Source organism: Struthio camelus, chromosome 2, assembly GCF_040807025.1.
Source record: "Struthio camelus isolate bStrCam1 chromosome 2, bStrCam1.hap1, whole genome shotgun sequence".
Lineage (NCBI taxonomy): Eukaryota > Metazoa > Chordata > Aves > Struthioniformes > Struthionidae > Struthio > Struthio camelus.
In genome coordinates this window covers 130,667,632-130,739,274 of record NC_090943.1, presented here as the reverse complement: position 1 = coordinate 130,739,274, position 71,643 = coordinate 130,667,632, and the positions used below count along the sequence as shown (strand labels likewise).

At 39.8% G+C, this 71,643-nt stretch overlaps 3 protein-coding genes across 7 annotated transcripts in view; 1 reads left to right on the top strand and 2 right to left on the bottom strand.

The window, feature by feature from the left end:
- TRAM1 (translocation associated membrane protein 1) overlaps positions 1-8,764 on the bottom strand; it is a 14,288-nt gene extending 5,524 nt beyond the window's left edge. The window contains exons 1-8 of the mRNA XM_068932535.1: positions 8,460-8,764; positions 5,275-5,338; positions 4,567-4,688; positions 4,254-4,370; positions 3,209-3,267; positions 2,721-2,805; positions 168-238; positions 1-79 (exon numbers count right to left, since the gene is read on the bottom strand). The exon at positions 1-79 is cut by the window's left edge and continues 26 nt beyond it. Coding sequence (XP_068788636.1) covers positions 1-79; positions 168-238; positions 2,721-2,805; positions 3,209-3,267; positions 4,254-4,370; positions 4,567-4,688; positions 5,275-5,338; positions 8,460-8,582 — 720 coding nt within the window. The 5' untranslated portion in view covers positions 8,583-8,764. The remainder of the gene's footprint in view (positions 80-167; positions 239-2,720; positions 2,806-3,208; positions 3,268-4,253; positions 4,371-4,566; positions 4,689-5,274; positions 5,339-8,459) is intronic.
- Positions 8,765-13,632: 4,868 nt separating this feature from the next.
- LACTB2 (lactamase beta 2) lies at positions 13,633-26,498 on the bottom strand. Of its 2 annotated transcripts, none has more exons than XM_068932533.1 (7): positions 26,283-26,498; positions 24,770-24,933; positions 23,312-23,438; positions 21,426-21,604; positions 16,947-17,095; positions 15,499-15,580; positions 13,633-13,814 (listed from the first exon to the last, which is right to left on the bottom strand). In XM_068932533.1, the coding sequence occupies exons 1-7, from the start codon at positions 26,402-26,404 to the stop codon at positions 13,774-13,776; spliced, it is 864 nt and encodes a 287-aa protein (XP_068788634.1). In that variant the 5' UTR covers positions 26,405-26,498; the 3' UTR covers positions 13,633-13,773. The 2 variants fall into 2 exon arrangements, with proteins under 2 accessions (XP_068788634.1, XP_068788635.1); XM_068932534.1 differs by having other exon boundaries at positions 13,633-13,811; positions 26,283-26,497.
- XKR9 (XK related 9) lies at positions 25,584-67,467 on the top strand. Of its 4 annotated transcripts, XM_068932531.1 has the most exons (9): positions 26,603-26,696; positions 27,467-28,313; positions 28,711-28,777; positions 35,286-35,865; positions 43,896-44,119; positions 45,161-45,269; positions 55,119-55,386; positions 61,906-61,955; positions 66,529-67,467. In XM_068932531.1, exons 4-7 carry the CDS (start codon positions 35,591-35,593, stop codon positions 55,255-55,257), a joined length of 747 nt encoding a protein of 248 aa, XP_068788632.1. In that variant the 5' UTR covers positions 26,603-26,696; positions 27,467-28,313; positions 28,711-28,777; positions 35,286-35,590; the 3' UTR covers positions 55,258-55,386; positions 61,906-61,955; positions 66,529-67,467. The 4 variants fall into 4 exon arrangements, 3 of the variants coding, with proteins under 3 accessions (XP_068788632.1, XP_009683561.1, XP_068788631.1); XM_009685266.2 differs by lacking the exons at positions 26,603-26,696; positions 27,467-28,313; positions 28,711-28,777 and adding exons at positions 34,920-35,013; positions 52,593-52,761 and having other exon boundaries at positions 45,161-48,162; XM_068932530.1 differs by lacking the exons at positions 26,603-26,696; positions 27,467-28,313; positions 28,711-28,777 and adding exons at positions 35,043-35,120; positions 52,593-52,761 and having other exon boundaries at positions 45,161-48,162.
- The last annotated feature ends 4,176 nt before the right edge of the window (positions 67,468-71,643 follow it).

Sequence of the window (71,643 nt, the reverse complement as noted above, 5' to 3'; positions counted from 1 at the left end):
GTAGAAAAGTCGGGATATGTGGAACAGAAATTCAACAAAGTAATGTAATACCAGAAGAACCAGTCCAAGATGGGTCAGACTATCAAAACAGGTAAAACAAACAGTCAAACATTTTGTTAGATGGTTAAGAGTAAAGCTAAAAAAAAAAAAGTTTAGAGTTGACTTACTTTAGAAGATAGGCTCCAGCAATATGGAAGAGATAAAGTCCAATGTAGATAATTTGGCGAAATATATCCTCCTATTAAAGAGGAAAAAATTAATTACACATGATACACAATGTTTCCTATTTCCTAGACTTGGAAATTCTTTTTGCCTACTCAGCTACCATAACGTAGCTAATTACTCAGCCCAAATCTTCTAATTCCACACCAGGCTTATTGCTTATTTACCAATAACACTTTTTATCTTAGACGTACACTATTCTGAGGAAATACAGACATCAAAATGATACTTTTTAAAAGGGCATAATTCTTTCTCAGATACGACCTCTGGGAATTTGTACAAGCTTTTACAATACTCGACTAGTATGTATGTATTACTGTATCCTCAGTTAATTTTCTACAGTTCTACAAGTTTGCTGCACATCAGATTCCGTCAAATTGCTAGAGAAATAAAATAACAGAATCTATGAATCAAAATGAAAAGACTTGCAAGTGCTGACATCTATTTTAAAAATACAGAGTCATCCAAGATGCTGGCATACTCCTGCTGGCAAATATAAAGAACAATGTTATTAAGCACAGATGCCAGACTACGTGGTTGCACTTCAAGGTAGGTTTTAGTCAGCTGCATTTGATTGCACTTCATAAAAAACTAAATAGGGAAGAGACATGAATTAAATATGGATATACAGCACTCCAAAAGCAGAAGGTTCCACTTGTGAACAGAATAATACTCAGAGTACACTTGGCCACTATAATAACTGTGGCCTTGAAATGGTATATAGAGCATATTCAAAAGTGCTCAAGAGACTCCTACTTTCTGGAAAGATTCCCTAAACTTCAGATATGGGGCTTCAGATTTGTCTTGGCTATATGTATTAAAAACAATAAGAATAGTAATAAAGTTTAAGAAGTTCACCTTGTAGGATATATACTAAGCTAAAAAATACCATCTCAAAGTCAATAAAAGCACAGAATCACACACTCGACAAAACACCTAGCAACAGACACGCACAGAAAACAGATGGAGAATGACCTACTCTAAACGATCTGAAAGAAAGTAAGAAACAAGCCCTATCACACAAATTACAGAGTCTGTCTGTTCAGAGCCTCAATTTGTCTAACTACTATTAGGATAACCTTTTTGCATTTTATCTTCAGAACTGAGGTTACACTTAAATAGCCCTTGCTGCTCTGCTCAGAGAAACTATTAAAGACCTATTGAGGTAACACAGGTGGAGGTGCACACTACCATACATAAAGCCGAGATAAGAACGCTTTTTACTTGTTTATGCCGGCAATGCAGACAAACAGACCTGAGCGAAACAAGGCAGCTTCTTGAAAATAAGAAATAAGGTAGAAGAGCCAAGATGGGAGAGATTAAATTTTGATCAAAGAAATATTAACTATGAACTTACAAAAATAAGTGAGCTATTATTACTCCCAAAATGTTTTCCATAAGATATAGGCAAAAATTCCAAGTAGCAGCCCAGTAAAACACTACCATTCAGTACAGAGCACTTCTACCATTTGTGACATCTGAAAGTTATGCTGAAGAAAAAGCACTTGTGTATCAAGTCAAATTCCAGAGACGTCACTAGCAGAATCTGGGAGCATCAGAGCTGTCTGTATTTTTAGATTCAGCATGTCTGCAAAACAACAGTGTTTGAGCTGATTCTGATCAGCACATAAACAAAACATCTCAGTATTATTATCTCAAGTCTGCTATAGGCTCTTGAACAACAAGGATCCATGACTACTTAACACTTATACTTTCTTGAATAAAGCAGAACTCTGACAGCAGAGACCGAGTCTCGTCACAGAGCAACAAGAGAAGAGTTTAAGAAGGAAATTTCACATGCAAAATGAACCTCAGAAAAGAACATGCAAAGATACAGTTAGGTCAGTCAAGGAAGGCTAAAGACTTGCTAGAAAAGTCTACAGCAAACTCAACAGTAACAAAACATTGAGAACCCCAACAGGAAAATCTCTCTGGAATGAACGTGCTGTTGAAAAAAATCAGTGTATTAACCCCCCCCCCTCAATACACAACCAATCAGAACTTCTGCTGAGGATAAGGGTTTTTACAACAAATTCTGAAGAGTTTAATATGCCTTGGAGTTAGGCAATTATTCACTGTCTATATGCTGTATCACCCATGCATCATCCATGAAACAGTACTGTACTTCAACGAGATTATTCCGACTCTTAATTACAAGAAAAAAAAAGTTTGAAATAAATCTCATATTCAGTTGTCCAAGGGAAAATCCAAACGCTCTTACAGTAAATCAGAAATACTAGTAAGTTTTATTTACACAACAGATATGTAGGCATTTTACTGCAATTAGGAATAATGATTTAACTGAAAACAAAAAGCCTTTCTTCTGCATAGATATCTGAGCACCCAAAAATCCTTCAAGAACAACGTAAGTACATAATTTAAGAGCAAGCTAGGAAATCTCAGGTCACGTATTGCTCTGAAGGTCCAAGAGAAATAAACCGTTTTGGCTGCTGGAGTTGAATTGTTTGCAGTTTTTTCAGTTTACATTTTGAACTTACTTTTTTGGTTTTCTGGAAGTACAGTTCCGGAAAAGCGTGAAACCAGTATGCCAACTGTGAGATGTAGAAAAACTTCATTTGAAACCTGTACAGTAAAGCGAGAATTGAAAAATATTACCTTTTATAAATGAATTCAAAATTCTTCAGAAACTTTCTAGTAAACATTTTATTACTATCTCTAAAGAAGGAATAATACAGATCTTCACTGCCAGCCAACACTGTTCTCAAAAGTAAGATTTCTAAAAAATAAAGTATTCAAGAGAAATAAATATAACTTGTAAAATTTTTCATCTTTAAACAATGGCCTACAGAAAGCAGACTTTTAAAGATAAAAATTGATGGAGAACCAATCTCCATTAATATAAACAAAAACATATCAGTGACTAGTTTCACAGACTACTTAGTCTATGCAGATTGCACATGATATACCCTAGGTTTAAAATGTCGTACCCTCCCCTGCCAGCAATCCTTTAAAGAAGCAGCCTTACGGAATCAGAGTGTGCGGGTAGTCCCTCCACAAAGAGGTAGGATCTGATATATAGTTCTCCTGAAAAAGAAAAATAAAAAAGTTAAAAAAAAAAAAACACACAATGTTTTTACTTCCTAGTCATAAATAATGAACGTATACAACACACACACACACAGAAGTAAAAGCTGCAGACCAAGCTTTATTCTATTTACAAAGGAACAGATGAGTTGGCTTAAAAAAGACCCAAACAAAACACATGCTCATTCAAGAAAGGAGTGTCCTTATGAGACGGAGGTTATTTCAGCATCAGTACAGATGTAAGTTCTCCCTTGTAAACTGTCAACGAGCTTAGAGTATAGCTAAGAGGAGGAAAGTTTTTCAGAAAAAAAGTCATTATGATAAATAAAAAACCACATTCTTCCCTTTTTTGAAATTCAAACTTCCATCAACAGTGGAAAATGAAGTCTGAGTTAAAAAATAAGATACTACAAGGGTAAAAAAAAAAGTTATCAGCTTACAGTGAATTAGGTACTCCTCAACACGTACCTATGCATGTGGGGACATGAGATGGCTTACCCCTTTCTCACTGAGAGCAGGAAGTCTGGGGGTAAGTTACACCATGGGGTAACCTCACACACATACAGCCACTAGAGAAGGGTGCGTAATTTGAAAGTTCAGTCACCTCAGCCTATAGCAACCTGCCCATGCATTCAGTCCCTAGGCTAACAAAACTCTGCGCATGATGTTTTTTTTTTAAACTTTTTTTTTTTATGATACTGAACCAACACAGAACGACTACAGAGAATGAAGTACCATAACAGAAAAAAAGTTTGAAAGTCATGTTTTACTTTATTAATAATTTGTTTGAATGGGAAACCCAATTAGATCAAGCTAAACAACAGTAATATCACCAGATTTTCACTCAGCTATGATGAATTAAACAGAATTTTGCAACTTGTCTCTAATTTAATACTAAAAAATAGCTGAAAAAACGAGTAAGCCATCATCATAAAGTGCAACTTGTTAAAACATTATGCTGTAAACATAAGAAAGAGTATACTTACAGAGACAAGAATACTTGTGCCCCAAACACAGGAGAAAAGGTAGAACGCGCTAAGTTGCCCAGATTCATTGAACTTGCTATGCTTTGTTTTTGAAAAGTGCATTTTCCTGTTAATTTTCTAAAATGAAAGTCCAGTGTTATTTATATGCTTTAGCATTTAACAGTTAAAAGTTCTAATGCAGTTAAAAATTAAAGTGTCAATGCAATTGTTTTAACTGCTAAGTTTAAATGCAAAAGTTTACTTCTAGCAATCATAAAATCTAATTAAAACCCGACAATCATCTTAATGAAAGAAATTAATATTTCATACTTACATCCAGTACATACTCCTGAATAATAGCATGTATGATTATTGCTACAAGCATGTAAAAGAAAATTGTAGCCAAATCCTTGATGCCATAATGATAGAGAGAGATTGTTTCTGCAGATTGTTCTTCTAAAAGAAAAACAGATCTAACTGTTGGGTGCTGATACAGTTTAACCACTAACAAGTTTATTTCTCAAAGTGAAATCTTTCAGACAGAAGTTACCTGTTCTGCTGACAACAAACTGAAGTCAAATTAAACTAGCACCACGAGCTACGTCACTGGACAAAGCTTACTGTAATCTCCTTCATCACATCACAAACTCAGCTAGTTTCTGGGAAGATGTTTTACAAAAACAAAAACTTAACTGCACTTTGGCAGCTTGTCCAAGTGCATTGAAATGAGAATATAAAATGATGTTACTAATGTAACCCCTCTCCCCCCTTTGACTAGTAAAGATGGTCACTTGCAAAAACAAAACAAGAATTAAGGTGAACTTATATAGCAGTCAGACAGCGTTTTAGTTCTAATGATGAATCTAGCAGAACAGAAACATTTTCATTAAACTGATTTTGTTAAAACAGAGTTTTACTAGAAATAGTTTAAAGTGAGATCCTTGAAAACTACTTAAAATCTATTCAAACAAAGTAATTCATCTGACCCCCAATTCAGAAAATACAGCTAAACTGCATGACTAAACTCCTGCAAGACACATACCTGTGGCAGGAATGGTAACATTATACTGAAGTGTAACAAAAATGACAGCTGCTTTTGCTGTAATCTGAAAGAGAAAAACAATAATGTTGTAAAATTTCACTGAAATAAACTATATTAGACCGAAAATATTTGCCCTTTTTCTTAGTACCCTTCCCCAGCCTGTTTTTCCCTCCTCCCCCCCCCCAAAAAAACCTTCCATTATCATGTCACTCATCTGACCTTCTAAAGGTAGAACAGACTGCATAATCTCTATAGGTTTGTTTAGAGAATATCCATTCTCCTGCATGAAATACCCCCCAAAATTCTGTTTACAGATAGTCTTTACCACAACATTAAAATGATAGCATACTTTGAAATTCTTTCTTCAATGCACACTGTATTAATATATTAAACAGAAGGTACAATAGCCTGTAATACTTAGACCATGATGTACACAGTTGTGGCTCAGAGTAAACTTCATCGAAAATTATGTTTTAATTTGACAAATTCTGAAGGTCAACATGATACGCAAACCTACGGGCGATGTGGGAAACGTCAATAGGTAAGAAGAAAAAAAAACGAAAGAACAGAGAACCTTTTTGGCCTAGCTGCATACCAACTCGAACAACTTAGCAACATTTTGACCCTGCACACCCCTTGGCAAAAAGTGTAAAACAAAGGAAATGAAATTTAGCAGTAGCAGTGTTACTCCTTTATGATGGATAGTAAGAAAAAGCAGAATGAATAAAAGAAAGGGGAGGAAAAAAGGTTTTTCTCAAGGCTTTTTTGGGAGAGGGGCATGAAACTATAAAAACCCAATAAATAAGCAGCAGCACAAGTTTCTATCTCTCGCTAAGTATCAATTAATTTTCAAGTTTAAGACAGCGTTGGTGAATCCCAGTGACTATCACAAATCAACATGTCTTGTCAGAGAGAATAAAAACCCCAAGATTTCTGACATTTATGATCTGATCTGTTTCTCATTGCTATATAAATATAGCATCCTTGCTGCATTCATAGAATTGACAAGAAATATACTCTGGAATCTTGAAAGGATAATTTGGATATCTGAAGATCATTTCTTGTAGATAATAACAAATGCAGGCAGTAACCTAGAAATTAGGTTCTACTTTCCCCCCGGCCAGTGCTTTGTAAACAAGCCCCAGATTTCTCCATCTCTGATTTCCCTGAACACACAGTGTTCACTCCATGTAACTTCAGGGAATCCAGCTAGTTTGCCTGAATTACTTAGGCTGCCTGGGGCATCCTATACAGTCAAGGGAGCCTTCGGAAAACAAACCAAAGCACTTAGTTGATTCTAAGTTGCCCTCTGAAGGCTCTGTAAACCATGCACAAAGTCCTAACTCGGTCCATACTTCAGGCAGTATAAATACCTTGTCAACATTAAGTGCAGCGGATAATTTCTCAGTCCTATATCAAAGCATTTCAAAAATCAAAACAATCTGTAAAGCCAGAGCATATTTGTACCACCAAAGACATAGGCCACTTCTACCGCAACAGATTTTATGTATGGGTAAAACCCCTCCCAAAACTTCAGTATTACCAGATTTAGTAAGTACAGTAAGACATAAGTAAATAAAATACAAAGCCTTAAGTTCATGAGGCCTCATACTCCAGAAAACCACCAAAAGGCTGTCTTAGTGATTTCTGATAATAAAAAGAAATACAATAATTTTCTTAAGTCTGTCCTGCTTTTTATTTTCTGTGTGTATATTTCAACTATTGTTAAAACAAGGCAAAAAGCCTCCACTGGCCTCTACTACTGAGCAGTATCAAAACCGGAATAAAATTGCTCTGAAAAACATCCATAACTGTTTTATCAAACAGCTAGAATACTGACAAGCCTACAGGTAATGACAGCCTGCCAGAAACACTCGGGCAGCAAAAACGGGAGCGTCTTACCTTGACAGGACACCACTAAGAGCGTTTGGGACAACACACATGTAACTACCTTTCAAGTTCCCTCAATAAGTAACGGAGAAGAGTCAAAAAGGGACGCCTGAATACTTCAGCAGCCAAGTTCAGCTTTTTATTTATTTATTTATTTTCCCTTCCAGTTTACCACATCCCCCCCACCCCGGCGGGTCCAGCGCCGACGCCTCCTTCAGAGGTGGGTGAGAAACGCGTGAGGGAGGCGAGTCGCAACGCCAAAAGCGACTTTCACCACCGGCGAGCGCCGTGAGGCGCCGCGCCGCCTCCCTGAGGCGCCGGCTCGGCGGCGGCGGTGGCGGGGCGGGGTAGAGGGGCCGCCGCGCGCACGCGCTGCGCCGCGCCTCGCCCCCCCTCCCCGCCGCCGCCGCCGCCGCCTTCGCTCCTAGGTGCGCGCGCGCGCTCGCGGGAAGGGGTCGGGGGGGGGCTTTGTGTACACGTCACCGTTTGTTTCCCTTCCCCGCGAGGAGGGCGGCGCGGCGTGCCGCCGCAAGGCCTCACGGGACTTGTAGTGCCGCGGGGGGGGGGCGCCCAGCTGGGCAGCGCACACAAAGAGCAGGGATCGTCTTTCGCGGCAGGGCCTCGCCTCCCCCCTTCCCCGCGGCGCTCGCCCAGGTCCGAGCGCGGCCGCGCACTCCTCCCCCTCCTCGCCGGCCGCCGCCGCCGCGCTCCGACTGCCACGTAACCCCGCCGCCGGCAGGAACTGCCCGCCGCTTGCCGGGGCAGGAAGCGCTCCTCCGTTCCCCCCCCAGCGCCGGCCCCACGCTGCGGGCAGGCGGCGAGCTCGGCCGCGGCCTCGCCTGGCGCGCTGCGGCGGGGCGGGAGGGCCGGACGCCCGTTGACCGCCGCGGCCGAGCTGCCGCCGGGCAGAGCGGGGCAAAGAGGGCGTTCCCGGAGGGGCCGGGCCGGGGGCACGGCGGAGAAACCACGGGGAAGCGGCCCCACGTCCGCGCGGGGCCAGGCCCGGCGCCCCGCACGCCTGGCTGAAGGGGGCATACAAGCAGGCGGTTCCCTCCTCCCCACCGGGGCGAGAGGCTCGGCGGCCTCACAGCCCGCGGAGGGCGTGGGCCAGCGGGCAGGTGCGCCCGCAGGGCCACACCCGCGCACACCCACCCGGGCGCAGAGGAGGGGCCGGAGCACTCCCCTGCCCGCCCGCCCCAGGCACAGCCGCAGCCCGGGCGGTGCCGCGGAGGGGGTAGGGGGGGAAGGCGGCCCCCCGCGGCCGGCACGCGGTTCCCCCCCCCCAGGCGCCTCACCTCGAACATGAGCCCCAGCAGGAAGATCATGGCCACGCAGGACACGATGTCCGCGTGGTTCTGCACGATGAACTCGTGGCTCAGCACGGGCGGGTTCTTGTTGCTCTTCTTGCGGATCGCCATGGCGGGCAGCGAGCTGGGCGCCGCCGCTCCCCCGCTGCCAGCACAGCTCCTCTCGCCGCGGCCAGGAAGAGGCGGAGGGGGAGGAGACGGCCGCCGAGCACAGGAATGGCCGCCGCCGCCCCGCCCCGCTCCGCCCGCCCGCCCGCGGCACCAGCGCCGGCTTCCTCTCCCGCCCGGCCGCAGAGAGCAGCCCCCTCGGCGGGCCGCCGCCGCCCAGCGGCGCCCCCTGCCGCCCGCCCGCCCGCCCGCCCGCCCCCGCGGCGCCAGGAGGGGCGGGGCCCAACCGGTCCCGGCCGTTCAAACCGACCAATGGTGGCGCGCCTCGCTGCGCGCCCCCCCTCCCCCCCCCCCGGCCTGACCGCTCCGAGCGCGCGCTGCCTCCTTCCGCCTGCCCCTCTGCCGGCGGGTCTCCGCGGCGGCCCAACGGTCAGCCCGGGGAGCGGGACGCGGCCGCAGAGCTGCGCTCGTCAGGTGAACTGCCGGCCCAGTTAAATTCGGATGTAGAAATAACAAGAAAAAGTTACCCAAGGAGGAAGGAGGAAAGGCTAAATGGGAAGCCCAGAAGGAAGAAGAGACATTAAAAGGCACTCGAGCTAGGGATAGTAAAATAGCAGGCTGTTCTTAAGTTAAAACAGGTGAAGGAAAAGGCCTGAGAAAGCAGCACAAGGGCAGAAAACACGCAGGCCAGATTAAGCTGTCCTCCCAATCTCCCACATTCATGCTACTTTCACTTACTAAAGGCAGATACTCCCGCTGGATAGATAGAGAAGATCGAGCTCTTAAAAAAAAGTAACTCAGAGCTGCAGTTAAAGCAGCAGCCGAGGAAGGGAGGCCGAGGGGTTACGCTGGAGCCACGCGGGGTGCGGAGCAGAGCGTGCACCGCATACAGCATGTACGCTTAGGGACGCGCTGGTTTCTCTCTAACTGAAGGACTAGTGACTTACCCAGCAGACCGATTACTGTATGACCAGATACGTGTTTCATCTCTTTTGACATGCCTAAAAATTCAATTCATGAATAACAACTGACTGTACCTGTATATACAAAGCAGAGAACTCCTCCTTTACGGGAGTTCTTGATCTACTTTAAGAAGATGCATTTCAGAATTATTAATTCTTATTTCACTTTAATAAAGATGTGCATACAAGTAACAATATATGTAAAAGTGCAGTATTTTAGAAAGTCTTTAAGTAGTATTAACATAGCTCTTAGGTGTTATAAGAGAGAATACCACAAACGTACAAAAGAAACATCTGAGATGAAATCACAATCTAAAATCACCACCACTGTTGATGAGAAAGTAACAGGTCATGAGTAACTTAAAATGCATCTTGCCACATATCATTTCCTTAAATTAAGGCAGACAATACTTCAATAATGTAATTGGAATATTTGAACCAGTTGAACGTTATTCACAGTTGTAATAATAGAACTGAAGAGAATGCCAACAAGTTACCCGTGTTCTGTGTTGTCACGCTTTGTCATCCTCCTCTGTTGGTATCAAATTTTGAGTTTTGCCTCATAAACAATTTCATTTTTTGTAGATTGAAATTCAGAAATTCACCAGGTTCGTTACCGTAGTCAAAGTAATGGAAAGAAACATAATGCCCAGATTTACTGTCATGTTAAAAAATAATTCCTAAAAATATTTAAAGTGTTCTTAATTTTTCCAGTAACATTTCAGCAAAATTGTCACTCTAACCTTCAGTGTGGACTATTTCCTCGATATTCCTACACGTAAAACCAACAAGTTTGTTTTCCTGGAAGGCAACAGTTCATCTGCTTTAAAACACTAGCCATCAAACACCTGTCTTCCTAATTTCTCTCTGCTGTATTTCTTTTATTAGAATACTAGACCAAATGTTGTGTGTCGGAATGAAGACACAGAAGTAGGACAAAAATGCCTCAGAGCCTCTTGCTCCTAAAAGTAACTTTCCTTGACACCTATTAACTGTAAGATGATAAAAAAAAATACAGAAATGTTCAAAAGTCTGTGTCACTTTAGTGGTAAGTAGGCTAGGGTTTTAGAATTAATGGGTTACGATCAAAGTTTCTCTGTTTAGAATGAATCGCATTAAACAAGCAGGAAAGGAAGAACTGACAAAGATAAGAATTGGGAAATACAATAAAGTTGATATGAGGGAATAGTGATCGATACATGCGGGAAGAAGAAAAAGAATTCACTGGCTTAAAAAGAGCAAAACGACATGGTTCTCAGAGAACAGAACTATCATATAAGGCAACACATCTTGCAATGATTAATTGCTGTTAAATCTGAAACTCAGGTTTAAAGCTGTAGCATTCCTTAATCTGGGAGCTGTGCGGACTGACAATTCAGAGTTGCAGTATCTTTCATATATAAAAAAGGAAAAAAAAATTTTTTTTAAACATGCAATACACAGGAATAATGGCTCTGAGTTGGCATGCAGGTTAGGAGTTTGAACGAGATTTGTCAATAAAAGCCAGACTTATAATCAGGCTCAGGCTTGAAATTAAAAGTTTTCGGAACAACAGGTATACTGCAATGAATAAAGCTAGCTGTGAAGATGCTCAGGAAATACCATAGAAATTTATTAAGGGAGGGAGACAGGGACCCTTGGTTTCTGGAAATGATCCAAGGTACTAAAAATGACAAGAATTTCTTCCACCAAAGCTTTAAAAAAAATTTTTTTTTTTAATTTATAGAAAGAGAAGTTGACTTTGAACAAGCATTCCTATTTCAATAACGATGTTTTGCACCCTAGAAATCCCTCCCTCCAATATTGGTATTGGCCATGCCAATATTTTGCAACTCTAAAGTCAAAAGAACACTATTTCCACAATGATTATAGAAGTATATCCCTAACTGCAGACCATATAGATATGGATGTAATATACTGCAGAAGTGAAATACATTTGGTTGGGATGGGAAAAAAATTAAAATCCTTTTTGCAACGTAGTCTTGAATCTATTTCCCACCTCAGCCTAAAAAGAAATCAGGTCATCTCCACAGAATGTAAGGCACAGAATTTAACTAACAGACTGGGATAACATCCTTTTCTCAAGCTGTAATCACCAAATGCCTTGAGCAGCTGGCTACATTCCTCTCACACAGGCACACACACCTTCTTGCTTTCAACTTGTTTTTGTGTTCATCCTGATGCTGCAGTATAAACTGCTGTACTGCAAAAGGAAAACAGGGCCACCTGTTGCCTCATCTGAACAGTTTCCACACCTTCCATTTGCTGGAATTCCCTCTTGTGCCACATGATGTTTCTTAAGGCTCTTTAGGCCAAGTGTAATGATGTAAAACACCTCAGACTGTCAGCTGTCAATCCAGTCTGCTTCTTGCTTATGGGATGCTGGACTGTGCTTGCCAAGTTTCTAAATAGTGAAATCTGGAAAGAAAGACTAGGTTTCAAAATGATCCTGTCACTTAGGAAAGAAGTTTCTGATAGCCTGAAATGTTTCAGGTTGCAAGACCTTGGAGAACTGTCAGGAAGCACATCACTACACTAGAAGTAACAGATACATACAGAACAATGCCCCTCCTATTTGCTGACCTTTTCTGAATTCACTCATCACCAACTATGCCTAAAGACATAACCAAGAATGAGGTTTAAACAAAAACAAACAAACAAACAGGAAACTAGTAAGCTGGAAAGAAACACAATAAACTAAAATGGTTATATTTAACTTCTTTCCTAGCTCTTTTGTATGCTATTTCTTGGGACAGGATCTTAAAATTAGCTAGCAGGAAGGTGCCTGGAAACCTAGTCCATGCTCCTTCCAACTTCCATCCCCAGCTGTTTGGACAGTTAATGCATTGAACCAAATTTACCCTTCTGTCCTGGAAAACGGGAGAAGTCTCATCATCTTTAACGCATTCGGCACAGATAATACATTCCATGTACTGGATGTAAACAGGCTAATCCCCACTGTTATATATGCATGGCACATAGCTTACATTACTATTACATTTTTAAATAAACATTCCTTCTGATGTAAAATCTAACAGTCAACAAGGAGTCTAGGACTGTTATAACATGTCATAACAGATAAGTATTCTTCACTGTACATAAGTTGTCATTTACGCTTCTATATCACGTCTGTGAGATATTAAAAGCAGAGATTGCACTACAATTTATCTCTGGTTAAACTGCTATTTCTCCCCAAAATTTTAGGTGCTTGCTGAAGCACAAAAAGGAACATGTAATTCTCTAAATTGTATCATAACTTTTTCTTCACTGACTACGGATTCCAAAGGATTACCTTAACTTGCTTCTAAAGCCAGTCTGTCATATTTAAAGTAAGTACAGTAAAACAGAAGAAATCATTCAGTGACAATTTGCCTGCCAGTAGTTTTCTTGTCTATAGCTCAGGAAAGTAATAAGACATCAAGATTTTGTAACACACTCCCAATACCAGCTCTAACCTAGCACTTCAGATTCTCAGGCTTCCCCTCATGGCAGAAAACCGTACTATTTCACTGATCCTTCTTCTTTCCTGAAGAAAGAAGCTGCAATTCAGAAGATGCAAATTAAGTTTATTAACTTTATAAATTTATTAATTAGTGTTTTCTTCAATTAAGAAAAAACACTGCAAAAGGAACTGCAATTTAAATTAAGAAAACACAGAAATCTGGAATTTCCAACATTTGTTCAAACATATCTTAGTTCTTGCATTGATTAAACAGCAAAGATGTACACAGGCAGCTAGATTAAAAAAGGAAACGTAGAAACAGTATTTACACCCGTTTTCTAAAAACCAAGTAATTTTTGTTTTTACAAATGATAACTTGTTCTCTTTTTGAAATGCACAAGCAAATGAAAATAGGTTTAAAATAAAATCTTTTCTGTTTTTTACTAGAGATTTTTTACATCACTGACTTACTAACTTTATAATTTTACAGGCCTTGCTGTCTGTCTTCTGCTTCTGATGATAAAGCTGAGTATTTTATAACAGAGGTAACATGCAGTCCTTCACACTAATTTAATTTTATTAACTCAGTACCTATCAGGTTATTTTTTAAATTCCCATAAAGTAGAACATGAAAAACATTGCTTAATTGCCTGTAACACTGCTTTAAAATTGTGTCAGCATTTTTTTTCTTAAATGGAAGAAGAATTAGTTTTAATTTTACATATTATCCGAGCATTTTTCATGTAGCCACTGTGCAGACTGAGAAAAATCTTGAGCAATCCTTGGTAATTTACAAATTGTTTCTCCATCTGAAGTTTGCCTCCTGTACTGCTAAGCAAAACAAATAAATAAATAAATAAAATTAGTCACAAACTAGCACTTAGATGCTATATATAATCATTAGTCTATATCACAACTTCAAACAACTACATGCGTACGTAAGCACATACACATCATTTTTTCTTAAAGATCACTAGGCTGCCTCTTGGAATATCGTCTCTCAGGACAGCGTTCATGGAAACTGATTTTCACAAACTGTCTCACAATGCAACTTCTAGAGATATAAAGCATGATTAATAAAAAAGGTTGAACTATCTTACAGTTATTTAAACATTAACTTTTCTAGTTATTAAGAAATTTGTGGCAGCAGAGCATTTGCTGCATTTTTGAAATGGATTAATCTTAGAGGAAAAACATCTGTTCTGCTAGAGTAAGAACATGATTATTGGTATCAAGCAGAGGAAAAAAAACAAATTATTTTGATCTCTTCACAGCATCTGTGTTGTAAAAATATGAAACAACAACTTGGATCAATAAAGGCAGCATCACTCCTAATTGAAGTTATAAAAGTTATGTAACAACATAAACTGTGGCCCCTAGAACGAAGCGGTGAATTACTGACTCCAGTAGACAGCACAGGGCCGTGTCTTGGATGGAGTAGCTCTCCAGTAACAGTAGAATACGTCTGTTGTATTCATTACCGTTATTGACAAACATGTTTCTTTCATAAAATATGTTGTGAAAATTAAGTGAAGAGTGTTATGACTGCAACTCAAGTCTTCCATAATGAAAACAAAACCTGAAAGACTGCAACTCAACCTATGCAGAAAGGACACAATATCAAAGCGAAATGAACAAATAACGCGAGTATGTACAATTCTATTTGAGTGATTTTAGTCTTACTCTCTTAAAATAAAAATCAAGACTTCATTATTTAAAAAAGTCTTGCATGTTCAAACAATACTGAACCTAATAGCTGATTCATGATTAAAAAACAGAGGATCCAAGTTGGAAAAAATACAGTAACTTGATGTCATTATTTCTGTCGGTAAATGCTGAAAACAAACATTTTTAAACATTCATGTGATTATTCACTAGTGAGTAGACAGACCGGGGTAAATTTATTTAATCTACAGAAAGACAGACATTCCTTAGCTTCTGGCTGAATAATGTTCCCTTTTACTCATGTTATTGCAGATATAGAATTAAATGTAAAAACAGTCAAGTAAATATAATTGTGCTGCTTAAGTACTGTAACTCGTACTGAAATTGTAAAAATGAACACTGCATGACGTAACCATCTCTAGATACAAATACACAACAATACATATTTAGAGAAGGTAGAAGCACAAAATGAAATTCCATAAATACTATGTACGTGTATACTTAGGTATGCATTTCATAAAATATAAACAAAGTATAAATGCTAGCATTAGGAATATATTTCAGGATATGTTTTAAATCAAAATTTAAAGGTTTAGGCATTGCAGTAATTTGTGCTCCCAGAATACCAGAAACAATTTACAGAACATTTTCTAAAAGTTTAGATATATTTTATAATCCTACGCTTTTTACACCTAGTTCTACTTTTAATTGTCTGAATGACACCTACAAGAACTGTGTCACAAACTAACTGCAGGTTTTTTTTCCAGGAAACAATGCACTAAAATATTAAGAGAAATAATACACAGAAAATCAAAACGACCCTCCTTCCACCCCTCCAGCCACAACTTACACACTTTTCCTTCTTTTTGCAACTTCTTCAGGTGAACTATGAGATTATTTTCTGCTGCTTTAAGTAAATTTTCAGGAATGTCCTAATGGAAACACAAACATGTGTTTTATATTTGTTTAAATGTCTCCCAATTATTTTGATATAAAAACATCATGGTTTATTAACATGGTAATTCAGAAGAAGAGAATCTATGTTCAATGCACAGCTACATAGTAAGAAAAAAGACTTATAAATGAGCAAATCAAAGTTTACACTAGCTGAATTAGTAGCCTAATAACACACTTTTGTTTACTTTGCTTATTTTTTTGCATTACGCAAACTTTGGCCAACACCAAGAAGAACTTCTGAACTTGGTCTGTACTGAGTTGTCAGCGTAGCCAAACATTTTTCCATGGGTCTTAATGACCAAATCAAAGAATCATTTCTCCTCAGATACCTATTACTTCTATTCCACGATAATATTTGCATGGGTTTAAATAGCTTTAACAATTAATATCTGTAACAATTAAAAAACCTAAAAAATCCAACAGCTTCAGGGGAATGAAGAGTATCTTAAAATTTTCCAATGCTGACTAGGTAAAAATCAGTAGTATATCTCAAAATTCCCTTCTTCAGCACTATCTTCCTAAAAGTAATGTCTCTTTCTAAAAAATTAAAAACGGTTCTTTCCTAGCAAGCGAAATTTTCCTGAAAAGTGGTTTGATAAATTGTGACTCTTTAAAAAAAAAAAAAAATCTTTAAAAAGTTTACAGTCGCACCTTTTGATATCAAACCTTTAGTAATATGGAGAAAAATCTTATCAAATAGCGATAGGAGAAGCTATTTGTGCTTTTATACTGCATGTACACATGTACATTTGATTTGCACCACATGTACAAGTTACTGAGGTTATGTGAAGAATAAAGTAGCAAAAAAAAAATTTTCTTACACCTGTGTAATGATACATATGAACTACCCAACTTCTGAATGCAATATTCAGTGTCTGTCGAATTGCAGTGCGCCTACACCCTCCTGTAGGTTGATGAATGTGGAACTAGATGTCCTAGCCAATCTTTTAAAAGACTCCAAACACACTCTGGCATAATATCTTTCTTGTTAATATACAGAATGAAAGAAAAACAACAATAAACAGTCATCTTACATCTTCCATTTTGATTGAAACACTACAACTTATTTTTGTTTGGTCCTATAAAACCAAGCTTAGGAGCACTTAGTTACTGAAGTGGGAAGTTAGCAAGAATCATCTGGGCTCCAATCCAATAAAGTGTTTAAGCAATACTACTTAAATGCAGAGTCACACATGTTTTGAACATGCAGAAATCTTTTTTTAAAAAGCCTCCATGGTCAGTATTTAAGTCTTTACTCAAATACTTAGGCTGCTACATACATAAATATAACCTCAGTTTTCTTTAGTTGGATGCAAAATTTTTTTTTAAATCAGTAATTACCTGGTATACCATCTTTACAAGCTCCGAGGATGTATATGATTTTCCAGCATTCTTCTGGAAAACACCTATAATTTGCTGCTCACGTGCATTTCGGTGAGAAATGTATCCTTGAATTCTAGCGTTTGCATCACGTACTACTGGGCCATGACCTAAATTGAAACACATGTACCATGTACCAGAGTGCTATTATTTAAAAGTAGAATTAAGTATGCTGTCGGGTAACTGACTCATTCTGATGTAAGCGCTGGCAGACTTGGAAATCTTATGGAAGGAGCAACATCTGTGTACATACCACTTTGACAGAGTATGCTCATTGTTATAATATAACAGTTTTTTTGCATTTTTTTTAAATATAAATAAGCCAAAATTAAATTTGAATGTCTGCATCATAGTCTGCAACTGAGAAGGATGAAGATGGGAAGGGAGAGAAAAGGAAATAGATCTAAAAGGTCTGACTGGGGAAACGTAATACTTCTGATGGAATAAAGAAAGGAAGGAAGGACTACTTCAGTCTGTTAAAAAAAAAGGGAGGGGACAAAAAGAGTTCACTAGGTAAAAGGGTTTGAAAGATGACTTTCAGATTATTTTACTACCTCCGTCTGCCTTTCTCACTCTGGAATATTGATAGTGATGATTTAAACTGATACTGGACTGTGCACAATCATGGCTGAGGCAAAGGCCTGTGATCTAGTTTACTGTCCCTGTTGTGGGGGTAAATAACTAGCAGAGAGAGAGGAAAGATAAGTAACACATTTAACTGTGGTAGTTAAATCTTCCAGGATTGCTCTTCAAAACTCGCTCACACACTGCTCTCCTCAAGTACATATTTTCATCTACATGCTTAAAAATGTAAGAAAAAATAAAAAGAATCAACCTTGATACGTGGAAGCAGGAATTAAAACCTTTCTCGTGCATTTTTTATGCGGGTCATTTTAAGTTTGGCTGAACTTAAGTTAATAAACAGAACATACTTTACATACTTTTTTTTTTTCTCCTGGATTTATCACGGCAGATCAGTAATGTCAAACTTACCGAAAGATCTTTGAATCAAATCAAAAAAAGGCTCAGTTGCAATTCTTATTGATAAAGCATTAAGCTTTGTGAAAGGTTAAATACTGCCTCATGATAAACTAAAATGTTACATAAAATCAAAATATTTTTCAGAGTTGAAAAAAATCAAATATTTGAGTTATATGCACACAAATTAAACTGTATGTTTTACTTACGGAGAAAGTTACTTGCAGTGTTGTATGAATATTTCTGGCATGCTCTTTATAGTAAAGTTTCCTATACCTTTGCTTGTATAACTCTCATGTAGAAGCAGCAGGAAATTCCAGTTTTGTCAGGTTAAAGTCTAAGTCATTTATAAAACAATGAGACTAGGAACCTACTGTAAAAATAACTTTGAAGTTATTGGGTACTGTCCAAATCAAAGTTTCTTTTGAGATTGAATTTAGAAACAAACAACACCCCCTGCCAAACATCATATTCTTTACTTGTACTTTTAGGTTGTTAACTGACTAAATGGGGTTTTAGTTTAAGACTTGCTAATTTAAAGCTTATTTTGCCTGAGGACAGCACCTTACAGAAGAAGAGCCATTATTTCCAAGTTCTGAATATTTATGAAAAAAAAAAAGTGTCAAAGGAAACTCTCTTTCAGCAAGAGTCAAAAACACTTATGCATCTATCTCAACTCATGTAATTACTTCAGATGACCTACGAATTAAAACATACATTGAAGCTTATCTTATATAAAGACAGTGTTATAAATAAACGATACGCAATATGTCAGTATAAACTATGCTGTCATATGCACATATATCATTATTTCAAATACATTTTTAATCTGAAGCTCTATTTCCTTGCAAAATAAGTTAGGAATATAACAGCATCTCTAGTAAGTACGTTACTTTTTATAAAAACACAAGTTTAAATTTACAAAAACAATATTAAGATATGCAGAGCCAGCTCTTTTAATGCCAATGTGACTTCCGTCATTAGAGGATGTATTCTAAATTAAGGTCTGTACATGGAATCAATCGCAAGACGGCCTTAAAATCAGTCCCTGCACTTCCAGATTATTTAATTTACTTAGGTGGACTATAAAACCAGTCAGTATCTGGAACGGAACCCACATTTTGCAAGGTTAAAGAAGCTTCATAGCCATCAGGCCACCCAATCTGTAGTCACTGTGTATGCACACACAAGGTTTAAAATGACATCAGAAAGCTTGTAACTACATCTATCTAGGTGTGGATCTGTACCATCCAGCATTTCTTATGGGCAGCAACATTGTTAACTTCATCAACAAATTAACACTTACTGAAATTTAAAATTTTTCTCAAGATGTGAAATACAACTATCTTTCCAATAATAATTTAGACTTTAGATCAGACAGCTTCATATTATTTAAGGCCTCTATATAGCCTGGATAATCACAACGAGTAAGTATTTATTCTCATCATATTCTGTGAAGTAAAACTAATTCCCTTACTTTACAGGTGAGAAATTAAAACACAAAAGGATAAAACTCAGAAATGACTGGCTCAAAATCTTGCAGACCCTAACTGCAGTACCGTTTATTCTATCTTATCAAGTAACACTGTATTATTACAGGATTGGGAGCCCTCTGCTGGCAAAAACACCCTTTTCTTCTTTTCTTTTTCTTTTCAAGGATTCTTATCACGTGTTAACTATAAACGGGCTGTAGTGCATATTATGCCTGAAGTCATTTTCACATTAAATTAAAAATAAAACAACACACACACATGGAAAGGAAAGGATTGGCCAAATTCAGCTACTCACACTTAGGAAGCAGTCAAGTTGTTACAAAAATTCATCTTGCTCCCCTAACGCAAGGGCTAAAACATAGGCAGGGGAGAAAGAAACAACACAAGAATTATGAAAACCTAAAACTATACTAAGATCAATGGATCCAGGTGATATAGGGTGTATAGGTAAAACAAAGTACCTTCTGTTATAGCTACCATTTTACTATAATAGCTACGAATAATATAACTAATTGTTTTGACTGGTAAATAGTTATTATATTAATTAGTCCTAAACCAGCTCAGCACATAACTACTCATCACTGGAAATGCATATCCTATTGTCTTCCTAATTGCAAGTACAGCATGAACATATTTATAGCAGTGTAGCAAACGGTTACAGATAAGTGGGACAAACATTCAACCTGAGTGAATGTGTAATCTAGATAAATAACGATTAAGGAGAGACCTAAATACAACAGATAAAAACGGATGAACGCAATAGAATTTAGCATATGTTTTTGGAAGGCAGAAATTTAATTAAGGAAACAGATTGTGTTTTGTAGGTATTTAAGAAAGAAAGAAGAACACTTGATTGACCAGTAGATTGAGATTCAAGAGCCTAAAATATTTTTTATTTTACCAGTAGTTAAGTCAATAATCATGAGCCAGTCACTATTTCTGTCTGTGTCAGCTTCCCCATCCATGAAATACATATAATGACATATTTTCTTAAGTGCTTTAAGATCTATGCATAAAAATGCTATTTAAGAGCACTTACTTCATAAGCAGCATATTTTAAGAATGAAGACAAAAGGGATTGGGCTACTTAGGCTAAACATAGAAGATTAATGGAAGACGACAGAAATGAGAATGTAGATACAGTCACTCAAAATGACTAGTGCGAAAAAGAAGAAACAAGAAGGTCAGAAAAAGCCCTGAAACATAGCTCTGAAAGTGAGGAGCTTAAGCCTTAGTTACATAATGAATTCTTAAAATCCAATCTTGACAAAGAGACACGTGGCTTATATGAAAATTAAATGCATTCCCAAGGTTTGGTGGAGATGGAGGAAAAAAAATGAAAAGGAAAGTCATTGGCTGAATGAATCAGCAAATTATTATTAGAACAGCACGCTTGACCTCGTGGCTCCTGTTCAAATTCAAGCTAAGCCATTAACTAAGACAACCATCTGACAGTTCTGCAGCCTTCCAAGACAAATTTGTGGTTAATCTGTGACGTAAAGGACAGAAGGCACTCTCACAAAACATTAACACATTACCCATACTGGTAGGGTACATAGATGCAAAGGACCAAAAGAATAACTCTCATTCTCTTCCAGAATAATATTAAGAAGTCTGGATAGAGTAATAGAAGAAAACCAAATTTGCTCTATGCTTTCTACAAGAGCCTCTAGGTTTTTGGTACTGAACTTTTCAAAAGCACAAGACTCATCCTGAAATGGAGAAAGAAAAAAAAACAAAAACAAAACTTCATGAAAGAACAATATCTATCACTGAGAGATTTTATGGTCCTGCAACCTTCACGCCATAAAGTTATCTTAGCAGCTTTACGCTGGACACATTAAGTAATGAACTTGAATTGTTACATTAATAATAGTGTTTGATTGTACTACGAGTTCTCAAATTGTTAGAAGAGATACTTAAAAATGATATAGTACATTTCAGTATACAACTAAAAATAATTACTGACCTGGATATATTAAATCTGGTTTCATTTGTAATAGTCTTTTCAAAGTGTTCATGTACTCATACAGGTCTTCAATTACTGTTGTTCCTTCTCCTAAAATACAGTCACCAGAAAATAAAGCATTTTCTTCTTCTAGATGTAAAGCCATATGATCATCAGTGTGCCCAGGCGTATATAAAACTCTGTTTAAAGAACAAAAAAAAGAAAGCATATATTTGTCATGCAGGAGTCACATATGCATCGTTTTGAGAAGCTAGAAACAAATAATAATACATCTTTACATTTATAAAGTAGCATACAAAAATTAGCAAAGAATAGTAATGAAAAAATCTGAACTGTCAAGAGGATACCCATTTTGGCTAATCCCAGTCCATTTTCCTATACCATGTGGAGAACCACACAGATCATTGTCTCAGACATGCTTTCATTTACATGGCATATCATAACAACATCCGTATATTTTTTAAAAGTTTATTAAGGGAGCTGCTTAGCCATACAGAATTTGTGTTGCAGAGGGCTTTACTCTGGAGCTTTAGAAAAGGAAAATTGACACGTTATTTCCAGACTGAAAAATGTAAAGTTAAATGACATACCCTGTTCTGCTAAGTGCAAGTGTAAGGATGATGCTCCTGATCCTTTTAAAAATTTACTACATACTTCTGGACCCAACCCAGAGAAAATTCTGTCTCCTGAATTTTATTTTTGCCTGAAAGCCACGGGACACAGTGGAGTGGAGCTGTCAAATGCAACAAGCAATGATGGTCTTTTAGCTGTTCTATATGCAGGTCAATAAACATCTTAAAGGTAAGGATTTAGGACCCCACAGCTTGAATGAATACTGCATTAGAATGCAGCAAAGCGTAAAAGGACAGCTGATACGTATATAGTAACTTGAGCTGCTAAGAAGCTGCACTGCAGTGTCCCTTCACTAAGATTATTGAAAGGCAGAAGGCTTCACACCGAGACTGATTCAAATTGAAATTATGTAACTCGGAGCAGGATCACTGCTGCAATTCATCAGAATCTTCTCATCCACTGCAGATGCATCAAAGCAGAGCTCAGGAACTTACAGAGCTGGTGCCAAACATGGTGTACAGGCCAATTTAAAACAGCACCCAGCCAAGTCAGCCACAGGGCTGGGAGGCCGGAAGCACAGAGGTGTCTGATGCAATGGCCCCTAGCTCTCATTGAGCATTAGTTCAGCAGAAAGTAGGTGAACCATTGTCTTGTAGAGGCAACATAAAATCAAGTCGATGGATTCTATCTTGGTTTTGTAGGAACTGTTACATTCCAGCTCCTGGTGAAAGTTAACCAGCAAGCCTAACCACTAACATGGATGAAAAATATAGCCTAGCAAACCACTTTGAAAACTTGAAGATTGCTAACTAAAAAGGTAACATGGATACTATTGTTTTAGAACCAGTGGGGAATCTAAAGAGTCTCCTTAAAATACTGACTGAATTAACCAGCTGAGAATCCATGCTTTCAATGAAAAGTAAAGTTTGGTTTCATAACTGCAAACTTCAGAATGTGCCACCTCCGTCCTGCTTGGACTCAAATTTTAACAAGTGGTTTTCATCTCTTATTTTGTCCAAACAAGGGCCACTCACAGTTGTGATATGTCTTCAATCTCCCCCGGATCTTAAGTTCTTAACTTCTTTGGAGAGGCTTCTTAACTTCTTTGGAGAGACTAAAGGCTAATTCCTGATGACATTCATAAAAACAGTAAATAAATCCCTCCTGAATCATGATAGGAAGTCTACTTGTGCAAGTAAGTATTGGCAGGATCAGATGTATGGATTGCCAATCATTAAAAATTAAGATGCATAGAGACATCAGAATTCTGAGGGAAAAAGTGATCTAGCAAACCTGCAGAGATTGACATTTACCTGAGCGTGGCTCCCTCTGTCTGTAATACATCTCCCTCTTTAAGATAGGAATACTCATGTTCCCCTTCTCCTATTTTTTCTTCACGATGAGGGACACGTGGAAGCTTACTGATGCGATATTCAGAGTCTATTTAAAGAAGTAAAGAAAAAAAATTTCACATTTTAAATATGTCACTAACAAAGCTGTTTGCACAGAAAGGGTACTTTTTATAGAAGCACCATTAATCATTACCTTATATGAATGTAAAATTAAAAAGAAGGAATTCTGTACAGTAATACTACGTTTATTCCAAGACACAAACACCGAATAGCAAAAACCTCTGATTCTGAATACAATTTTATTGTGTACCAGCAGCAATTTTGGAGATGGAAAAGCGAAAGCCAAATTAATAAAGAAACTTCAATTATTGATTTATTACATTTTACAGATTTTTGATTTTTCTTCTCGACTCTTGACAAAACCTAAAAATCAAGTTTCTAAAGCAGCACAGAGATTTCTGCACTCAAGCCTGACTTATGACTCATAAAAGCACCATTCAGCATTTGCCTAACACTGGATGGCTCCCTTTTTGATCTGAACTTCCCTCAGCATCTGCAGTTCTAAAACTGTGCATGTTCTTTGAACACCTTGGCCGGATGCTATGGATAGCAACCTAGAAATCAGGTACCTGTATAACCCTTGCAGGGCTTAATAGCCATCCTTAAGGACTGACAAGATCAAAATCCTCACTGAAACCAATACTGTTCTCAGTAGTGTCCAGCCTTCTTTGGAGGTAAGCACCTGGCAACGTTACAAAATCGGATAAAGCTGCAGCTCATGACAAAGTCTGACAAAGCTAAGAAGAATAACATTATCCATGATGCTTATTCTCTTCTCAGTTATTTAAGCAGAAGAGTCACTTACTGTGTTCCAACATGAAACAAACAGATTAGAATTTACTTGCAAACTCCCCCACCCTCTTCCCTTTGACTTGAGCCTAAGAACTTATCAATCGTTACCAATGGTCAGCTGTAAGGAATCTAAAAGTTGCGTTTCCTTTTCAGAAAGGAAGTTATTAAGTTCTTTACTGCTTTCACTGAAGTAAAAATAAAAGTAAATTTGTCACTACTGTCACTGCAGAGAGGAAGAAGTATCAAGCTTTTCTCATATCCCTTTCTTCATATTGGGTATTGTGTATGTACCTGCTCATGGTAGACTAGGTTCTCTCTCACCATTCAAACAAGAAAATTCAGTATGAAATTATACACAGGTATTACACTGTAGTACTTCAACGATAATACTCAGATTATTCACTGGTCTCATTCTCCACGCTGCAATGATATTATTAAATTACATGCAGTTTATATAGAGATTCCAAAAGAATAATCCAGCTGACTGTTACATACAAGCACCCAGTAAAGTTGTTTCTTGCTACATATCTAATACATTTTCAGCAATATCTGAAGTCTCTGGCCTACCATTCGGGATGTTTTTACAGATATCGAGTATTCCACCAGTATGATCAGGATGCCAGTGAGTCACTAAGATTTCTTGAATTGAGATGTTGAACTCGGACAGTGCCTGTTTTAAACAGCCAATATATTCAGGAATAGCTGGCTCCCCAGTGTCAATAAGGATCCTTCTACATATAGACCAAAGAAGGGAGAAAAACAGAGAATTTAGAGTGCTCATGTGACAGTTAAATTACGTTTAAAAGAAACCCCCAAACAACGCATTCAGACATGTAAATGTAGTACATAACAGGTATTTGCTGCTAAATTTTACTGCTATTTTTAATCATTAAACCAACTAAGTACCCTATAAACAATAATTTTCACATATACTCAATATTCAGTCTGTCTGTATGAATTATTCGAATTACAGATTGTTTCCATAACATACACACAACTGTCTAGGCTCCAGTGTCTTTAAGTTAGGCGCAATACAATTCACATATTGCTTTTAGGTGCAGCTCAGCTGTGGACACAAGCAACCCTGCTTTCACATATCACAGAATCCAAATCAGTGTTTTGCTAGGTCTGGACTACTTTAATGCACCTCAAATCCAAGGACTCTGTACTAATTTCCAGGAATCAGCAAGATATTACAGATCCTTGGGTTACTTGACAAAGAATCACGGGGGGTCCACTCTAGCCCAGGCTAATTTTTTTCCCCAAATCTACTAAAGAGACTTACAAAGTTAACACTCCTCAATGGGAAACTTGCCATATTTAAGGTATAAGATATATCTCTATATGTAAGAATCTATACGTTCAAGATACCATCTCTTACCTCTGTGATATTTTCTCCTATGGTAGGACAGTTAACAAGGTGGCTAATTCACAAATCCACAAACTTTTTATTTTGGACAAGTTGCAAGAACTATCATTTAAAGTCCTTTTACAAATAACTAAGCGTATGCTCCCAAAAGCTGGCAAACAAAGCAAGTCTTATAAAAGTTACTTAAGTTTTTTTTCCCTTGCTAACAGCAAACTTCCTTATGGCTGTGACAAGGCAACTACATTCACAGCACACCCACCTCTTCCCTTCCCCCATTAAAAAAACTTATTTTTTCTTTTTCAGGTAGTTCAAATCATTATTTTTCCTTTGAACCCTACACACTTGACACTGCAAACAGGGACAACACCCAAGGTAACACGCCGCTCCGAGAAGAAGAGCGGAAAGCAGCTGGCTTTCGCAGGAAGCCAGGAGAGCCTCGTCCGGTCTCTCAGAGGGCGAAGGAGCCCCCCGACAGGCACGGCCTGCGCCCCCTCACGGCACTGGGCCCCACGCGCCGCCCGCGGCCGCGCCGCCCCGCTCAGCCACGCACACGGCGGGGCCGCCGCCTCCGCTGACCGCTCCAGAAAACTCGGCGATTTCTTCCCTCCTCGTTTCTCTCTGAGGCGCCGGGGAAACGAGCCCGGCCGCGGACCCGCCCGGCAGCCCCCCGGCGCAACGCGGCGGCGGGGCCCGCGCCAGCCGGGCCGTTACCTCGGCCCGGTGCCCACCAGGTAGGTGTTGGTGCCCTGCAGGGTCATGGGGCCCGGGTTGCAGCCCAGCACCCGCACCACACGCGACGACAGCCGCTCCATGCGCGGCAGCAGCGACACCATCTCGCCAGGCGACCCCCCCCCCCCCCCGCTCTGCGCCAGCCGCCGCCTCCACCCGGCCTCGGCGGGGAAGGCGGAAACAGCCCTCGCCTGGCCCCGCCCCCCCCCGCGGCACTAACGGCTCCGCCCGCCGCCGCCGCCGCTCCGAAGTGGGGCGGGGGGGGGGGGGGAGGCACAGCTACATTTTAGAGGGAAATCGCCCCTGAGGGCAGAGGAGGTGGTAGTATAGCCCGTCGTCCCCTTCCGTGAGACAGGAAGGCGTTCAGGGGAGCTGCCGCCGCATCTGCGGGACGCGGTAGCCAAACCGCCCGTGCTCGGCGGGTGCCGCCGCCGCCCTCATGGCGGCGCGGAGCTGGCGGCGGCGGCGCTCGGGCCTTGCCGCCCGTGCGGCCTGGAGCTGCGGCGGGTGGGCTGCCCGCTCCCCTGCCTCCAGCAGCCCCAGCCGGACGGCCGTCCCCCCCCCCGTAAAACACCTGTAAGCGCAGAATAAAGGCAGTTTACCCCGCGGTTGGAGTAGCTGATGGTGCTGTTGTTAGGGGAGCTTTTGCAAGAGGGCAATTTCAGGTTTGGCTTTCGGATGCTGTTTGCTCCGTTGCTTTTTTACCTGTAAACGTCCTGACAGCATAAGTGAATTTCTGAAGTGATAGTAGAAAAACATCCAGCACAAAAAAGTGTTCCCTGCGAGCAGATGGTTTTACTTAAATGGTTTTCTAAGTGCTCATTATATGAAAGTAGGGTTGCAGTCCCTGTGTGTGATCTGGAGCCGTTTCTAGGATTTACGGGGGTAAACAGGACAGAGTCCCACTGTCTCCTGAAGGGGCATAAATCCCTAAACGAACCTGAGAGGCAAACTTCCAAAAGGCTCGTTAGATACAAACGGCTCAGTAAGGCCTGGAACCGAAAACCTAAACTACTTGGCTTCAACAGAACTTCCTAAAACTTCGAATTTTAAAACCTTTGGGCTGATTAAACTCCAATGCAAGCAAGTAATGTCGTGCTAGATGCCAGGGAATGAGCTATTAAGGACTTTAACACACTAACAGAGGTCTGCGTCTTTCCACGTAGGACGCACCGGCGTTCCCCACCGGAAGGGCGCTGTCTCTTTGCTCCTTCCGCCGTTGCCCGTTCTCAGCCTGCCGCAGATCTCCCTGCCTTCTTCAGCTCATGGGACCACGAAGAGGCAGAGGATGGCACGAGGCAGGGAGGCCGCTCCGAAGATGGCCCTGCTGCCAGCTGGCTGGCCACGCCACACTGGTTGCAAGCGTCAGCGCACAATTCAATGTCCACAACTGTCCTCCAAGGTCAGAGAACAACTGGTGCCTTTTGGCTGCCCGGTCAGTTGGGAAGAAGGCACTGCTTCTTAATCATCCAGGGACCAACAACACACTTTGCTCTACTGCTGCTTAACCAGTGCTAATTTACCTATGTGTTAGCACACACAAAGGGCGAACCCTTCAGCTTCACAAACAGTATGCGCTGCCTTGCTGTCACCCATTCAGCCAAACAATTTGCTCTGTGGCCTACATGACGCAGCAATTAAAAAACCTACTCCTGGGCCTGGACTTTGATTGCAGATGTTAATTGTCAAGCATCAGAAAAGCCACAGACAAAAACTGAACTACAGTACAGACATGGGCCATCCCTGTGCTTAGGCCTTCAGGCCAATTTCTTTTATATATCTGAACTGTTATTTCTGCCAAAACATTACATTTATTTCCAGCCTTATCAAAGCAGCAACTACAGATAAACAGAAAAGGATGTTTCACATCAAAGGAAAGAAGTTTTTTTGTGCGCATGTATGCTGCTAGTGTAAGCAGATGCCCCAGTACACAGTATTCCAGTCTCTTTCCATATCATTCTCCTGTCTACTCTTTTATAAGAAACTGTGAACGTACCTGGAATTAATAAAGAGGTACCCTATTATGCTGACTTTTGTAGTGTGCATGTATACCTATTCGGTGGTACATTCAACCCACTTTCTGTCGCTATGCAAAGTTTAGCAGCTGTGCAGTTAAAAAAAGTGTAGCTACCTATACAAAGGCAGGTTGTGTATTTCAGGGGCTTACTATTTCTAAGATTATTCTGTAATTTTAGAGATGATTTCTAAAATCTGTCATGATTTGCCTGAAGTTTTACATGTCGTTAATAACTAATTTTAAAAGCTTATGACATAAAGTGTCGGTTATTTTTAACATCACAGGTTGGATTTTGTTTAAATTGTTTGGGGAACTGTAGTCTTGGTCCTCAGAGAATAATTATTACTACTGTTGCTATGTTGTAGTAAAAACTAATGTATTTTCTGATACTAGGTAGGAGCTGTGAATCCTTTTCGTCTGTAGGTGGTAGCAGTGGGTGCCTTTGGAGAACTAATTACAGGTTCGTTCGTTCTTTCCTTCATTAAGATACTCATCTTCATTTCCTGCATAAGCCCATCAGTTTGAAAAGTTTGTTCTTTCTCTTATAAGCCAGGAGTTAACAGGCACGGACTGAAAGTCCTGCTATTCTCCTTTGGCTTCACTGATCAAAGTGCTGTTTTACACTGTTAATACAAAACTTTGAGGGGAAAAATGTTCTGAAGCAGGGAGTACGAGAATAGTCAGTAAAAAATAGCTGAGTTTCAGTAATCCTAAAATGAGATTGATGGTACACAATGTCACATTTGACTTACAGTTAATTCTCTACAACTGTTAGATACCTAAAATGCAGTTTGTGTTTTTGAAAAATCTCACAAGGTCACTGCCTACATTTTTAGTACTCAAGAAACCTTTAAGTTCTGGCACTTGGCTTTCTTTCCCATTTTAGGCATAATTGTTGAGGGTAAATGCCTTTCCGCTGCGGCTGAATAATAGGCCATTATCTAAGTGCAAAAGTGTAATTATGTGATATTTAGACAGACTCCGCTAAATATCACATAGAAAATTTCTTCACATACTTAACGTCGTTTTCATAGATGCTGCTCTATGACAGTATCATTGACACTTTTTGGTTTAGTAGGTTTTCATGTTGTTACTTTAATACACATTCTTGCAGCTACCTATAAAACATTTTTAAAAAGATATGCATATATTTCTTGCTACTTGCAGAAGTTTTCGTTCCGACCTTTTATTTTTTTACCCTTCTAACCTGGTTCAGAGATAAGTAAAAATACCTCAAACCAAAATGAAACGAAAGCAGATTTCACAGAGGGAACATAGGCCACGTGATAGAATCCTGCGTCAGTAGGCAGCACATCTTTACATCAGCTTGTGTAAAGGATGTAAAAGGATGCAAGAGGCCAGTGATCAGCTGGCTTGTAGGAGATTTTCCTAAAATCTATATAGATTAATGCTGTTCAGAGTATATATATTGCTTGTGAGTTCTACTTCTGGGCTCACTGGACCTGACTGGGCGTTCTGGGGTTCTGGGTACCATGCAGCAGCATACTGCTGACAGCTTGTGCATCAAACTCTTTATAAAGAGAGACAATAGACCTTCAGAAATCCTGGGATTCTTTAGGTCAGTGTTTTCGTTGTATTTATTTCCAGGCTAGTCCTAGCGAGGACCTTAATTTCTGATGCCTGGAATAAGTCGACCACTGCAAAGATAGATCCAATGTCCTGTTAATACTAATCAAGCAGAGGAAAAAGGGTCTTTCCTACTCCATTTGGAAGCAAGTAACAAGATGTATATGGAATACCACAAGAGTTTTGTCACAATTTAAGGATGTATTTTCTTCAGTGACAAGTCTAGCTAGAAAACAAATAAATCACCCAGCCAGTAATTTAGCTCGTGAGTTCCTTGGTTTACGGTCCAATGATCAGATATGCAAACCTTCTCCGTCTGTACTACAGAGTTTGTGTTATTTGAGTAATAATAACAAAGGTTGCAGCAGTGAGTTCATGACTCGGATGATTTAAGATGCCTTCACTTAAAGCCAGAGGAGTTTAGTTACTATTTGGGCAAAGAGCTTGCAAAGCCTCATTTAGAAATGTTAAAAAGCTGAGGTGGAGCTATAAGAATTTAAAACTAGATAACAAACTCATCATATAATGTATTTGTTGCTATGCTGCTGAAGTGTGTATATTTTTATTAATCAGGGAGAATGCACATCCAAAATACCAAAATCCTTTAGTAGATAAAGGAGTGATATTAATAATTGACTAAGACTACTGGAGGTTGTTCAGGATTAAAAAATCTAAGCTGTACAGGGAGGCAGCTGCTTTTCCAATCTGTCCAAGATCCATGGAGAGAGGAATAGTCTTCATAAAAGCTGCTAAATGTTGATAGTCTAGTCACAGTCTTGTCTTGTCCGCAGCCTGGCCACTTTTAAAATCTCATCCGTTGAGTTCGCCGTGAAGTGGAGGTTATGAAGAACCGGTGGACCAGTGCTCCCCAGTAAATTTTATGCAAATAGAACGTTGAGCCAGGATGGGCATGGTGCATTCATTTTTGTCTTTCTTGGTAGAGTTTACACAGATTTATGCTGATACCAGACTTTTAATTTGCTTCAAAAGCACATAGCAGCTTAGTCCAATGTTGAAAGAAATATTGTCCACAAAATCTGTACTGCTTGTATAAATTTGGTTGTTTTTAGGGCAGAACAGGTATCACTGTAATTACTGAGCTGCTTCTTTTCTAAGTCACCAGAATTTTATTGTGGAGCAATATAGCACTACATTTTAAATTAGTACATTCATTACACCCAGAGCCATTACGAAGAGCTTGTTGGCGTGCATGTTGGCCATGCGTGCACTGGGCCTATTACATTTGAATCGTCACAGAGACTTAAGAGAGGCAACAAAGCCTCTGCTGCATCTTTTCATCTTTATGGATTTTGCATGGCCCCACTGATGTCCTAATGTGTTTTCCTAATGTGTTGTCATGCAGGGATGTGCTGTTGTGTATCATGTGCATTTAAATCACGAAGTCCTGAATCCTGCTCCGGATTCAGCCACTGTTTCTTCTAGCCTTCAAAGACTGACTTGTTCAGTTGATTCCATTCTTTAAGTGCTGACTTGAGAATACTGGTATTTCAGGCATTGCGAGAATTGCTTAGGACTAAGATATTTCTAACCTATTAGGGAGGAGGGAGCACAAGAAAAGGCATTCGTGATCCTATGGGGACACTAATAGGACTCTATCTCCTGTCATAAGAGCTAGAAAAGACAAAGTACTCCAGCCAAGGGCATGTATCATCCTGTGCAGCGCAATCATACAGACTGAATCCTGGCACATGCTCGTTGTACCCTGCAGCTCTTTTAAACGTGCTCTGGATTTTCTCAGTAGCATAAAAGTTGAGTGTTGAGTGCTGGTGACGCAGTGGGAACAGGCTTTTGCAAACACCTACAGTTTTACCAGAGGAAAACAATTGTAATCGCTTGTCTATTTAAGGTACCAGGATACATGTTATTTCTTTACATATCACTATATAGAAAAGCTTTTAATATATATTTTAAAGTGCATTTTATAACAATTTTCAACTATAGTTAAAAACAGTTGTTCATTAATCTTTGAGAGATATATATGTATATACAAATAAATATATATATGCATATACACACATGCACACGCACGCGCGCGCGCACACACACACACACACACACACACACACACACAAACACATACCTATATATATTTACAAAAATATTTACTGGCTTTAGCTCAACATATCTAAGAAACTAAGTTATAAGTTGAAATATGCATACGCAGATATACACACCTGCAGAGGGAAAGTGGTACTTTTATTTTTTTAAACTTTATGGAGTAAAATGAGAAATTAATTTATTGAAGGAGCTTTTGTAATATAAGAACTATAGACAGAGATGTCTAAACAGAATCTCTAGAATAGATTTTTATAGTAACGTGTTCATAAGAATGATAGCTCTTGACAGGCAGCAAATTATTAACTGTGTCATGTGGTTAGCATATGATTTTCGTTTCAGTTTGTTATGGCAGTAAGCCCTTTAGCTTTTCTTAGATTGAAAGTTTTGCAAAGCCATGCATGGGACACTGGCAAATAAGCAAATCTATACAATTTTTTAATAGAAAATCTGTATTTATCCCCAGCAGGTATTACGGTAAGTCTGTATTTTGTAGTAGCATTTGAAAAGTACTGTGAGAAGTGAAGGCTTAGTTAATAACGTTTTCCTGTCTCTGCTTTATTGCAAAATGACTCTGTAAAAGTACTTTAATTGCTAGAGAAGGCATATTTATGATGCCTGATAGACACTGTACTCTTCTTGGTCCTGTCATATTAAATTTTTTACTTTTAGCAAGATCAGGGACCAGGTAATTCTGTGTGATACAAGACACTGTCTCCCAGCAGCACTTACTTGTACTCCAGCTGGTGTATGCAAACATGGCACTCTTTGGAATGATATCTTGAATAAAATATAATGGATGTTAAGGGCTGAAATCTTCAACAGAGATTTAATGTGCACCTGCCAACAGGCATTTGTGCTTGGTCTTGGAATAAAGACTCTGAACTAGAGTATGAGGGATACAGATTTTTGAGTCTTTGATAGATTTTTTAAGTTACCATGAGCAAAATAGAAACCCTTTGTCTCAATAGCCACCTTCTTTCAAAACTGGATTTATTCTTCAAGATAATTATGAGAATGTGAGCAAGATGGCAAAGGTGACAGAAAGCCTGCTTGATAACAGGTAGCTCCTCATATGTCTCAGCATACCTAATGGCTTCATCTACCGCCAGGTATGTCCAGACAGGTCTGCAGACTGCCTGCCTGGCAGCTGTCTGGACAGGGTGTACGCAGGAAGCAGAACTCACCTGTTTCACAGCTACTCTTCATACTGTTTTTTTCCAAGCAGTCTGGATATTGCCTGTAAAATTTCCTTGCTTATTGGAGAAGCTTAACAGATAAATTGATTCAAAGATAAATTAATTCATTAATAATTAATTAATTCATCTAATGCTTAGATGAAAAACGATAGGGAGGTTGTAAGCAGGGAGAAGTAAAATTACCTTAATTATTTATTTCAAGTACAAAATTGGGCACTACTCTTTGCCACTCAAAGCCAACTGTATCCAATACAGTTATTACTCATTAAACGTGAACCTTGCTATACTGGCATATTTCAGTCATACATTGCCAGTCCAGAGAACTTTCTGCTTGGATCCAGCTATTCACTTACCTTTTACTGTTATGTTTCCTGCAGTGGTCAGATACTGCACTTAGTTTTTTTCATTCTCTGTTTTAAAAACCATGCATAATTTCCTTGTCACAAAAAGGATAAAGCCTGACAAGGGTGGTACATCAAGTTGGAGATGGCATGTTCTTATACAGAGTGCCTAAAGTTTTTTAGAATTCTCCCGAATGAACCCTACTAATATACCCGCAAGTTTGTTCTTACACAAGTTTCCAGGTTATGAAACATTTCTAAACACAAAGTTCAGTTTATGCTGGAATGTGTACCATAGTCCACTTCCCTGAAACTGACTGTAAATTGCATATAAATTGTGTTAGTGATTTGAAAGAGATAGTGGTGTTTTTTTTGGAGATGATAGGAAAGGACAACAAAAGGACTCCAGGTATCCCAGATGAGAGATCACCAGATTTTGCTGACCTTGCCTGGGGCTGGACATGAAACCTAAGCAGAAGATAGAACAAGAAGCTAGAAATAGCTAAGGCCTAGATCCAAAAAAATAATGTTAAGACGCTCAGCTCCTATTCAGGCTATTAGGTTCCCACTGTCTTCAGTAGGAAATTAAGAGCTTAGATTCTCTTTCTGAATTTGTGCCTAGGTCAAAATGTAAAATAGCCCAGTCAACATGAGCTAAGAATAGTCATTACCTTTCAGAGAGTTCATGTGATATCAGGCAATTGTCTCAGTTCAGCTCTCAGTGGCTGTGTGCCTAAATTCACACAAATCCAAACGAGAGCTGCTGCAGCGTGCCCTTCCCTCTGCGCGGCATTCCCTGGCCGCTGCTGTTCTCCGGGTATCGTCTGCTGCTGCTTCGTGGTGGCGTGAACTTGGGGCTTTGGCATATCCTTGCGTTCCATTATTTTGGATTGCTGTCAGCAATCTCTTCCTAAGAAATGCAAAGGGGTGTTGCAATTTTAATGTTTATAGCTTAGCAGAGAGGGGACTGAATGAGACAAAAGAATGTAATTCCTTATAGCTTTTCTAAATATCAAAGACACAAAGAAATACAAAGACTACTTAAAGAGATCCCAAGAATCTTTACAATATTAGGCAATCTAAACATAGTTCTGACTATGAATGAATTGCATATGCAGCAGATAGTGTGGTTAGGTAGTCTGTGTGCAGCTACTCCTCAAGCAGTTAGAGAGACGTTTCTCAAAGAGATACTGGCTGGGGCAGGCCTGGCTCGTTACGTGTCTCTAACAGGTAGAGCCACGATCCTATTCATTACTGTTGTCGCTGCATATGAACAAACAAGCATAAATGATAACACCGCTAGATATGCGGACACAAACGCGGTCACACAGCTGGAAACGGTGTAATGATGTGTACTCTAATATAATCATGTGTACTCAAGACAGTTTTCTCAGCCTTTTGTACACAGTAAGGAAGATTATCTCAGAAGTTAAGAAAACTCTGGGAAGGAGTCGATATTTTTTCCCATATAGTGGAGTTTTAAAAGCTGGTCGGTAAGCTTATTTCTTAATATTTCATCTATTAACAGTTATCTCAGCTGCTGCCTACTAATGTTCAGAATCGCTGTGGTTAGGAGAGCGAGTGACCTGCAGGTTCAGAGGTATAGCTTCTCCCTGGGTCGATTGTTCACAGATATCCTCAGTGTATCCTACATTCTTTTATACTTCCTGCTTTAAGTGATCATGCAAATTGCTATGTGATACTTTAACAAAATCATTAATGTTACTTATGATCTTTCCTTTTCTTCCCCTTGTTCCCTTTTTAGGAGCCAGCAACTAGGAAGAATGACTCCACCAATTTAAAAGGCACTTTACATTTACGCTTTCTGGAATAGACTTGCCAATGAAGTTAGTTTAGTACGTAAACTAAGAAAACAGAAAAACTGAAGTCGCTTTCTTTTGATTCTGCTTGCCGTAATAAAAATGCGTACTCCAGCCTTCCTTTGTATAAAGCAGTATGAAGAGGTGGTACCATTAGGAAAAAGACTACATTGTAGGAAAGTCTGTAGATTTATTCTGACTTTTCTTCGTGTGAAATGAGGACAGAATGAAAATAGTGACAATCTAATGCATGATGAAATTTACTAAGCAGGATTTTATTTTTTTAGTTGGTGGACTTATAATTCATGTAGTTGATATTGGGGTGGATTTCTGGGTAGCTAGTAAATATTTCTGTGAGGGACAATATTCTTGGGGTATATTGATACTGTGTTTTAGAGGTCTTTCATCAGTAGTAACTCAGCTATTCAGTTATGAGTGGTTTAAAAATGACTGGGAAAATCCTGATCCTGAGAAGCTGAAGTGGATCTTGCTAGTTCATTTCTTTCACTGTGGGATTTTTATAAGGTAAGCACAAATTTTTTTAATTTTAAAGTGAGAAATCAAATTGCTTTAAACTGGCTTACTGTGGAAATTTCAGTGCCAGTTTGTTATGTTAACATGGCTTCAGGGGCAAATCCACTCCTGGCATCAACAGTTATTACACTGCGTAAGTGAATGGATTTGTGTCTGCTTATGCCAGGGATACATTATGTCAGGTTTTGATGGAAATGTGGCTCTTCTTTCATTTTGCCTGTCAGTAATAGTTTTTGTCTATCACACCCTATCCTTGTTTGATTTATCGCTCTCGGATAGGGCATATTTAGTAAAAATATTTTCTTTACAGAGAAATACTGTTGCAACTGATAAAGGAAAATAAGATTTTAAAATGATGTTAAGAGAATTCATTTGGTTATTCTAAGGAGGTGAGACAGCTAAAGTATGTGTTAATTTGTGAACCTGAGAGTCGAACCGCATTTGTGTAGAAGAAACACCGAGACTGAGATGAACTGAATAGCTGAATAGTTAGTAAGAATACCTGCAGCGCTACTTACTGCAGGGACTGGGTTAGTGGTGACAGGAACCTTTTTTTGCAGAAAAGGATGTGTCTAGGAATAGTTTACCATACTGTGTGTTTCACATTTTTTCTTTAGTTTACATGGTGGCTTTGGTATAAAATTATCATCGACATTGCAGAGAACATTTGTGCTAAGTTTTTGCTTCCGTTTAAAACTTAGGTAGAAGATCTTGGTGAAAAGTCCTGTAGACGTGAGTTTTAATTATTTTGGACATATAATGGCAAGAAACATGAGTGAATGTAGACTTCAGAGGCACTGAATGAAATTTATTTGACTTCGTATACTAATCAATGGACAGCAGTAAAAGATATATTTATGCCAATGTAAAAATTCCTCTTACACACGTTTTATTTACTATATGCTATCATGGATTAAGAAAAGGGATGGAAATTTTACCTATCACTGTTAACTTTTTCATCTCAAAACTGTTTTCTCTTTTGTCCATCAGCTTTGTTTTCCTGCTCCTCCTCTTACAATGCTTAGGTTTTATATTTTGCAGAGGAGCATCTGCTGACAGCTTTAATGTTTTTGGTGTCAGGTATTGCAAAAATTTATAAAATACTATAGTATGAAGAAAAAAGAAATACCTCTTCAATTTATTGGGCAGTTTTTTTTCATTCACAGACCGGATCTGTGGACATAGGTTGGTTCATGTAAGATATTCTGAGAGCTAGCAATAGAGGCACTGCTAGCCTCTGTCTTGTGGTGGGGATCTCTCAGTGCCCACTTTAGCATGCTCCTTTTTGTCTGTCTCCAAGACTTTTCATCTGCAAGTATGGCTGGGAGTGCCGTTCTTATGCTCATGATTTACTAACCAGTCCCTGTGACTTTGCTTCTTCCAAAGCAAGTTAAAGCCATGACCTCTCTTTCTGATAATGGATTATAAATGTTTAGTCAATAACTGCAGTGTAATATGGCACAAATCACTCTTTCATTCTGTAGCCCTAAACCTTCCTTCTTCTCCTTCTCTTCCATGACATCATTCTCCTTAATGTATCCACGACTATAATTCTGGTTTCACCTTTGGCTTGGATTTACACACCCAGGTTGCCCCTAAAATCTGCTGCTGATTAGTGTCCCATCTCTAAGACCTCTCCTTTCAACACAGACTTTCAGAACTCTATCCAAGCTCTGATTAGCTGCAACTGTGGCTCCTGCAATCTTAGCTCAGCACTTGAATCTATTCAAAATGCTGTTTCCACAGACAGATTTTCAGTTGATTACTTTAACTCTCATCCTTTCCAATAAACACCTCAAACTGTGAATTTCTATAATTTCCAAAGCTTCCTTCCCACAATTAGCCTCATCTTGTCTGAATGGTTTGTTGTCTAGTAAAGATAATTTTGGTCTTTGCTCTGTTGGTGTTGCAGTCTTGGTCACCTGTTCTCTATTGCACAATGATGTTTTCTTCTGCGTGGCCCCTTATACTTGGCAAAACCTTCCAGGCTATATACACAAGTTACAAAGTTCTTTGAGCCACTCCTCAAAATTCATCAGTGTGGTAATGTGTACTATATAGTATAAACTGATAACAGCAAGGTAACATCTGTGATTACACCTTTGGGATTAACTATTATAGTTCTCCTTTTATATTTGTTTTCTTGGGTGTATCCCTTGTGGTTTCTTGGGCGTACACTTCCCTCCCGTCCTGCCTCTTAGTCACCTAATTTATTCAGCTGACTTTTAGACAACGACTTTCCCAGGTTTATTTCTATAATCAATGGAGAAAGACAGACTTCATCAGGAGTCAGTCCTAATCACTAAGATGAACTTCTCCAGAAGGTCATTTGGGGCAGGAGCCTATCTTCTTCACTCACTGTAGAGGGAACTAGGAGCCAGTAAATACTGACTTAACTGATGAACTTAGGATGCCTGAAATTATGAGATGTGAATACACATACCTTTCCAGTTTCTTTCATCTCTCATTTATCTTTTACACCTCTTTCTTTGTCTTTGAGACAGGGAACATTTTTGTGTTATGCTTGTATAGTGCATAGCACAATGGGACTCAACCTACTTGTGTTATCACACTCTCAGTGCTACGTAGTAAATACGGAAATCATATATGTGTATATATATGTATATTTATGCATATGTGTATAAAAATGTCCAGTGTTACATAATTCACCCTGCTTCTGGGCTAGCCTTAGTACATCCTATGGTGGTCTAAACATACTTTCTGAGTGGAATGAGCAGGGATTCCTGCTCCTAAACAGATTTTATTTCTTTTAAATAGGGTTTGACCAAGCTCTTGGATTTTAACAACATGCAAAAATTTTCTGCAAATAGAGAACAGACAGTTGTCACTGCCAGAAACAAGGCAATATAGATGCATAATGCATACTAGTATTTCTGTGTTCCCACGAGGAGCTGTGCATCATCCACTTCCTCTCTAATGCGAGGCAGAAGATGAGGACAGTGAAATATTACTCAACTTCCCATTCTTCCCTGTTGGAACAGGAGGCATTCCAGCAGAAGAAGGCTGGGTGCTTTAGACCCTCCTTCTGTCCTTCTTGAGTGGGTCTATCACTTACATCTAAATCTAGGTGGAGTTTGATATTCGTGCTACCTACAAAAAAAATTCTGATTTGTAACTCTTTTCCTTTAGGAACCCATGCCAGTGACTGACAGAGACATTCTCCAACAAAGTCATTAAATATACGATAAAGTATGCAGAGCAACGTTGTAACAACAAAGGCATTTTCTCTTACTTCTAACTTAATTTCTGTCTTGTGTATTCCCGTTTACACAGCTAACGCTCACTTCAGGCTGTGAGAAGCAGACTGTTAATAGTGTGCCGACCTTTGCTCTGTGAGTTTCCTTTTCCATCTGTAAAGTACTCACAGATACCACTTGGTAGTCCTATCTCCTTCCTAACACAAGAAGAACCTTAGCAGTTAGGATCTCCCTTAGAAATTAGGCTTTCAGCTCTGAAGGAAAGCATGACTGTAAACCTAATGGGAATACAATAAGACAGTTCCCCAAATAATAGTTTCTCCCATTACACTCCAAAGAGAATTAAGATTTAAAGTAAATGGCGACTCTATATTTGCCATATTAATGGCCCAATACCGCACCCATTTCACCTTCAGTTTAAGATGTACATTACATAAAGTACCTAATTCATCCGATATTTTTAGTTAATGCATTTTTTCTTCCAATTGCTTTTTAAAAGCAAATTTTTTCAGTTTATGAGGTTGAAACAGTGAGCTGCTATCGTAATAAATATATTAATACAGTACTATAATTATAATAGGTTCAGAGCAGGCGCAGTGTTCAGGTACGCCCTGGGCATGATAAACAAGAAAATTTAAGCCTGACCTATCCTTTAGTACAGACTAAACTTTCCTCTTGGCTGTGAATGCAATTGTCCAAGCTAAGCCTAAAAATCTGTTACAGGCCCTTCCTAAAATGTCCTAATATTGCATGCCAAATAAGCTGATTGCATGGTAGTGCAAGCTCAAAGTGCCCTTAAAAGAGGAAAGATCTGTCATAGTGAGCTAAAATAAGCAACACAGGATGTGGAGCTCAGGAAATGCCACCTCACTTAACTGTCATCATGTAATGCAGACATAGTCAAAGAGCAGCTGAACTATTCAGACTTTTCTAGAAAAAAAATATTTTTTACAGTCAGAAGTGGATTAAAATAGCTGAATTAGCTGCAATTAGTGAAAAATACTAGCATACTGTCTTATAACAATATAAACGTAGTGTAACATACTAGGTTTAGAAGCAGTATGTTTCTGAAAACTGACAAATGATATCAAGTGCGCATCCAGCTGAAATATTCCTTTTACAACATGTCTGGTGTTTGGCCTTCCTTATCATCTGCCTTCTCAGCTGTGAGCTCTGGAGCTTGAAATTTGTACAGCTGGTTTCCACTTTGTGCTGCTTGAACAAACACAGACTCTGTTGAATGAATGTAAGGACAAGTAACAGATTGGTCTACTCAAACATTTTTTTCTTGAAAATACTGCAAATTCTCCAGATGTTTACACCTTGGATGCAAGAGCCAGATGTTTTGGAATCCTAATTGTTTTATAAACTGAAAAAGCTATAGATGCTTTGCCAAACAGTTTATTTCTTTACTTATGGAAGATTACTCAGAACACAGTAAGATAAATACAGAACAACATAAAATAAGAAAACAGTGTCCTTTGGGAATAAATAATGGAGCTACAGCCAGCTCACAGAACCAATGTACAGCCAATGTGGCAGGGCTGCAGCCTGGGAATCTCCAATAGGAGAAGGGCAAAGGATCTTTCCCTAAGGCCCCTGCATGGCAGCATTACTGTTCCCCACCTACAACTGATGCTTCCAGGTTTCAAGCCTGGGGAGTTGTGCCTTGTTTGGAGATCGCATGGCTAACATACTAGGGAATAAGTCATGATTCCTATAACATGCGTTTATCAAAGGATCTGCAAATATACACTTGTGGCTATTGAAGAACCCTTTACACTGTGTCCTCTGTGGTCAAATAATTTGGTTATTAAAGAGGGTGAAGGTGTTAAACTTTTAACACTGGGGGGGTGGGGGGTTCACCAAGAATTCTTCTGAGCTTCCTTTGCAAACTGCAGGGGATTGTGCTCGAATGCCATGGATGAGCACCGGGAGGAGATCCGGGTGTCTAATGATGTCTTGCTCCTTGTTTCTTTGTGAAGGAAATGCAAGCACCTGGATTTTACGGTTTCTGTAGTACCTTGATCCTGTGGACAGCTGGGGAACCAGAAAACTATGGCACGTTAGCATGCACCTTGAAATCACCTTAGATGCAGCCTTAGAGAGTGGCATGGGACCTTGCCTTTCTCAGCCTGTGCATTAGCAGGCTTGTGCGACAGCCGAACATTGCCTAGTGATGGTGTGTGGTCATCTGCTTGCTTTCTCCTAAAAGTATCTCCGAATGGATAATGCCATCTTTATAGCCCAGATGACTAAATTTTTCTATTGAGGGGGAAGACGTTCAGCAATGTTTGTAATGTCAGAAATGTGGGCAAAGATACAGTGAATTTCCTTGAGAAGGACTGCTTTTGCTGTCCTTGCCTGCTGTATATAGTCAAAATAGGTTCACTGGAGAAGGATGTTGGAAGTTCAAGCAATCTGGGAACAGAATAAGACAAAGCTTGAAAGTGATGGCTGAAGGCTGTTATGCTCAACATTCTGCTTATGGGCCGTCATACCTTATATATAAACCCAAGAATTTATTACTAATATAATTGAAATCTTAATAATCTTATCTAAGAATCATTATTAGTCCAGATCTGATTATTACAGAAAAAGAAAGAATACTTCTATGCAGAAAAAGTGTTGGTAATAATAACGATACAATTAACATTGTTATATACACACTTCTTAGCTTCTACTCCTTTTCCTGGTGTTACGCTCACCATTCCTCTGCTCCTCTGGGTCCTAAGACCAGCGGCTTCATTCTGGTGTTGATGGTGGGTGCGTTACGGGTGTTATTAGCATCTGGAGTCCTTTGCTGGGAGTTCATTTTGATGATTTCTCCTTCCTCATCCCCCGCTTAGCGTCCTTTCTGTATGTTTGCTAACACACTTTTACACTTTGCTCTCTTCATTGATCTGCAACCTCATGTTACATCCGAATTTAATATACATAGTGCCTTTTACAAATGTAATATACTGTTTCATTTTTCTATTTTTTGCCCCTAAAACCAGTTTTGGCCAGCTCCAGTTCTGCATTTCTCTAACTTCACATGTAGTTTATAGCTATGGGGTCTCCAGTGCCCAGCCATCTCTTATCCCGTGCGTGTATTCCACTCTCTTGTGTCCTGTGTCTCTACTATTCAAGGTCTCTGATGTGCTATCAGGCCTTTGTGTCTCTATATTACAGCATTATGTCAGAGTCATAAACATCTCATTCTACATAAAATAACTGCTTGTAACTGTTGCTTATATAAAACTATGGTTGTATCATTCAAAAATAAAAAACATTAAAACAAATTAGCCACCTGGTCGATTAGAAAAATTGACTAGTTTTTCTACAGAAAAACTTGGTTTACCTAAACCAACTAAAGCAAAGTTGCGGGCAGGTCAAGAAAACTTCAGAGCAAGCCTGACAAGTCTTGGTCCTTAGGCCTTGCAAGGTAAGTTCAAAGCTTATGACTTTTACTAGCAATGGCAGTGCCTGTTACAGGGCTACCCAGTTACAAGGCTTAGTCTACAATCTGCACAGCTGATGATTGAAATCAAGTAACCAGCAGAAGAGAACACTGCTTTGCTTCAAGATAAGATTTACAGGCATATTTACTCGGATACTTAGATTCTTCGTTTACTGCTGAACAGTTCAGCTGGAAAGAGATCACTAGTTCTGAGAACCTGTTCCTCTGGAAGCGCCTCATTTCATCTGCTATAGAGAGGAGCATTGCCTTGCTCCTTTGGCTTCCAAAGCCTGAATGATCATTTGCCGCAGAAGTGATTTCATCAGGGATAAGGGAACTACTGTAATTCCCAGCATCTAAAGTCCTGCTCTTACATGAGGTTGCAGCCACCATCCTATTTTCCTGAATAGAATTAGTTCCTTCTTAATTATCGAAATGGTTCTTGATTAAAACTTGGTGTTCTCTCCCTGAAGAGGTGCTATGCCTGCCTCCGGGCCTGAAGAGCAAAGGCCTTGAAAATGGGAATTAAAAACTATATTTTTTTTTATCTCTAAAGTACGGCATTAGAGATATCTTGAACAGAAAAGGTTCTTTACCATAGAGAACGCGCATCAGTCATGAGTAACTAATTCTATATTTCTTCCTGTTACTGCTCTTTTAGAGGAAACGCTCATTTAGTCTTGAAAATAGGATGGTTCTAAAAGAGTCATTCATGCATGCTAGTTTTCCAAGTCAAATGCCTTGTTCATGTAAAACCACGCAGATAATAGAATCTGTCATCCTAGGAAATCCATGTGTCTTGAGAGTCCTTTTCTGAATTGAAAGCCTTCCTATTTAGAAAAAAAAAAAAAACTCTTCAGGGATATTTTTTTGGAAAAGCCTGTTGTACATTTGCAGTTCATCAAATTGTTCTTGAGTGTTATAGACCTATAAAGAGTTGGATGTTCACAGCTGGATATTCATTAATATCCTTAAGAAGGGTACTCTGTGTACTTATGAATAATATAACATACCTAATGAGTATCTTAAAGAGAGAAGATGCGAAGGGAATTTTCAGAAATGTAGTATTTTTAAATAAATAAGAACTTAACAAAATAAAGCTTGTAATCTTATTTGTGCAAACCTCATTCTGTTCTAGTAGTTTTTATATTGCATTGGTATCATGGCCATAAAAGATCATCTGATATCACTAATACCAGACATATATCAGATTAAATTTTATCTCAGTAGAAGGTGCTGGATTCCATTCAAAGATAAAATATGAAAGGAGACCAAAATGGGAGAAATCTTCATTAGTCTCTATCATTTTTTGGAGTTGTATTTTTCAAAAACACTGTTTAATCAAGTTTCCTTTTCTATAGGTATTGGTTTGCTTTGAAATATGGCTGCCAGGCTGCATTTAAACAAAACAGCAGTGGAGATATATCAGAAGCAGACTGTACCAATTTCATTCTTAAACAAGCCGTTGATATAATGGCTGATGTTAACATGCTTAAGGTGTTCAAGACTTTTCTTGAGACCACACCTCAGCTCTTTGTCCAGATTTACATCCTCATGCAACATGACGCAAACAGTGTCTGTCAATGTGAGTCTTTCTTTCTTCTTAATTTGGAAATTGAGTATCTTATTTAAATAGATAATTCATGTTATTGGATAACATTTTAAAGTCACACTCCACTGTATGATTACTGTGCATTTAGTTATAATTTTTGTCCGCTAGATCTGTTTTTGTAAGGGTTCACTGTAGCAAGTCATAATATTTAATATAAACATAATGATACCTCATCTGAATATAAGTTATTGAATACTATTAGTGTATCAATTTCAAAGCAGTCTGTTTTGTGTGTATTGACTTACTGTTTCTTTTTAAACTACTAACTGAGCATCTTGAAATATGTAATATATTTAAAGCAGCCCTGTGATTTATGTCACTATCATCATCCACATTTTAAAGATGATGGACAAGAGTCATAAAAAAATAAGGATAAATCAACAGTGTAGACTGCAATACAATGAAGAGCTATTGGTACAACTCTCAGAAGCCAGACAAGAGCTATACTATTTCCAGCCCTAAAACTAGCTGTGGATTTGGCAAGACATTGACTCACTCAAGGGTTGGAATTCATCAGACCAAGTGCAGAGATTTGCACTGTTATCTGCTCTCTCTTCATAGACAATGGAGTTAAAATGTACTCGGATAAAACAGCCAGATGACCCTTAAATATGATCACGTGGAGGGAGTCTCTCTCAGGGATGTCTACATTATGAGAGCCGGGACTCAGTATCAGCTGCTGAACCTAGCTGTTTATAGGCTATTTGCAACACCTTGGGGTTTCTAAGTCATCTGCATGGAGCTGGCGAATATGACACACAACTTATTTGAGATTAGCAGCGGCTGGAGGCCAGGCAGGGTAACATAGGCATCCTAAATGGCCCTAGATGCCTAGATTTATGCAACTGAACCTTAAAATTAAGGTTACTTGTCCAAGAACATAGAGAAAATATAAAGTCCGTATAAAGAAAGTGTAAAGAAAGCAGGAAGTAGTCCAAACCTTCATTCAGAAATGTTAGTGTAAAATAAATGTCTTTTTCTTAGGACTAACACTTATGCTTGTGTTTTGTTTAGATGCTGCCGTTATCATGTCTTTTTGTGGCATCTCTGTTTCAATGGTTGATTATCAGATATCACTACGAAAATCTCTACCCGATAAAGATGAATTTCATGTGCTACCCAAGTTAGTATATCTCTTCTACAAACTGCTTACCATCACTTCTTGGATACTCAGTATTTCACTGATCACTCTTCTAAGTGTCAGAAGTTCTGTATTTCTGTTGATACTTCTTTGGAGCTGTGGCTTCTGCTGGACTTTGAAACAACACACAACTTTTTGTAAATCCAAGGTGATGGAATACCTGTACAGAACGGTTGTTGGAATCATTCTAATTTTTACCTTCTTTAACATAAAGGGAAGAAAAACAAAAGTTTGCATTTCTATTTATTATGCTACTCACACCCTTGTAACTCTGGGTATTTTGTTTGTATATTTGTTTTGGAAACCTTCCGATACCAAGGAAGTATATTTTACAATTGTGAGCGCCTTAACTGTTCTCAGTCTGGTGTTAGGTATTATTTTTCTTATTGTTTATTATAGGCATTTTCATCCCACTGCTTATTGCAGACAGCAGGCATGCTCGGATGAAGTTGATGGAGTGGCAGGAGAGAAAGACAGAGTGAAAGCTGGTAGATTTCAACATTTCATAATGCAATGAATAGTGCAGATTTTTGTGTAGACTTCAAAGCAAATACTTGCTGGATTGTCTGTTTCTCTGTCGTTGCTTCTTGTGTATTCACTACGTATCTTCACTAAGTAACATGTAAATGTTAATAGTAAGTAAATGGTCCAGAGTTACTGGCTCTGAATAATTACTGTTTTCTGTAATGTTGCATACAGTCTTTATAACATGAGTATTTCTCTAGATGCTGGTCAACGTTACATTTGAAAACTGAGCAATGTAAGTTATCTGTCCAACCCAATTCACTGTTTTCACAATGCAAATACATCACAGGAGAAGCTAAAAGTGAAGCAAATGAAAGCTAGCATTAATAACATATTCTATTTATTTATATTGATTCTGCTCAAAACAAGGCTTGCTTTTCTCTGCTTGCTGGAAGGAAAGAGGAGTGCATTTGAAATGAGCAAGGGCAGTGATCAGTTATCTCTGTGTGTTTCACCGCATTTGTGAAAGAGCTACAGTTCTTTTTTAGATGACTGTAGCTACAATCCTTGCTGCCGTCTCCTTAAATAGCCCCAAAAGAAGAAAAGCTTTGATTTATGGCTCAATCACCATCTTGCAACAAGGAAATTTGGGGAGACATCACAATCATTTTATCTTCTAGGTGCTTTAATAACTGCTTTACTCTTTCTGTTCTGCTCACCTTTCACACACCTTTTTGCATTTAGGAGTGATGCCACTTTGTTATTCTGGATTGTAATAGCAATCTGAGTGATTTATTAGTAGCAGCATGAGTCTTGCATATGAAGGAAGAGTCTCCCTGGAAGCTTCCTGCTCCTTTGAGTTCTAAGGTCTAATACTTTAAATGCAGGTTTCCAATGAAATAGGAAGATATGCAAGGTATGCTGTGGTATAGCTTCCTTTGCCTTTGTCCCCAGAGAAAAGAGAAGCAGCCATTGAGATACGTTGCTCTAGCAGGGCCAGGACTCAGTAGGGCTGGGAAATGACGGAATAGGGAACCTGTCCAACAAGATTTTTTTGGCAGAAGGCAGAGCGAAATTAGATAACATTTCAGTTTGGTTTTCAAATGCCCAATCAACAGCAATAAATGCTGTACAAGGAAATAAAGTTCATAACCACAGCTTTTTCAGAAATAAAAGCTAAGGGGAAGTCTTTCAGAGCTGCTGGATTTTAAGTCTGAGTTATAAAAAATAGGCCTCTCTTTTTCCTCACCTTTCCGTCTTCTAGTAACTCATATTTGCATTTAGAGTAGCCACAGGCAAAGGGAGGAAACCGAGCTTGACAAGAGATGAGAGATAAGCCAAACTGATAAACTTTGCCAGGAATGAAATCTGTTAGCATTATTGACTGACAGCAGACATCCCTGAAACTTTGGGGGCAGGGTTGATGCTTTGGTTGATATTCAGGGCACAGCAGAGCTGTTTCCTGTGCCTTGTGTCAAGTCCATGGACTGCAGACTGCATTTTACTTGTTTACTTCCAGCCTCATCATAGCTCAGTGAAGTTTCTTTCCAGTTGCATTATCAAACAAATTGTTTCCACAGTTCTCTTTACTAGGCCAATCAGTTACATCTCCGTAACCCTTTCCAAGAAAATTAATGTCTAGAGGCACGGTTTGGACTGAGTGCTCTGCCTTTCTGAGGATATGCATGAAAAAGCATCATAGTAAATAATTTACTAGGATGACAGGAAAATCCTTCATTTCCACTTACGAGTAACAAGCATGTGGGACCTGAAGTTGAGACATAAAATAGCACACTCTCTGAGACTCAAGCATCTTAAGTTACCTTAAAATGCATATATAAAACGGCACCTTTATTTCTAACTACTCTGAAAAACAGATTACTTTGCCCTGCAAAGGCAGCATAGGTGCTTTTAAAGGAGAAAGAGCATCCTGCTTCGCCCACTGTGGTTGTCCAAGTTCTACTTCCTTTAGCTACAGAGTGCTTACTACTGGTGATGGGGCCTTTGGCAGAAAAATGCCTGCCTGATTTTAGGCTGAATTTACTCTTAGTTTGCCATACACACCAATAAACAAACAAACAAAAAAGATTCTAAACAGTGAAGACTAAAATCACATAATTACTTCTCACATTTTTACAGTTCGTTCAACTGAAATCTTGAGAAGTGACTGGAACAAGGTAGGGTGGAAAGGGGAGAATTTTATTTCTATCTTGCAGGAAATTACAAAATTTGGTCTAATTCTTATTTGGAAGAAGACCTCAATCTTTTTACACTATCTGAGAAGCAGATCTCTGGGGAAATATGAGCTTCTGAGAAGCCTGCGTGTCCGAGTTTCGGCCCTGGGGCCTCCAGGGTGTCTGCCTGCCTGCCAGATGCCAGGAATCTGGAGCCTGACTTGCTCTGGAGGAAGGTTAGTTTCTGGTGAAACAAAACAAATTTATCGTTGTGATTTTTTTTTTCTTTTCATTTCAGTGAAGTGGCAGATTCCAACAAAAAGTATTTTATTGCCATTTGTCTGGCTAACTCTAATGCTCCCTGTCTGTCATGGGAGAAAAGCTGTCTGTTGTGTTGCATTTTGTGATTCTCCTTTCGCATTCTTCTTGTGTCTGCTTGTTTCCTTTTCTGTGTCTCTGAAAATACGGATATTATACTTAAGTTGAGTGGGTAAGAAAGAGAGGCATCTATGTGACTATTTATATCATGCTAATACAAATACACACAAAACCTAATTACTTAAGTTTCAAACCTGATTTATAAGTCCTAGTGGGTATAAATTTAGCCATATCCTGAAAGTGGGAATTGGTCCTTTGGAAAGTCATGCAGCTTTTTTTCATAAAGCTTAATTAGATCTTCAGTATCCTACCACTGATACTGTGCACATCTCCATGTTGCTGTTATCAGAGGGCCTTCAGGAAAAGCAAACTCCTGTTAAAAATACCAGCTTGTCCCTTGCAGGCTGTTATTTATTTTCGGCTTTAACATCTTCCCTTTCTTCTTGACCTTGAGTTCAAGATTTTCACTTGATTCCGTTCATTTTCATAGTTATGAAACTGGCTCCTCATTCATTTGCTCCTTTTAACTTGCAGTCATTGTAGCAGGGACCATGAAAGACAAGGAAGCACATGCATTGACTACAGACACTTTTCACATCACCAGTGGCCACTACAAACAAAACAAATAAACTCCACTTCACCTAAGTGTAAAGTTCAAACAACAGATTTTATACATATCCTTTTTATTCTTGGACTACACTTAAAATTCGGCTGCCACTCAGTTTATGCATTGTGCCTGACCTTGTCATTTTAATCTAACTGCAAATTGAAAACAAATGTTTTTTTTTTCCTTTTTGTTAAGTATGTCCATTACATCTTACAAGAAGTATTTTAATAAGTTAAATAAAAATAATAAACAATTTCTTCCTGTTTTGACTACTGTCAGACCTGGGTAAAAGGGACAACATTCTACAGAATTGTTTTAATTATCCTACTAATATTCAATGTGCCAGTTGATGGCATTGGTGAGCTCACCTGATGTACCACAGATAGCACTGATTTATGAAGCCATAATTGGGTTTCCAATAAACATTTGTCAAAATAATGTATTCATTCAAACCAAAGCCTTCTTTATTTATTCATATAAAAGAGCACTTAACTTTCAACAAAGAATTGCCTGCCATCAAAAACACTCCATAAACGGAGGAAATTTATGAAGACACAGTACCAGAGGGTGATCAGTGGAAGACTAAAGTTCACTTTAACCCTTCAGAGCGCTGAGTTCCACCTCTTGCTTGTTAGTGGTACCATATGTATTTCTCTCTAAAATCCCAAAGCCCAGACATTAACCTTTGTGAATTTAGACGTTAAAGTACCAGCTTTCTTTTCCAGCAGAGAGTCTTTACATCTCAAAGGCAGTATCAGAACCAAGATTTCTCACTTTTATTATGAGATGTAGAAGCATGCACACAGCTTGAAGGCTTTCCTACATTTTGCCCAAATTTTTCACCATGTGTATATTCTTCTATTCTGTATTCGTTAGCTTAGTGAAACATAGATCAGTAAGACAGGGATAGTGAGTGACGCCTTAAACTTACCTTAACCTACTAATAACTCTTTGAAACTATAAATTCCACAATCCTTACTATGATTGTATGTTGCATCTAGTTTCTCTATATGTTTCTTTTTTCAGCACATCATTATTTTTATTTTTCATAGCAAAAACGTCTGTAAATGATAAAGCTTAATGAGAATGAATGGGAAGAGTTTCAAGGGCACATTCATGCCTCAGAAACTCTGATTTCATTGATTCGGCTAATCACAATACAAGGTCTTAATCATTATTACTATTGTTGTTAGTAACTATTGGCACTTTGTCCAGGTGACTAGGATGACAATATATATAGAACAATATATAATATTAGAATTGGAACGCAACAAAAAGTTAGTTGTAAAGTTCTGTTGTGCTTTGTCTGCTCAGCATTTACAAATGATCTTCAGTCTCTCTCATGAAACACGTGTTAATGAGGGCCTACAGATGTCTTCGAAAAGAGAAATTTACCTATCTAGTTCTATGGGGAGTAGGTCAGCTGCTGAAAATCAAGGGCTTAACGTCCCTGAGCAATTTCTGGGTGTTGTGATAGAGACAGCAAATGGCAAAGTTACATGTTTGAAGGTCACTTGCAAGGAAGATGGTATGAAGATTGAGAGGAAGGCACAGTGATTATGGACAGAGTGAGCTGGAGTTTTCTGCTCTTTTCAACATTGTGAACTCTATACGTTAGGTGAAGCCTGGTGTCTGTTATACTATAATAGGGCAGAAAGAGACCCAGACATCATTCAGTAGCGTGTTTGTCCTACATCAGGGCCATTCCTGGCAGAAATTTTCTAACTTGTTCTGTAAAACCCAATGTCCCGTAGTCTCTCTCAGATCTTCCTAGTTTTGTCTATCAAAAAGCTCCTATGTATACCCTCCTTGCTGCAGTTGAGCCCCTTCCCATCCAGTCCAGCCCCTTCTCTGCCTTGTAGAGCAGGTGAGTTCCTTCTTCTGTGAAGCAGTATTTTACATATTTGAAGACTGTTACCACGTTCTCAGACTTCCCTGTGGGCTAAGCACACCAAACCACTAAATCATTCCATGTACGTCCTGTCTTTGAGACTGCCGATTGACCTTGCTGCTTTCTCTTCGAGTTGATCCTTGTCATCCTTGAAGTGCAGCACTGGTAACTTTATACAGTACTTTAGCTGAGGCTTTGCTGCTGCTGAGTATATCAGATGGATTACTTCTTTTTACCACAGGCTATTCTCCTCTTTTTATATTATAATTATAGCATTTGTCCTTTTTTAGAACATCGTGACATTTAGTGACTCACGTTCAATACACTATAACACAAATATTTTTGTGCAGAAGCATTGTCCTGTCAGTTCTTTCCTATCTGAGTGTTTAGTTTCCACTGTAAGATGAAGTTCAGCTCCTGCCTTCTTTTGGGCCTGGCCTACTTCACAGAGATTAGTTTCCAAGAAAATTCAGCCCTCGGTCTAGAAAACCACTCCTGCTCTTTGATAGCCAATAGCAGGGTGAGTTACCTGTTCTGGTTAGTCACTATAATTTGGCTAGATCTTCATGTAAAAGGGTGAGAGGCTCCAGCCAAGCATCACTGGCTTTTTACATTTCAGCTATGCCTATACTAGCAAGCATTCAAGTTATGGTTTACTATAGCTGACATGCCTGTAAAGTACCAGTTTTCTCGTACGGATGACAAAGAAATAGTTTTCCTGAACGCATCATGGATTTTTGGACGTGGGTAGGGGAAGAAGCTTAGACAACATCTGCTGTCAGCAGCAGGGCCCTGTGGGGCAGCTCACTTCACAGCTGTGGCTGGAGCGACCACTGTAAGTGTAGGGGTAATGTGGGATCGAGGGTAGAGGAATAGTGGCACCATCATATAATGCAAGGTCTGTTTGAGGGTTTTCCCCAAGCTACGTCCCCCAAGGTGATGGGCGTTTTTAGTGAATACTGCACAATTCAACTCACAGAAGTACTGCATTTGCCTGGTTTATGTTATGCTGTGTAGGGATACATGCCACTGTCATGACCAAGATTATGTTCTGTTGACAGTTTTGTAAACCATCAGGTTTTTGTTATACTGCTTGAGTTGGATGAAAGAGCAGAGTGACAAGAAAGTGTATTTTTGTAATCTGGACTCTGAGAAATAGTGTTATACAATAGGTACAACTGAGTGCAGAAAGACTGCATATTATAGATCTCTTCCAAGTTGTTTTGGACTGGGATTTGCAGGGCTAAAGTCATTCCTAAACTTAGATTTAAAAGGGTAAGTCCTACTCACATGTCAGTTGCTTTTGTCAGCACTCCAAAGCAGCTGAACAATACAGCAGCCTCATACAGCTGTGCCACCAAGCTGTGCTTTGCCACTATCACAAGTGTGTGGCAGTGTTATCTCAGCGATCTGGGGGCCCTTGCTTGTGTGCTGGGACTTAACTCACTGTTTTCTACCATAGAGAATTTCACATCTACTTTGATTTAATTGTCTAGGGTCCTGTAAAGTCAATGGTGAAAAAAATCACACCCAGAGCAGTTCCCATTGACTACAGAGGGAATGTAGACAGCTCACTTTGGCAGGAGGTAAATTTTAGGTAGGTAAAGCTAGGTGACATAACTCACTTTTTGTACAGTAAATCTATGAGACATCACAAAACCTTGGTAAATTGTCAACAACAGTCTCTCTTCAGATTGTTTATTGTGGGAGTATAGGGGTATTAGTCAGCTATTTTAACTATTTAAAAGTCTAAAACTGAATGATGTGAGTACATCTTGCTTCTCCTGTAGATACAGATTTTCCTGAGATGCTGAGCTCCTTTGAATCTCTTTGGCTTTTCCTGCATAATGGGCTGCATTTAGCATTTCAGATTGCCTTAGTAAAGCCTTTGGATCATTTCTGAACAGAATATGAAATTAAGTGTCAGTGAAGAAAGCAACCATCTCAAGTATTTTAAAGGTAAATACAAATCAACTTGTATTCAAGTTTTGCTTAGGTGTGTAGTTTTAGGCACTAACTGCTGATATTACCCTATAACGTCTTCTCAGATGAGAAGAAAAGTGAGAGGAAGGAACTTATCCCAAGAGAATTCTCCTTGGTTTCTCAACTGTGGCATTGCTGACGTGATCTCAGCTGAGTGTGACCTTATAGCTAACAAAGCTGAATGGCACAGTTACATAAATACAAAAGAAAGCAAGCTAGGCCACATAATATGGAAAAAGTCCCTTAAAAACATCTTCTTAAATGACACCATCTGAATCTGCATAGGCTAACGCGCTTGTTCTTTGACAGCCAGTTATCATAATCAACAGCTTTTTAAAAAACATAATATAAGGGAAGTTATTTTTCAGGTTTTGTGTTCATTTCTACTGCTTTCTGATAAACACTGTTTAGCGAGTTTTGTAAAAAGAGAAATGAGCATGGTACTTTCAAACAAGAATAACTATTGTGTCAAAAAATGAATATCAAATTATGATTAGTGATTTAATGCCTTTAATTTTAATCAGACTTGAGCAACAGATTTAGCTATCAGTAGCTAATTTATGCCTCTCTGAAAAAACAAACACCAGAAAACCCCTCTCTGCTTTATGCTCTCCAAGCCAAAGAAATAATATCTACATGTATGTAGTTAATGATATAATCGGAGTAGCTGGGTGTGGCCTTCCTCAGTCAGAAAGAAAAAAAAAAAGCACACATAAAAAAGTTATTTTTTGCTAATGGGGGATTGTGCATGAGAGAATAGAAATGAATCACAAGCCTGATCATGGGCACTAACTGTTCTTGCCCCACCAAACGGGGCCGGGCCTCTGAGGTTCAGCAGTTAACAAACTCCACATGTAAAATGGCTGGCCCCTTTTGTTTGTTGCTTAATGGCTGCTTACACTTGGGTATCTTGAAAAAAGATGGAACGAAACAGTTTCAGAATCTACTCGGCTCATCCACATAGGAGGAAAGCAACAAAATCCCAGTAAAATGCTAGTTTTCCACTTCCAGCTTCCATCTATCAATAAAAAGTGCAAAAAGGCGATTATAAAAAGCAATGGTTTATTTGCTACCCACTAAAGTCCCAAGAATATTGTGCCAGTGGTGTCTTAACTATGTACCATCTGAATTTTTATTAAAAAGAATTGGTTTTCTTAGTAGCAGTTTAGAGAGAAACCATGGTTACTGAGGCAGTTTACTGCAACTAATCTCAAGAAGTCGATAGGTGCTAAAAAAAGGCTGTTTCATAAATTTTAGAATACTAGAATCTCCACCAATGGGCCTTAGAGGCCATAGGAATTCATTAACAGTAATTATCATTTCCTATTACTTAGCTCTAAAAGCAGCTTTTCAACTCGTGTGGTTAACTGCTGTTCTATCATCTGGCAATTAGAGAGTGGTATTGGGAAGACAGAAGACATATACTTCAGTCACCTTTTATCATCGTATATCCTGAAATTACAAGTAATTAGAAAATAATTTCCAAGGAGACTTGCCCATACCTTGTCCTTTTGCCCACTCTCATTCCTTCATTTGCTATGAAGGTCGCCCTGATGCTTGCTTGCTTTTTTCACTGATAAGCACCGCTGTACAACAGCCATGAAAATCTGTGCGTGGGGAGGACAAGACAACAGTATTTTAGATATAGCCCAAGGGGTGATGAGGAGGGAGGAGAGAGGAAGGAGAGGCAGGTTAGTCCATGCCCTGTTCCAGCACAGAGCCCCCTCTTCTGCTCAGTGCCATAATACCCAGCTCACGCCTACGGAGAGGTGCTCAGTTGTGCTGGTGCAGGGAAAGGTGGTGCCTGGAGCAGTTGTTACCTTCCACTACCCCTCATCTCTGCAGTTTATCTGAATACAGATAATTTGAATGTTGCATGGTCTCCTTGCCTCTGGGGGTCAGATTATTATAACCACCGGGGCTAAATTCCTGCATCTCTTTTTTCCTCGGTATGCCACTGTCCCATCAACACATAAGGAAATGCAGCCTCTCCTCTCCTTTCGGATAAGGAGCTGTGGCCTATAGTCCACCTTGCTTTATATCGGATGTTCTACAGCACTTTTTCCAGGAACTTTGTATGGCTCTGTGGGTTTTACCACCCCAGTATCTTTTCCATCCATCCTTCCTATCCAGGGTATTTTGTAGATCTCCCATTTCTGCCCTTTTGCCGTACCTAGGCTTCCCCATATTCATCCTCTTTTTTCCCACCTCCTGTCCTTCCTCTTTGTGCCTCTCTATGATCTCTCATTCTTCCAGTGTCTACCTAAGGTGACTGCTGTATATGTGTTCCTGAGAATTTTGTTCCTCACTGTTATGATTTCTCTTCTTTCTAGCCAGGTGAGTCATTTGTGTCACCAGCAAGTGAAGATGAGATCAGAAGTCACGCTATGCTGGAACATGCTAGTCAGTGCTGTCAGCCATCCTTACGTCTACAACCACTTGCAAGACTGCTTGAATTTGTGGCTCATCTGAACAGATACAAAGGGCAGCTGTGACATTCAGGAGTTCGTATGCTACATCTGAACAAACAGAAGTGGCAAGAAGTCAACTACAGGGTCAACAAACAAAAAGAGGAACATTTAAAACAGTCTAATTTTGGAGGTAACAGTCTCTGAGGGTTACTGGTAACAAGTGAAGAGGGAATTTAGGGAATTTATGTAATGATAGAAAAGCAGCATTTAAAAATCTTTGAAAAAATTCATTCTGGTCATGTAAGACAGTCACAGACATCTTGACTAGCCAGGGAAAATAAGATAAGAAACACAATTTTTTTCTCTATTCAATTATTGCCAGAGATTGTATTGCCAGAGAGTGAGTGCCCCAAGTCATACTATACAGTCACAATTTGGAATTTTGAGTTGGGAGAACCTGAAAAAGGAAAGGCAACATGAGAAGCCTGCAAGTCCTGAAACAGCATTGTGACCCTTGAGCAGGCCACAGTACTTAGTGTTTCTAGGTAAAACTGAAAAACATAACAAGGACCCAACTACCAGAGAGCACTGTAGCATGTACAAGGCTTTCAACACCCAAATATTTATAGAAATGCCTGATGCAGTCTTCCTCCTTTATCCTATCTGTGAAAAATCATAGCTTAAATGTTGTTCTAGTACCAATGGACTCTCCTAAGATTGCTAGTCCTGTAGCTTACCATATATACAATAAGGTTATATAGTCACATCTTTCTTTGTTGTTTGTAGGTGTCCGTACAAGTTGTAGGCTAACTACTGCAGAGGCAAGGGGACTGGGACCAGCACTAAATACCTTGCAAAGGGAGGTGGGGGGAGGCACTGAGAAGCATACTGCAGAGAGCTGCTTAGCCGGCCACCCGGGCCCAGACAGTTTGTTAGCTTCGATGCAGTACTGTTTAAAAGTGGCTAAGAGCCAAATGTCCCCACAGTGCTTCACCGATCCACATAAACAGACTGGTTTAGGTCAGCAGCTTCAGGACTCCAAAGTCACTGACCTGGCTTCTTTTTAACTTGGCTGTATGTTCTTATAGCCTAGTTTATATATGTCTGGTACGATTTATGTTTGTTTTATCTTGGTTATTCTGAGCCTATTGCTCCAGACAATATAGTTAACTGCAAAAAGAGTGGCTCTGGCAATGCTGTCTTCTGGTATAACAACACAGCAAATATGATACCAACAAAAATAGCGAAAACACCGCAAAAATATTCACATATATTATGAAAACAGATGGTTGTTGCTGTCCTGGGAGGGGCAGTATTGTTTACTGCATAAGCAACCGTAAGCCAGGGGCTGCTTTTCATTTTCCTAATCCTTCCTTGTCATCATTGCTCTGTTGCCTACCAACTAATCTACCTCATGCATAAACTATTAATCAGCAGTTCTAGCATTCATTATGCAGCTGATTGTTTTCCAAATGAAAACTGTGCCTAGATAACGACAGTTTCCATTAGAAACACGTTCTTAGCTGAATTACTAAGAAGAGTTTGCAATCTCTTTCAAATAGGCATCAAGGCATGATATGATTTCCTTGCATGGTAATAATCTCATAAGTTCAGCATGAAAAAAAAGTACTATCCTTTTTGGAAACTTATCTGCCTAAGTGATTGTTAAAGATAGGAATGTAATAAAGGGGAAAAAATCAGTTCACAGTTCAATTTTTTTAGCAACATTTTACATCACTCCATTCTACTCCCTACTGCTCTCACTGCCAGGGATTTTTTTTTAATATGCAAGATGGGAGGCTGACATGCCAGAGATAGAATTTCTCCTTTTATCCACAAAAATTTACAACACAGGTAATGGCATATTTCCTTACCCTGTCCTATTCGGTGTGATTCAGAATATTCATTTAACAAGCGTCAGTCTGAAAAATGTTAGGTCGCTTCCTTAGCTAGTAGGCGCTTAAATGTTAATGATTTGCAGAAAAGTTACCACATATAAAATAAGTGGCATTAATATTACTTATCCCAGTTAGAGTGTGAAATGAGGAAATGCTCATTTCTTTTGTTTATGTTCTGTGGTTAAATTGCCCTCATTTATCCGCACCAATAACTTAAGTAGAGCTAACAAGTAACTGGAGAAATTCTAGTGGGGTACTGAACTCACAGTCTTGAACATATTCATAGACAAGCAGTAAGAATTATGTACATAAATAAGGGCTAAATGATTTGAATTTACCTAAACTGTTAGAGAAGAATATTTTGATGCCCTATTATGCAATACTTGACTTCCGTCTGATCACGGTTGATCAGTTCTTGTTTGACTGAATGGGATAATGTTTTAAATGATGCCACTTTAAGTTGTTTAAAATTCCTTGTTCCACTACATAAATCACCTCCCTTGATACGTGAACTGTGGGCCTGGCCTTTCTTTAAGTGCAGAAGGACTGCACTTGGGCTCCAGATTGGGATAGCATTTTATTTCTCAACATCCTTGCGAAGGGACTGCTTTTTGCAGAAATACTATGTCATTCTACAACTCCACGATATATCCACCTCAAGTACCATCTGCAGTTCTTATTTCCCCATCTCAGAAAAAGAATATAGTATGATTACAGAAGACACTAAAGTGGAGACACCGTGATCAAAGCTATACCAAAGCTTTCTCACAAAAGAGGACAAAATAGATTGAAAACTCTTCAAAATAGAAAAGAGCAAACTGAAAGGTGATATGCTACAGCTCCATGAAATTATTGACATGGGAAAAACAAAGAGGGAATAATTATTTGCTCTCTTCTGATACGAGAAGTAGAAGACATCAGATAACACAAAAATGCCATTTTCAAAACAAAAGGAGAGACTTCTTTTGTATGCTGTGAAACCTCTTGTCATAGGATGTAGTACCTGTTAAGAGCTTGTGTGGATTTAAACAGGCCCTTGACAAAAATCGCAGAAGAAAAGTTCTTGAATGGCAATTAAAAATAAAGACAGAGTTGTATAAGGTGTTTGCCTCAGTTCCTTACCACCAGTCTGGAAGATTCTTACTTCCAGCCCCACATAAGTGTATGGTACAGAAGAACAGGACCTGGAGAAGGAGTATTGCCGTCTGTAATGGCCTTCTTCATATGATATAGCTCTTGAAATTTATAACCTAGAATCTCTGATAGGCTGTTACAGTGTTACATTGTGACAGGAATATGCGGAGACCCATGTCTTAATAAGCATGCAGTTGTAATTTGTTAATGGTTCCTTTAAACTTTTAATTAAAAGAATGGATTGCTACCTGCAGACTAACAGCTATAGAAATAGTTAAGATGGATAACCACCTACCGCGCTGTCAATGCGAGAATGGCAAGACAAAATATACAATGAATGGGGACAGGTCTTTTTTTAAGCAGTGGTTTGAAAGCTTCAGTTCCAGTTGCTGAACTGACTCCTCCGAATCTAACGCTTTGGTATTTTATTAGGGAGATAGAAATTGAAGAGAGCAGTGATAACTACTCTTGCCATCCCTGGGAAACAGGCCATTGCTATCATTCGTTATGTGTGTAACTTCATCTTATGGCACGCCCTGATCCCATAGGGTTGTAGTAACAGTGAATGGAGAACTGATGTAAGACATGTCTCTCCTACCTTTCACAAAAGTGAAAACCTTTCCTTTCTCTGTAGCATTCTCTGCAACAATAATTGCTTCGGTCAGATAGCAGTGTCCTTCATCCTCTGTTGCCACACTGGAAGCAATGCTGTTTCCTCTTTAGTCTGTTCTCTAGGCCTCTTTCAGAACAGGTTGTAACAACCAGGACATTGGCAAGTGGCACAGCCCAGAACAGGCTACAAAGCCTCCTCTAACAGAGTTTGTTCCTTAACTCTGCCCATTCTGCTACGAGATCTCCATCACTGCTATACTTGTTTCATTGTTCTCCGTTAAGAAAATTGTACTGTTCCTTCCTGCTCTTACCTGTCATTTAGAACTGCAGTCTCTGTTGCTGAGTTCATGGCAATGACTTCGGTCAAACTCACCATGTTAGGAGCATATTGTCATCCTCCATCTTTTGGTAGGTGTTTAAGGCACTCCTGGAACTAAACAGCCATCTGTTACATCTCCACCACCATGAACCTCCCTGGAGGGTTACCGAGAAGTTATGTTATTTGGGTTGTCTTCTAAAATAGGCTCCCTCCTATATTCACACCAAATATAAGCCAGAACCCGGCGGTGCTTAGCAGAGCTAGGAGCCATGCAGTGTTTCTAGGGCCACTTGGAGAAGCTGACCAAAAGAGTCTTTAACTAGTAAATTGAATGTTGGTCTGGTATACGCAAAGGAAGCAAGGGGAAGACATAAGCCCTGGGAACTATGTGCTGGCACTGAAAAAATTCTGAAAAACTGTCCCACTTTTAGCAGAACCCTACCTTCAAGGTGCCTTAAAGTGAGGCAAAGACTTTTTTGGGTACGTGTGCATGAGAGTGTCTTCAGGTCACGAACATGGATGTGCAGAAAGATGGTGGGCAGATGTAGGCTACCACATGTACAGGAACACAGCACAACCCTCTAAATGCAGATATATCCCACGGGATGGGGGGGCTCACACCACCCACTAGGCAATTTGGTGATTTAAAGAGCGTTGAAGTTGAAAAAATTTGAAGTCTCCTGACGTAGACTTACAGCTTTTAGCCTACAAGAATGATGAAGCACCTCTGTAGGCAATTATCAGTTCTCTGACCAACCCTCCATCCACATATGGTTTTAAAATCCCTTTAAATCATAAAATGGATAGCTAAAAAAGCTCAGACTAGGAACATATTTACCTGCTGCTGCAGTCATTTCCTGTAAAGTTTATTTCTTTCCCTCAAATCTCTGTATTTTCCTAGGGATAATCACTTTGTTGTTACAATGACCTAAGTAACACAAAGAAGACTTATTGCTCTAAGTAGGGAAGGTGGCCAACAATATGACTCAATATTTAAAATGAATTTATTGTCATCAAAGCCTTTCACATAGCAGTTACTTCTCATCTGTGCTGTATAGAATATATAGTGGCCACTAGTCTAGCAACGGTATACGAAAAGAAACCTGTAGCTTCCATTTTCTCTCTGACTCTGGAATAACACAAAATCCCACTGACCAAGTCAGTGACACAGCTTATGAAAGAGTAATGAAACACAGAAATATCAAGAAAAAAATTAACAATATTTTTTCTTTACTGTGTTTTCCATCTTGAATGTCAGATTTCTTACCAGCGTGGGGTTTCCACTTTCAGTGACATTGCTTCAATGGCGTGCTTCCTATTCTGGGGACTTTGCCAGGGAATGGCAGGAGCAGATCCGCTCCACAGGGGAAGATAAGCCAGGAGCTGAGGGTGACCACAGCACTGGCAGTGACCTTCCCAACCGGAGTGCCTAGTATGATCAAACTGGTGATGGCGATGACTTCAACTGACAGTCCTTGACAAGGCAAGATAATGATTTAGATCCAAAGTCCATCTAGGGAGACCAGTCAGGAACAAGAGGAGATAGAGGACCAGAGACAAGGCTACAGAATAGCTCTGAGGTCTGTCTAGGAGACAAGGCTGGAAATAGGACCAAAGACAAAGTTACCTAAAACACAAGCCCAAGGTCTATCCCAGAAACCCAGTCAATAACCTAGAATGGCAGGAAACAGGACAGTCACAAGAACGCTCATAACATAGCCGAGACCATATCTAGGTGCCCAGGTTTAAATGGGGTTCCTGGGCCCATGGGCAGGAGGTGGTGGTGCAGGTCCCAGACTATTCGTGCACTTAGGGCCCTGAGAGACCCCAGGGGAGTGTACCCATCAGGAAACAGCTAAACAAAATTTTTGATTTAACAGCCTCTGCATGGCACAGAAAGTCAGAAGGAGATTTCTCAGTCCCACTGAAATCCCTGGCTATCTTGCAACATCCGGATGCTCAGAACAAGCAGGCACTTTTAAAAACTTACGGTAAAGTCAGTTTTTGTCCTACCGAAGCCAGTAATAAAATTCCCATTGATTTCAGTGGGGTCAAAGTTTTACCTTGCCATTTCTTTTCCTGAGTTGTGTTTTGAAGTCCAACACGGTAATAAAAATAATTAGAGGAAGTGCCACAGACTCTCTTTTTCCAAGCCTTTTCTGGAAATCACATGGATCCCTCCTATGTCAGGGCATTTTATACTCCCTGCTTTGACCCTTGTGTCAGGCTAATGGCTTTCTGATTAAGAGTTAGATAAACCTGTTCCAGAGCGCATCAATATCACTCTCTTTTGGCCAGAGGTCTGGGTCAGCAATGTGAGCATGACATATGCCTTTCCTCCTGACCTGCAGATGGGAGAAGCGTTGCGCTACTGTAGGGCTTGCTGGTCTGAGTTGACGATAGCCTCGTAAATGAACCAGAAGCTGGCTTCTTCCCATGGTCATTCTTTATCCTATCTCCAAATAGTTTTACTCTCTGTGTTACACTTTTACTGGCAATGCCCCCACATATTTCTGAAAATGGATGAATACTTCTTGTCATAGACTTGGATGTTTGTGGTTGCTTTTTGTCTTGAAAAGAAGAACCAGATGAGGACAGTGTGACTAGTAACACTGCATGAGTTTAAACACATGAAACATCACTACCAGTTAGTCAGCGCTTACAGTTTTTAATCTCTCTGATGGTCATTATTGTGTGGTGTTCAGCAAGTAACTGCTCCTAGGATTATCATTGCCTCTCTTTTCAGTGTCCCTGTGTCCTCAGGCGGTCAGAAGTGTATGGCCATCAGTCTCACAGGTAGGAATTATGGATACTGATGCAATGTGTGGGATTTTGGTATCCACCCAAATTCAGGAGTAAATGCATATGTACACTAGCTGTCTAGTCCATACACTCAACAGACCTTAGGGAGCTGTTCGACTGATTATCCAGTGGAGATGAGATTCAGTTGTGTACCTGTAGATGCCTAGTGACCTTTTAGGTGTCCCAGGGTATTTCATCTGGCAACCAGTTGCTGCCCTTGAAACGCACAGATGTTCTGTAATTTCTGTGCCCAGCCACTGATGCTGTCCTGAATATCCTAGAGCATCTCAAAAGGCTTTCGACATGCCTTTCCTGCTTAGGAAATAGTGAAATAAGTGACTGTCACTTTTGTTTATTTAGTTTAGGATCAGCTGAATTCTCTCCAGGCTTCACTAACTGTATTGACTAGGTCTCCATTGACTACCCTGGAGGCTTAAGCTGACCTGGCTCACAGCAGGCATTTAGATTCTGGTGACTTTCTATCTGAAACCCATTCCTTGTGCACTTTCATAAGAGCTCCTGAATCTTCAGATTCAGATGCCTCTCAGCATGCCTCTCATGCCCCAGTTTACGGACTGCTTATTTGGGTCACTTTGCTCTGCTAGTTATAGTGATGATGATATTCTCCTGTGGGACAATAAAAGAGACTTAAGATGTGGGGGGCCTTGCACTAACAGGACACAATGGAGATCGATTTTGTATCTAGAGAGCTGACCTTTAGAAAAGACTTACTGTTCCAGGAGGTTTCTTTCATGTATTTGTCAACTTGCTCAGTAGTAGCCTTTCAAGAAGGAAATATTTTTTCTAATTGGGATTATCTTGTTAATTCAGTCAGTATCATTGCTTACAAACGTCCAAACCCCATTGAGCCTTAATTTCACTAGAAGACCTTTCTGGGTTTATTCATATTGCATATATTGTTTTGCATATATTATTTTGCCAACAATGACTTCACAGTAGCAGCCTTTTGTTAATAGGCATATTTGTACTCCCTGGAAGTTGTGTAACTGTGAGTGTGTTGCTCAGAATGGTTTATTTGCGTTAATTTCTGAAGCGCTGAGGAATTAGGGGTAGTTGTGCAATCTCTGTAGGGTTTATCAGAGGGTATTGATCTGTCCTGAGGACCCAGTGATTTTGGGTAGAACAAAGGAAAAAAACCTCTCCTGCTTTCCACTGAGAGCAGATGAAACTGCTTATACTGATAATCTCCAGATCAGACTAGCTAATAGTCTCTAGCTAGATTTATATTCGCATACTACTGTTAGTCTGCAGATCAGCAGAGCTTTGCAGTCTTGCAGAGGAGGCCTCAATTTCACTTTTCTCTCTCAAAGAGTTAGCCTTTTTGTGTTGGCTTAAAACAGACGCAGAAAGACCCAGTTGCACAGGGTGCAACAATCTACATATGTGGATTAAGTTTTAAAGAAAGATGTATGCTACCATACTTTATTGTTTGGAAAATGACGTATGATATTATAGTCTAAGATCTCACAGCAATGCCCACACCCAGGAGACAGAGTCTAAGCTTCAGTGTGCAAATTTAATTTCATCATTTCCTGGCTTTTGCTTGGCTGATGCTAACATATTCACTTTCTCGTAACACTAGCGTTATAGAGAGTATGTGCAAACATAGACTCTATGGTCTAGGATATATTTTCTTCTTTTTTTTTTTAGTTAATTGATATCTACAACATCTGTTTCTACTGAAATCCTTTTGGTATAATTGATTTTAAAAAGTCTTATTTTTCTTTAGCTATGAAGTAATCTAATCTTTGCTCATACCCTCCAGACTTCCTAAACTAGAGTAAGTGCGTTTTAGTGATGACGTGAAAGCTCCTTTTTTGGTACGCACTGGGGGGATGCAGCAGTGGAATCATAGGCAGATATCAGTCTGTAGTGATTTTAGCAAGGCAGCCTTTGATAATGGTCTTTTAAAACCAAAATAGACTTGACTTTCAAGAAAAGATAGACATTGTAAGTTCCTTTTGGTGTTGTGTGACACCTGGAATGTTTTCTGTGTTCTGTACCGTTTTTACATCTTCTTTCTGCCCACTCCACAATGGGCCACTCAGAAATGCTCCTACAGTTTCAGTGCTGCAATAGCTATTGAAGTGGTTATCACATGCCCTCTGCTTTCTCCCTCAGCTCCAGGAGGGAAATTCCAGTAGAAACGAAAGGTCGAACTTCATTTCTTACCCTTTCATGAGCCTTGTCTGCTTCCTCTTTGACACATGACTGATTCTGCTTAAGCATTAAGCCAATTGTCTGATAGAGGATGTTGGACCCTACTATAGCTTTATGAGTAAAATGTTTCTAGTTCTTTTCTTGTGCAATTTAGAGAACAGTAGAAGGACATACATACCTAGCATCCAAACAAGGCCTATATTATACCTTTACAAGATCTGGTATAACTGCCTGGCTTCAATGGGGCTCAACCTCTTAAGCAAAAATTGGCCTTTTGGTGACCAAATTCTCCCTCTGGAAATACACGTTATTTCCTATTAATTTCTTAACAAAATCACTTACAAGAGCCTGACAACTCATTCCAGCCCTAACATTTTTATCTGAATTTTGGATAAGCGTCTGATTCGATTGTGAAGGAGTAATGCCGAAGGCTGTGATTCGGATGATTTTACACATGGCCAAGGGGGAAGAGTGAGGATCTAAGGAAAACTTTTCCTTTTGGTTGGCAGCACGTATGGGTCCCTAGCACTCAGCCACTCCTCCCTTGCATGCTGAACTTGATAGCTTGTACTAGACTGTATTATATAATTTTAGCAAAGGATACCTTGAAGATATAGACACTGTAAACGAGCTGTAGCAGCACCATTATCACTGTGTGGTCTGACATAGCTCTCCATATCATGAAACAGAGACCAACTCTCTTGCCAGACCTCCTTACTCCACATTCAGCCAACCCTGGTCCCCATCTTCAGCCCTTCAAATTCAGACCTTTTGAACCCCCAGAGTACATATAGCACATGGCACTACCCCACAGTGGTTCTGCAGCAGCCTTGTGCCAAAGAGGTTGTTTAAACTGAAGTTCTCTCTAACTTTAACTCCAAAGTAAGTGCTTTGCTCAGCATAGGTGGATTTAAATGCTCAGTTGCACTGCAACCTCAAAGAGCAACTTAGCTTATATATACATTAAAAAAAAATGTTTGATTTGTTTCAAAGCAGAAATGGTTAATTGAAAAAACACAGCCCAGCACCACAGGCTCTCTATGTGCAAGTGCTTTAATGACCCCCAACTTTTAAAAATTTGTCAGACATAAAAGCAGTACTAATCCGATTAGTAACTGTGATTGAGTAAATCTACTGTAAAAATGGACCGTGCCCTGTTTTGAACATGATACCGTGCTGGTCATTTGAGAACTGCCACTGTGAAACATAAAAGTCTCTTTGATGGAATATTTATTTCATGAGTTAAAAAAAGGGATAATATAGTATTGTTTATTTTCAAAATCACTTGTAAAATTTTATTAGCCAGGGAGCCAATATTCAAAACAGTCAGGAAAAGAGTTAGGCTGTGCAGTAAGAGAGAGATGAAAGCTCATCAGAGAGGGAGTCAAGTGGTTAAGTCCAAGAATTGCTAGCTCTACTTCTTTTAGCTCCAGTGCCCCACAGGAATAAAAGCAAGACAAGTATTTTGGAAAACCATATTTGTTAAGTTGAAAAAGTCAGCAGTGTGTTGTGTGGCCTTGGAAACTCTCGTCAAGCTTCCTATCTGTCCTCCAGAATATTTCTGCATGTCACTTTGGCAGTCACAGCTACTAATTTTAAAGCAGAGAAGCCTCTTCATTCCTTAGGGCTCACATGCACTACAATTAGACTTATTATAAAATGCCAAAAAATCTCTGACAGCTAAAATAAAGTCCAGGGAAATGTCCACACCGCTGATGAATGAGTTCCTTGAAAAGAAGTAGGGATGGGCCTGAGCCACGACATTTGGATCTAGATCCCTGTCTGGAAAACCTGAGGATTGTATTTTGGCTCAGTCCACTATATATATAGACAGAGATCAGCAGTGGCATTTCTACCCAGATTTAGATTCCAAATTTCATTAACTGTTTATTAGAAATGCATGCACATGTACACATACGCACAGTTTACAACTGATACCCAAACTTCAAATAGAACAATATGTAATATTGTATGTACAATCTGAGCATTTTTCATTCACCCATGTGTAGCTATATTTCCTTTCTGGTCTGAGTGTCTGAGAAGCTTTCTCGAGGTATGAATACTTGAGCAGGCCCTCTTGCTCTAACACTCATGTTCTATTTAGCTACTTAAACATTAGCTCAATCTGTTTGCACAGTACAACATACCAGCTTATGGGAGAGAGAAAGAGAGAGAAATCATTTCCCTAAACCAAAAAGGGCATTTTTCAGATGTGAGATCAATTTATCAACTCAATTGACAAGTTTCCCATTTTTTGAAGAAAAAAAGAATTCAGCTTGTAATGAAAGTGCTTTCATGTTGTTTGCCAAAGTGAACACATTTTTTTTTGTTATGATCTCTGGAAAATTTTGTTTGTCCTGCAATAAGTCTCTCACTTCATTTTCAGTTTGTGGGCATTTGCGTTGGGAAGAAACCCTTTCCGCCGCTCAGGACACGCTTTTCCCGCTTTACCCTCGACGGCTCACAGCATTCACAGGTGCGAGGCACTCGGGGCCGGACCTCCCTCAGCTCCCGGAGTCCTGAGCTGGCACCTCGCAGCTTCCAGGAGACTTTCCTCCCTCTGACAGCACAAAATAACAGTTCGCCAGGAGGGGACAGGAGGCCCCCGCCTGCCGGCGATGGAGTGCCCCTCCGCGCGGTGACTGGAAGAGCCTTTTTTTGATGATTCACCTGTAATAATATAGATAACTGAAACATTTTCTTCCCCAAAAGAGTGTGCGATGAGTGCTTTTCTCATGGAGAAGGAGAAAGAAAAACAGAAGAAATTCTCAGCTACTCTAACCTTTCACATGTGTACACACATATGTGTATGTGGGCATGTATACTGTGCATATATGTTTTAAAGCTCCCGTCAAAGAGCATAGCTAGTAACAAAGATAGATCTGCAAAAATTAAATAGGAAGCTAAAGGATGTTTTATGTAGGCTGGAGCACACTTTCTAGAGGTTAAATACCAGTCTCCTTTGTTCCAAGCCCCCGGCCCCAGCCACAACAACCTGAACTTGTAGCATGTACTTTTTTCCTAGTTTGAATCGTAACTGAATTTTTGCCAACAGTTCAACAGGTGCAAACCCTAAAGACAAAAATAACTGTCACCAGAATGGTTTATTTTGATAATTTTCCTCATCGGATGCCACTGTTACAGAGGCACTGCAGAGCTGCTCAGGTAGCTTATAAGTATAAAATAAGATAAAAAGTTGTTTCCTAGGGCCAAAAGAATTGGTTATACAAAAACAGATTAGTGTCCAGAAGGGTTTGCCTGTTGCTTGTCAAGACCACAGACTAAAAATTTAGTGTTTACTTTCCTTTAAATATCGTGAGAGCCACTCTGTATACATACACACACAAAAAAAAAAAAAGAAGAAAAAAGAGGAAACGGTGACCACAACACACATATACTGGTATTCTCAAATAAAACATTATTTCGATCCTTGGATTGTTGAACTGGTGATAGAAATTCTCTGCCTATGAATTATACACACACACAAGGACATATAGTGACAAATATTTAGTATTTTACTTAGTGTGTGAAAACTGTTGCAGAGCCAGGTTGGGAATTCTGAAGAAGATTGCAAAATATTCCCACTAATTTCTAATATGTGTGAAACATTATGTCCTAAAAAAAAGAAAAAAGGCACAAATCACCCCTGTTAAAACACAGTATAGACTTTCTCATCAACATTTACTTCTTGACACAAACTGAACTAGATCAACTATTCTTTTGTGCTTCCAGTATATTCTATTCCAGTATATTCCAAGATCAGGCTATTGTCAGAAAAGCCTCATTAGTATTGAGACACAGGACTGTGTATTTCTGTTCCGAACTAGGAAATCCCAAATGTCCAGTGTCCCAGGCCACTTGTTAGGGGTGATGGTGTGTACAGAGTGAGCCATGAGCAAGTCTTTGTTTCATTTCCAAACGGTTTTATAACTAGAGCTCACTTACAATCTCATAAACTTCATTCTGTCCTGAGGCCTTTCTGCATAGCTTCATTTACACGCACACAAATTGAGCATTTAAGAGGTTTACTTTAGTTTGATAACGATCTATTAGGACAGATTATAAAATAAGAAAAGTCAGGTATCTAGTACAAATATTCTTTCACATAAACAACACATCACCTCGTTTCACTGTGGTCTCATTTCTGGATGGATATCAAGTTCATAACATTATTCTAGGGCAAAGTAACTTGCTCTTGTGACATAACGTTTCAGACCTGGCACCCATTTCAAAAGGCAGGGCAACAGAACTTGAGATTTCTCCAGGAGGAGCCTTCTCAAAAGAGATGATAGCAGCAAATTAAATGAGATTATATACGCCTGTGAGTATGTGTGTGTGTGCACCTATGTTCGGTGGAACAGGGGTGGAGGAAAGGTGTTAGTAAGAGATGGAGACTTACACTGTCCTGGTCATTTTAAACTATGTTCAGAATGTCACTGGTTATTATTTAGGATTCTTTGTTTTCAAGCTGTGGTATGTCTATGATACAATTCCTGATCCCTTGCCCACATTCTGTTATTTTAAATTCCTTTCTAGGTTCCTACCTTAGAAAACGTTATGCGTTTTCCTAACCTTACACCTGAAGCAAATGGACTTCTAGTCCTTCTAGCCTGACCCTGGCTTCATGAGGGCAGTGTGAAGAGAGGGCCCTGCACTGAAACGTGGAGGGAGGTTCGTGACCACTGTCACATTGTTATTCCCCTTCAGCATCAGCTGGGTTGGGAAGAGAAAGTGGGGAACTGTGCCGGGAGTGAGTAGGTTTAGGACAATTCAGGCTCCTGCCGTGCACCAGCCTCTGAGGAGGCAGGGTCAGCAAGGGGGAGGTAGAAGGAATATGCCAAAGGGATAAGTATATCCCAGACATGTCATCTGTTGTCAGTGCTAGTGCTGCCATCCCAGGAAAGGGCTTCAGCTCTGTAGTAACGGTGGTGGCTGACAGTGGCTGGAAGGAGCCCAAGGGAGCAGGGGAAAGGGCTAACGAAGAGAAGCAGTGCTGCAAGGAAGAAAGGAGGAAGGACTTCTGGGCCGGTGGGCAGGGAAGGGAAAATATTCCTCCCCTGCTAAATATGCCAAGTATCACCTTATTGTCCTGTTACTCTACTAATTTTCTGAGAAGTTTCTCTGTGACCAGTGTCACAAAGCTGTTCTCCAGTGAAGGAGCCAAAGGTAGGTCTGCTCACCCGTCAGTGACATAGGGCCTCTTACAAGCATGGACATTTTTAATGTCATCAATGCCTCAACTAATTTTTTTAAAGCAAGCTTTCTGCTCGCAAGCAATTTCAGGTGCAGTAGTGCAGTTCTCTGGAGCTGCAAGGAACCTGTGAAAGTGTTACCCCAGCTGGGTTCATTCGTGGGCGGATGGCCATACCTATTTATAAACAGCACAGAAGATTATGGCTGAGAACATGCAGGCAGAAAAAGTAAAAAGGAAGGGCAAAAATAATTTCAAAATCATATCCCTGATTCATTTCTTATATGTTCCGGAGAGCTTTCCTTCCAGATAGGCATTCCCAGACAAGACTGTAATGGTTTATGGATAAAAAATGCCTAACTGTTTTTTAGCTGTTTACATCTGATGAGTTATACAATATGTGTATATGTAACATGAAAGCCTGAGTCAATCCCTGCATTCAGTTTCTTCCCACTCTGAATACCTTTTGAAGCAAGTTACATTTCACTGCTGCCACTAGATCCATCCCACAAATACGGCACTAGGAATCCACTGCAGATAATCACGTGATCAAGACTCATCATCATGTTCTGATTAACGTATGGCGATCATTAGCTTTATTAACATATTTTTCATTGGATGAAGAGCACTAACGAACGTCTAACCTAAATATCTCCTAAATTCTCATTTGCTGAAGTCCAAGTTAGTTGATCATCGATTCAAGCAAAGTCTCTGTTTCACAGCACTTTTTTTTTGGAGGAAGAGAACGATGGAAGAAATATGGGAAGTTTTTCATGTTTTGCTCTTTTTTGTGCTAACCATCTTTTATCATTGTTTTTTTTTCCTGCAACGATTATATAACAGCTGGAAGTACTGAAAAGACATTTTAACACGGCAAAATAAATAACGTAAAAAACTGTAATCCGACCAACACCAAAGTTAAAGATGACTCCTCAGTACTCTATACAAGGACTATAAATGACAAAAACATATAGACTGCCATTCTGTAAACTCAGTCCCTGCTAGTCGGTCAGAGTCTATTCATAAACCAGCAATATCTTAGATCCTCTGCTGATGCAACTGATTTGATCTTGTATAATACCTCCTTATCAGAGGCCAGACGCCACCCTCAGAGGGCGCCGGGAAGCGGGAGCCGTTCCCTTGCCCGGCTTTCCGCTGTGTGAGCCGACCCAGGCACCCCGGAGCCCTTAGTGCTGCAGCCCTTCAATCGCGAGGTTTTACAGAGGTCCGTTTCATATTTTACCATCACACATTGCTTTACGTTTTCCCTGAAGGTTTCTTTTTTTTTTTTTTGCTTTCGCTTTGTTTTCTTCCCCAGCCCTCAGCGCTGTCGCACCGCAAACATAAGGAGGGGAGGGCACGGCGGGGGCTCCCGTCGCGGGGAGACAGGCGCGCTGCCCCTGCTGCCGCTGCTGCCGCTGCTGTTGCTGCTGCTGCTGCTGCCGCTGCTGCCGCTGCTGCTGCAGCAGCCGCGGGCGCGGGGCAGCGCAAAGAGGGAGGGAGGGGAAGGGGGGCGCGCAAGGAGCGCGGCGGGCGGCAGGTGGCGCTGCCCCCGCACCGAAGCGCGGCGGCGGCGGCGGCGCCCGGCGGGCCCCGTCTAACATCGTCTGCCGGCCATCGCCGCATCCTGCCCCACAGGCGCCTCCTCGCTCAGCGTTTTACCTAGCTGCCCGCTGCCACCCCAGATGTCGCGAGTCGCGCCGAGCGGGTGCGCGGAGCCCCGCCAGCTTTTACTGCAGGCGTTTTGTTTAATGCTTCCTCAAATGACCTTGGTGGTACAGGCTGGTGCGCACACCGTACTTTCCCTTTGGAGCATTTATTATAGCCAGTTTCCACAGGCGATTCACCTAAGTTTGGAGTTGGACGTTAGAGACAAACACCCATATGTATATTTTAAGAGTATATTTTATGGTCCAGCGGTTAATACAACTGTTTACGTATCAGACCAAATCTGACAAAGTTAACGCAGCACAGTTTTTTGCATGTGACATGACTTATAAAAACACCCACTGCGTGAAGTGAAAGTGTAGCAGCAGAGTGTATATCTATTGCTTGCAGAAATAATGTCTGGTGTGGCAACATTTTCATATTTCTGGTAGTAGTTTATTCTTTGGAGCAAAAGTTAAAAAAAAAGACTAGCAATCCGGAAGTTTCCCAAGAGGGCTGAATGTCAGAATTTGGATATTCAGCTTTTTCTGAAAATTAGGCATGAGATGTCTCAAACTCATATCACTTTTGAAAAACTCGCCTGTGGGTGCAGAGCCTGTCACTGGGCACTGGGTTCACTGATAAAAATAAAGGATCTCATAT

Excerpts from the sequence above, each read along its gene's own strand:
- XKR9 (XM_009685266.2), top strand. The coding sequence starts at position 35,591 with ATGATGAAATTTACTAAGCAGGATTTTATTTTTTTAGTTGGTGGACTT. Across the intron at positions 35,866-43,895 it reads CACTGTGGGATTTTTATAAG|GTATTGGTTTGCTTTGAAAT; the intron begins GTAAGCACAAAT and ends CCTTTTCTATAG. Across the intron at positions 44,120-45,160 it reads CGCAAACAGTGTCTGTCAAT|ATGCTGCCGTTATCATGTCT; the intron begins GTGAGTCTTTCT and ends TGTTTTGTTTAG.
- LACTB2 (XM_068932533.1), bottom strand. The coding sequence starts at position 26,404 with ATGGTGTCGCTGCTGCCGCGCATGGAGCGGCTGTCGTCGCGTGTGGTG. Across the intron at positions 21,605-23,311 it reads ACAGAGGGAGCCACGCTCAG|AGTTTTATATACGCCTGGGC; the intron begins GTAAATGTCAAT and ends TTCTTTAAACAG. Across the intron at positions 13,815-15,498 it reads GCAAAAAGAAGGAAAAGTGT|CAGTACAGGAGGCAAACTTC; the intron begins GTAAGTTGTGGC and ends TGTTTTGCTTAG.